This window comes from Xiphophorus maculatus, chromosome 16, assembly GCF_002775205.1.
Source record: "Xiphophorus maculatus strain JP 163 A chromosome 16, X_maculatus-5.0-male, whole genome shotgun sequence".
Classification (NCBI taxonomy): domain Eukaryota; kingdom Metazoa; phylum Chordata; class Actinopteri; order Cyprinodontiformes; family Poeciliidae; genus Xiphophorus; species Xiphophorus maculatus.
This window is the reverse complement of record NC_036458.1, coordinates 16,923,649-16,993,893: the sequence shown is the minus strand read 5'-3', so window position 1 is coordinate 16,993,893 and position 70,245 is coordinate 16,923,649. Positions and strand designations below refer to the sequence as shown.

The 70,245-nt window shown below is 39.1% G+C and overlaps 5 protein-coding genes, 1 long non-coding RNA gene and 2 other non-coding genes across 12 annotated transcripts in view; 4 read left to right on the top strand and 4 right to left on the bottom strand.

Moving 5' to 3' along the window:
* LOC102227445 (sphingosine kinase 1-like) overlaps positions 1-12,933 on the bottom strand; it is a 20,618-nt gene extending 7,685 nt beyond the window's left edge. The window contains exons 1-2 of the mRNA XM_014471762.2: positions 12,412-12,933; positions 3,119-3,268 (exon numbers count right to left, since the gene is read on the bottom strand). Coding sequence (XP_014327248.1) covers positions 3,119-3,268; positions 12,412-12,838 — 577 coding nt within the window. The 5' untranslated portion in view covers positions 12,839-12,933. The remainder of the gene's footprint in view (positions 1-3,118; positions 3,269-12,411) is intronic.
* A 2,515-nt stretch (positions 12,934-15,448) lies between these two features.
* On the top strand, positions 15,449-16,991 carry LOC111611726. Its single transcript, XR_002754185.1, has 5 exons — positions 15,449-15,585; positions 15,747-15,788; positions 15,962-16,021; positions 16,200-16,266; positions 16,453-16,991. It is a non-coding gene; the product is annotated as an uncharacterized LOC111611726 (long non-coding RNA).
* LOC111611743 lies at positions 16,059-16,133 on the top strand. Its single transcript, XR_002754198.1, has one exon. It is a non-coding gene; the product is annotated as a small nucleolar RNA SNORD49 (small nucleolar RNA).
* Positions 16,306-16,378, top strand: LOC111611742. Its single transcript, XR_002754197.1, has one exon. It is a non-coding gene; the product is annotated as a small nucleolar RNA R38 (small nucleolar RNA).
* fbf1 (Fas binding factor 1) lies at positions 16,466-28,096 on the bottom strand. Of its 2 annotated transcripts, XM_023349625.1 has the most exons (30): positions 27,650-28,096; positions 27,439-27,469; positions 26,900-26,950; positions 26,771-26,816; positions 26,628-26,691; positions 26,497-26,547; positions 26,275-26,407; positions 26,079-26,153; positions 24,739-24,870; positions 24,540-24,651; positions 24,185-24,312; positions 23,999-24,092; positions 22,850-23,269; positions 22,704-22,769; positions 22,587-22,633; positions 21,133-21,185; positions 21,012-21,059; positions 20,789-20,920; positions 20,614-20,714; positions 20,316-20,522; positions 20,047-20,154; positions 19,143-19,282; positions 18,941-19,059; positions 18,703-18,825; positions 18,435-18,611; positions 18,160-18,336; positions 17,953-18,090; positions 17,767-17,866; positions 17,547-17,680; positions 16,466-16,708 (listed from the first exon to the last, which is right to left on the bottom strand). In XM_023349625.1, exons 1-30 carry the CDS (start codon positions 27,650-27,652, stop codon positions 16,619-16,621), a joined length of 3,300 nt encoding a protein of 1,099 aa, XP_023205393.1. In that variant the 5' UTR covers positions 27,653-28,096; the 3' UTR covers positions 16,466-16,618. The 2 variants fall into 2 exon arrangements, with proteins under 2 accessions (XP_023205393.1, XP_023205394.1); XM_023349626.1 differs by lacking the exons at positions 16,466-16,708; positions 17,547-17,680; positions 17,767-17,866 and having other exon boundaries at positions 17,984-18,090; positions 18,165-18,336.
* A 9,346-nt stretch (positions 28,097-37,442) lies between these two features.
* Positions 37,443-44,821, bottom strand: LOC102219662 (cytoglobin-1-like). The gene is made up of 4 exons (XM_005807027.3): positions 44,674-44,821; positions 44,428-44,564; positions 39,289-39,520; positions 37,443-38,174 (listed from the first exon to the last, which is right to left on the bottom strand). The coding sequence occupies exons 2-4, from the start codon at positions 44,562-44,564 to the stop codon at positions 38,010-38,012; spliced, it is 534 nt and encodes a 177-aa protein (XP_005807084.1). The 5' UTR covers positions 44,674-44,821; the 3' UTR covers positions 37,443-38,009.
* Positions 44,822-47,170: 2,349 nt separating this feature from the next.
* LOC102219245 (phosphoribosyl pyrophosphate synthase-associated protein 1) lies at positions 47,171-60,977 on the top strand. Of its 4 annotated transcripts, none has more exons than XM_023348980.1 (11): positions 47,171-47,348; positions 51,481-51,533; positions 52,466-52,532; positions 52,624-52,796; positions 52,877-52,992; positions 53,100-53,155; positions 53,278-53,423; positions 54,938-54,979; positions 57,513-57,583; positions 58,414-58,560; positions 59,180-60,977. In XM_023348980.1, exons 4-11 carry the CDS (start codon positions 52,643-52,645, stop codon positions 59,336-59,338), a joined length of 891 nt encoding a protein of 296 aa, XP_023204748.1. In that variant the 5' UTR covers positions 47,171-47,348; positions 51,481-51,533; positions 52,466-52,532; positions 52,624-52,642; the 3' UTR covers positions 59,339-60,977. The 4 variants fall into 4 exon arrangements, with proteins under 4 accessions (XP_023204748.1, XP_023204749.1, XP_023204747.1 ...); XM_023348981.1 differs by lacking the exon at positions 47,171-47,348 and adding an exon at positions 48,866-48,940; XM_023348979.1 differs by lacking the exon at positions 47,171-47,348 and adding an exon at positions 50,677-51,230.
* A 3,329-nt stretch (positions 60,978-64,306) lies between these two features.
* On the bottom strand, positions 64,307-65,959 carry LOC102218981 (ras-related protein Rap-1b-like). Its single transcript, XM_005807024.2, has one exon. It carries the CDS (start codon positions 65,831-65,833, stop codon positions 65,207-65,209), a length of 627 nt encoding a protein of 208 aa, XP_005807081.1. The 5' UTR covers positions 65,834-65,959; the 3' UTR covers positions 64,307-65,206.
* Between the last annotated feature and the right edge of the window lie 4,286 nt (positions 65,960-70,245).

Below are 70,245 nucleotides of genomic sequence, written 5' to 3'. Positions count from 1 at the left end.
GGGGCTCTCTGTGGGCTCATCCCTGCCAGCATTAAAGTCTACAGTCCTGCCAGCCGAGACTCCCCAGTGTAGTCGCGTGTAGAAAATGGAAACAGCTTTAGAGAGGGAGACAGGGGTAGGTGGGGGAGGAGGGGAAGGACGGCAGACATGCAGCTAAGAGGCACCGATGTGCTGCCACTATGATGGAAAATATACCTCCTGAAGTATTGATCAACTCTCTGCTTTTACTTTGCTCAAACTTTACATGCCCTCGCCCCCTCCCCTCTTACCCCGTCACCTCACCCCTCTGTGCCGTTTGTTTGCTGTCTGCCGGACGGACTAGAGGTGGTTTTGCAGTGCTGTGTTGACAGGACCAGAGTAACTGCACTGCACAGCTGACTCAGCATTTTTAGCCAGCCAGACCGATGCTTTACTTTCCAGATACTTACTTATTGAAAAGGTCATCGGAAGACAACATATACAATCACTGCAAAATACAACTACAACTTCTTTTAATTCCAGTTATGTTTTTCATATGGTTTTTGTCATAATTATGAATATCGTCGGGTCAAAATCAGACCTCAACTTCGATGTATTTGTAGAGCACTTTCCATGCAGTTGAATGAGAAGCAAAGGTAAAATAAATTTAATTTTCATAGGTTTCTCATAGGTTTGCTGCTGCAAAAACCAATATTTTGGGAACTGCCTGATACTTTAGTCCAGGGTTCTTTCACATAATGAATGGCTCATATACAGAAAGACGCAGAGGTCGTCCAGCAAACCTTCGCCAGCAACTAAGATAATTAAAATAGTCATCTAAGTCAGTAATTTAATCAAAAAAGTGAAACATATAGAGTTTCATTACTGACAGAGGTACTGTACATATCATGCTTTCTACTGTTCATTTTGATAACTGGCATAATGAAGACTAAAAATTTTTTAAAATCTTCTGAGAAAATATGATTATCAACTAAGAACAAAAACAAAAATATTGTCTGCTAACTGAAAAGTATATCTATGTACATTACAGTATCGCAGGGCTCCTTTTGCATGAATTAAATCTGAAGGCAAAGGCTGTTTACTGTTACGCTGTTAATATTACAATCTTTAAGCTGTCTGTCTAATCTTCCATGAGATGCAAAACTCTCTGTGTGAAAACAAAGATAAAACCACCTAAAATCTGGGTCAAATTCCCGTCCTTTCTTTTTAAAAGCCGCAGTTTGCTTTATTATGTTAATGCCTTCTGCCTTTTTCCGAGGTTATCCCAGGTAAAGACTAAAACTGGTTCACTCAGTGCTTCATACAGTATGTAAAATGTACAGGCCGACACAACAGGAGTTTCCTTGACGATGGAGCTTGTCCATCCTCAGGCAAAAGCAGTTTGATACACTCATCATAAAGGCGTACGCCGAGTAAAGTGGACTACTGTTGGTTGTACCGGCACATGACGGTTCACCCCACTCTGAGGCCTCAGTGCCCCGTATAATATTCCCCTTCCTTTACGTCCATCTCTGTTCCTCTTCGTTGGCCTCAGTAATTAGGCTCTGTGTTTTCATCTCCATCCAGTTGCTGACCCTCCTTCAGGTTCCCAGGAGCCCGTTAAGTATGTGCGAGCATGCCAGCGTACTTTCTCAAAGAGACAAAACCACACAAGCAGAGTTTCTGCTCCGGCGCTCTGCTGCATTCGCTGTCATAATCCATCTCACTGTGAGCTGCAGCAGAGATTCAGCTGCATAATGCCGAGCTGATCCAAAAGGAGACAGCATATTCAGACCTGTCAAACTGCTGGTCGGTCTTAACCAAGGGGGTAAGTATGCGGGGCGCAGAGGAAGAAATACAATTCTTCTCAAAGTTACGTTTTTTTCCCCCACATTTTCTCACATTGCAACCACAATGGAATGGATCAACACAATATCTTTGAAGTGGAGACAGAATGACACATTAAAGCAGATATCTGGTTGATTAATGGATTCAAATCAATCCATTATGGTTAACCAGAAACAAGCACACGTTTACTTAAGGGAAAATAAAAACATTCTAGGAGAAAGTCTGCGTTCAAAGCAATGAAGATATCTGAATATGCAGGCTATACATCTAGTTGTCCTGATATGTTTTTTTATTAATATATGTTTTCTTTACCAGCTCAAGAAAAATACAAATAAAGTCAGTAAAATACATATATGGAAACAAATAATGTCTAAAGATCAACGGATCGAGGTCCAAACTCGACTTTGAGATCTGAAAACGATCTAAAACATGTTCATTTCCCTTCATGATGTAAAAGGTCTGTATAGATTTGGAGGTTGTTTCATGTTTGTGCTATTATTTTTATAAGCCACTTGTATAATACAATTTTGCTCACTGATTTTTAATTTTGACATTAAATACATACACACACAAAGCTCTGATTATCGAAAAACCCTGGCTGTTATATACAACTCATTAAGCTCTTTTGTTTTAAAAGTATGGTTCCACTTTCGTCCATTGTGATTTCGAATAAAAGGCCTCTCCAAACCGAGCTCCCGGTATGAATTTCAGCCCCAACCTGACCCTGTTGAGAACTATGTACTGTTTTTCTGCTACTTCATATTTCTGTGTTGGTCTATCACATAAAATCTCAATAGAAGCCAATGAATATTGTGGATGTAACACAACGCAATGCAAGAAAAACTGAAGAGCTCTCTGAACACTTTGACGTGACATTGGGTAAATGATGAAATGTGAGCCATTTGGTTCCAAACGTGGCATTAAAACCTGTACAGAGTAACAGCTTCCTTGTGGTGAAAATAGCCTAGAATAACAGTAACAGCCACAATACTGGTTAAGGTCACTGAGAAGCTTTAGCAAATCATGCTGAATGTGCAGCAGATGGCACGAGTAGAATGAGAATTTAATGCTCATGTTGTCTGTGAGCACATGCCTTGTTGAATTTGAGAATCACAAAAACAATGCATAATTCCTGCAGAGATTAAAACTTGCTTCGAAGCATCATGGGTTCGGCTCATGTTAGTGCGTGCGCAACTCGCAGCATGACCCAGTTCTCAGACTGATCACGCTACGAGGTAGCGGGACGTTTAATCCTCTGTTTTATACGAAGACGATAAACGGGACGCATGCGGGGAACATATTTATGACTGACCTGTGATGACGAGCGTGTAGGGAACGGAGGCCTCAGTGAGCATGGCCTGTATGTGGCCAGTGAACAGCTGGAGAGCCTGTCCCCGTCCGCTGTGGGGGTTCACCAGGATCATGGTTCTGCAAGGTCTCCTCAGCTCCGTGTACATCACACCTAACAGGCAGAAACGGGGTGATGTGAGTCAGAATAAAGAGGATGAGAAGAATATCTTAAAGAATAAAGAAGAAGAGCCATCTCCTCTGAAAATATACATAGAAATGCAGCGTGAGGGGAAAGAATTGTAAGAACTTCTCATCTGTCGGCTGGGCGAGCATCGAGACTGACAGTGCTCAATTTTAATGTGACGCTGCAAAGAGAGAAGGCTTACACATGCATTTTATTTAGGATCTTACCAATTATTTATGATCAATGCCGGGAACTTTTTATTCCCTGACTATAGCAAACGGCTGCTTGCAGCTGCATGTTTCGAAGAAACACAAATCAATGGGAGGAAAAACAAAATCTATCCTGTTCAGTCTGTGTGGTGACCTATTAAACAACCACACTCAGTTTTAATTGTTTAAACTTTACTGTACCAGAGAATATATTGTTATGGAGACATCTGGACATTTGGTTGATTGACGATTTTGCAGTAGCTGTTTTACGAGTTATGCAGACAAACAGACAACCAGAGGGGTAAGTTGTATTCTCTTTCCTATTTTAAACATTGGATTGGCTAAAATCAATGTTTTAATATTATTATGAAGGTCCACTAAATGTGGATCATTGCACACTTGAGGTAGTTCAGATAAAAACAGACTTAACCTTGTTGTCTGAGCCTTTCAGCTAAAAACTAATGGATCACTTGGACCCTCTTCAATTGTGGACAGTGCTGCAGAGTGATGATGAATTATACTACAAGGATAATTCCTTGTTACAACAGTTGGGGATCAATTATGTACACCGCATGTACACATTGACAGCATCAGTGCCAATGGTAGTAAATCAGCTGCAACTTAATGAATCTCAGCACCGCTGAGGTTCAAACCAAGCATCAGAGTTTGACAGAAATGGGGTTAAAAGGAATCTTAAAGTGATAGGTTTATGGTAAACTGCTGATATGCTGTGCACAGTCATCTTCTTGTCAGAGGAGAATGAAAAAAGATTGGTTTCAATGGCTTCCCAGTAGAGCACATTTGTTGAATGAGAAATTTGCATCATGGATGAATAGGCGAAGCATCTGTGTGACGCTGTCATGCCAATGTGGATCAAAATCTCAGAGGAATGTGTCAAAGACCATGTTGCAACTATGCTCCAAAGATGAAGGCAGTTCTGAAGGCTAAGGGGGAGTCCAATCAGTACTTGCAAGGGGTATCTAATAAAGTGACTGGTGAGTGTACTCTGTAGTCAGCCACAGGCATGAACGCTGAGTGACATCTCTGGGTTTCAGTGTTTATTGGAATGAAAAATATTCCATTCCAGTGTTTTAGTCTGCCCTTGTTTTGTCTTAAAAAACATACTGACTCCAGACTCAGTTATTTTTCAGACAGGTGAAATTGATTGCTCATCTTTAACAAACTGTATATATGACATCAAAGCAGCAAGAAGAGGGCAGAGTTCTGTTCTTAAATGAAGGAACTTATGCAGCTGTGGTTTTTTGCTAAGCCCTGAAGGAAAAGCCAACTTCCTTCCATTGCCTATGTATAATGCAATCCACCTTTTTGGTTTGTACAAATCCAGCCTTTTCTAAAGCTATGTTAGATGCCTCAATGAGATTCCTCGAAAAGTACATGTGGAGCCAAGCTTTCCTTCCAGGGGTTAAAGTTTTCAGAAAATGCCTTTTATCCGGATAGAAAAATCTCATTTGAGGACAGAAGGCAAAAAACATCAGTATTTATTTCTATCATAAAATTTTGATTGGAGATGACGCTGACTTTGGTTTGAATCTGATCCATTTCTGAAGGTATATAATGTGATAATATAAAGTTGTAGATCTGAGAGGAATGCTTTAAGTAATTATTTTTGACAGTCCAGCGTAATCTGGGTGAAATGTTTCTAACCGGACAGTCCACATCATTGTTCAACAAGGAATCTGGTACCTTTTTACCAGCTGCCAAATTCAATTAGAACCGGAATGACTGAACACAAACTATGATCGGAAATGCCTCCAAACAAGACAAGAGTAACCCCAATAGGAAGTGGTGAGAGTCCCCAAACCACACAGGCATGTACCAATCTACCTCTATTCATTCACACAGGGATGCCACTATTGTTTGCTAGTCGCATCCCTGCACAATGTGGCTTTCAATCGTAAAAAGATCCATGCACTTCCAGAATCGAGTGGAGAGCAGCTTTTGAAGGTCAACCAGCTTTTAGATTGAGGTCTTGCACTCAAGTGAACTGAACTGAAAAGCATCCAATTAAAAAAATCCGCACACTGTCATGAAAAGGTCAAAGTCAGATGAAATCCTTCGTGGATTGGTACGGATAACAAATAAGAGATCAGCCAGAGAAACGTTATTTTAACATAATCTGCACCTATCAAAGGTTCTGTACTTGATAAATCAATTTTAATGGGAACAACAATCGTTTGAAACACTGATCTCAACTTTTTGGTATTGACCAAAATGTACTGCCATAAAAAAGTATTGCTTTGAAGTTTTTAGTGCAAAAAACCCTCCAAAAAACCAACTGAATAGGATTTTTCCTCAAGCCTCCAAACACAATACATCTGGGTATTACAACAAAGCATTCTTATATGTATTCTGATCAATTGGATCTAAATGTAAGCAGCCATGAGTTATGAAAGCTGAATAGTTCTCTTGGGACTTTATCAGAGACATGGAAAAGAAGAAACTGTCCTTAAAAGTTTTACTAACTTTGAAGAAAGAAAATACTGAATAGAGTATGTTAAAAAGCTGCAATGTCTGCCCAAAGATATCCTCACCAAATGGTATCTTAGGTTCAAAGGGAAGTACTGAAAAAGAACATTTTCTGCAGTTCTACACAGTCAGAGGATCATTAGTAACTCCAACATTTGTACCTGAACAGTACGAAACAAACCTATGTGCGTCTGGAAAATAAATTCTGTACCTTCCTCAGGATTGGGAATCAGACTTTTTTAAGGCTACTAACATTTAGTAGCCTTAAAAATATGGTTTAGTATTTTTACTGAGGCAGTTTATTGTTTTTCCATTTTTTTAAAAAAGATTGTTCTATTACTTTAATAACATCACATTATTTCTACTTAAACAGAACAACAATCTAAACCTCTCATTACAAGTCACATAAAGAATTTGTCTTTATATGAATTTTCCACAAATTCATAGGAAATGATAGGGTCATGACTGAAGGTAACTCTGAAGCTATGATGTTTTTCACCATATCCACTGTTCAAACTTATTCTTAACAAAGTCATTTAAAGTCAGGCATAGTAAGCACACTTTATCAACTTAAGTAATATTCCACCCCTATTTAGAGCCAAGAAAAGGTCATTCACCTTTCACTTTTCAACCACATTTGTTCTTTAGACTAAAACCAAAGCTGCCTTTTTTGTATTTTCAATAAACTCTTCTTCTAGAGGTTTGTACACTTTCACCATTATAAGCATTTCAAGCCAAACGCTGACTTGGAGAATTTTATAAGTCTGTCATCTCTGAGAGATTAAGGTCAGCCACTGTGCAGATTTCATAAACCACCAAGCAGATTATTATTTTATAACTCCCTGATTTCTACAGGGCTAGATCAAGAACATATTTGAAGACATGACACATCACAGTGACCATAACCTTAACCCCAATGTCTCAGAAGTGCATCCAGAAGATAATAACCTAATAAAGATAATAAGAACAACATGTATTCATATATATATATAAGCTCTGTGGTATCAATAGATTTCAGATAATCAGCAAATGTTTCATGTCATAGGTGTAAAAACAAAAGGATGTGAAATCCATTCAAAAAAACTTCATAATAAAGCACTGAAATGACAAAGTTTAAGTTCTTTGGAGGGGGAGGGTGGCGAGGGCTTCTTGTATCTTTATATTGCCTTCAGTTCTTATGAAAACGTATATATAGAAAAACAACTTAAAAGAAATTTGACTTTGCATCATAGTCATATCTGACGCCTTGAAATTGGCCTCTGTCTCTTTAAGAATCCCCCACCCTTTCTGACACGTGCCCTTCAGCACATCACCACAACAATGTCTTGCTGTTTCTCTTTAATGAGAGAAACGGCCTCAGAGGTAGTTTGTTTCACTAGCTCAGCAGCCACACAGTTCCACCAGGTGTTTGCTAATTGCTGCTGCCGCTAGTCTGGAGGAGCTGCGTGTTCAAGGCTAGGGGAAGGGTGCTCGATTAGGGGCTCGACGGAAACCTGAAGCTCCAAGGCAGAGCTTTAGGTAAATAGACAGCGCATTGTGGGAGCAAGCGCTAAAGAGAATTTGTAGACCTTCAATTATTTAAGTCACCTTAAATTCTTCAATGGTGGTAAAACTGCCTTAGTGGCTGGTTTGTAAATTTATAAGAAGTTCTTAAAGGTCGCCTTGAGCCCAAATTTAGTAAAACAACACCCCTGGGGCTCCATATGAGGCACTAAATAAAATCTGGCTCAGAGTCAAGAGCAAGTTACAAAATAGTCGGAGAACAGCCGTTAATGGGCATGGTTGGGGATACAATTGACTGTGGGGTTACTCAATCTGACTAATTCATAGAAGAAAGAAATATGAGACCCACAGGTGTAGGTCATCAGGTGAGGATTCCTCAATAAACCAGCTAAATAGATTTTCAGATCTTGGCAAAACTCTATATTGCATTCTTTGTATTAGCCATAAAGTTCAGTTTTTGTCTCATCTGACCAGAGCAGACCACAGTTGTGCCCCGTACTCTGCTACCGGGACTCTGCTAATTGGATTACTTCTGAAAGGTTACACTGGATTTTATTTAGAGGTATTTCAGTAAAGTGGACTGAATACATGCATGATGTTGTGTTAGTCTGACTGTAAAATGCCAAAATATGAAAAAAGTAAAAAGGGTATAGAGACCTTTGAAGACCTAAGTTTCATATTTAATGTTATCATCATCCTACCTTGTTTGAAATACTGCTAACAATATCAAACTCTCAGTAAGTAAAGTTCTTTTCATAGATTTCTCTCTGTCAGAGTCAGTACGTGCTGTGTATGTGAAATCTGTCTCAGGGAAGAAGTCATAAACCTGCAAGCACATCCTGTCCATCAAGCTGGCACATAAAGTTTCTGCAGTGATGTGTGCATTTCACAGTTGCAAGAAAGTAAAGACACACACACATAGTGAGGTGACAGGCAGACTGGATGTGACAATGCGTCAGAGCAAACAAGTGGCTTTCTGACAACTTTTATTGTTGCCGCAACCGCTACAACCATTCCACATAAAGCCCTATGTTGCCGGCACAAGTGGGATTTATTAAAACACGGGAAGCATTCGAGACAACTGCTGGAACAAAAGCAGATATTCTGTGAAAGTGTTCCTGCTCGGGAGCGACGGCTATATTCAGACTGCAAACAAGCCGCTGTCTGAGTGTTTGCTGAAAAGGAGGGGAGGAGGCCCGCGGAGAATAAACACCGCTGCCCGCAGAGACAGCACCAGGAGAGGGGGGCTGGGCGGTGGCGGCGCGAGCGGGAGTTGACAGGCCATCACATCCATGTGTCACGGAGCAACAAGACGAACGCTCCGCTGGGACTGAGATGCTGGCTGGGGTGAAAGGTCGCCTGGTGACGCATTTTAGCTCCTTGCTGAATGAGCCACAGCATCTTCAGCAGAGTGCCCCCCCCCCCCCCCCCCCGCTTCTCCCCAGGAGGCTCGCTCAGTGACAGGCACACCTGACCCTGAGGCAGCTGGAAAAACACTCATTTTAAAGGTGGGGGCATACAGCTCTTTTATTTTCTCTCTGTGATGTGGGCTCTGCCACCAGCAAAATTATTTGTGCATCAGATTCTTTTCAGCTTTAAGACATTTAGACTTTGAAACGTTCCAGAGAATTTTCATGTGGAAGTAACAGTATGCCAAGCTCATAGGGAAACACCCCAAAAGGCTATTTCAGCTGTCACTGCAGCAAATGGTCGTTCAGAAAGTTATCGATTGGCTCAGGTGACTGAATACAAATTTATGCCACACTTTTCAGACTTTTACTTGTGAAAAACGCATGTATTTTTACGTCGCTCCACAATCATGCACTACTCTGAGTTGGTGTATCGCCAAAAAAAACCCCTATAAGGCATTTTTGGTTTCGACGTGACATACAGTGAAAGAAATTCCAGGGTGTGAATACTTTTGCGAGGCAAGGCACGGACGTCATTGCCTGCGACTCTTTTAATTCAACTGCCAAGCGGCTTCTGAATGGATTTCATATCGCAGGCTAAATTAGGAGAGTTACATCTCATAATTCCATCATATTTGTAATGACGTCACCCTTGATAACTCGTCTCCCTAAATACCAAGCCTGCGCAGTAATTTCACTTTTAATCCAACCTTTCCATCTGCAGTCCCCAGATGAGATGACATGCAATTAACTTGAGGGAAGTCCTCCGTGAGGGATTAGTGAGTCTCGCTGACTTTCATGCAACCTCTGTGACAAGTAAAAAGGACAATTCTGGTTCATTCATTAGGAAAATAGAACTCATTTAAAGCGAATAAAACATTCCGTTAAACAGCGGATCTGAAGAGCTAAAACAAGCTTATGAATTAATCATATGATCCCATCATCGCTGAGAGACTGTGCTCAGAAGGAGACTGGAATAAGAGGCAGTGTAGCACAGGGACAAGCCCTCCCAAGATGGAGCTCTTTGATGAGTCCAGAGGGAGGACAGTGACAGGGAGGGAGGCAGGTAACCTCACAGGTTACCATCTGCCTGCCTGCCTGGCACACAGGTCTGAATCTCAAATTCCTGCGGGCCACGGACTGTAGGGAGGGAGGCTGGCTGGCTGGATGTTCCTCCTCACACAGCTCCCAGCGTCTCTCTGTCTGTCTCTCTCCGTGTTTGCAGTGTACACCTGGAGGCTGCTGCCAGGATCACAACCTCATTCCTCATCCCACTGCTCATTCTTGCCCCCATCTTTGGCAAGTCAACATTCCCAATTGGTCACTGCCAAGTCAAATATCCGCCTCTTCTCTGACCTGAACGCCTGAGTTCATCCCTGCTTTATAGTGTAAACAAATATAAAAGTGTATTTCCTGACCTGGGGTGGAGTATTAGCAATCTGCCCCCCACCCTATGATAAACAGCATTGGAGACAGCTTTGTAAACAGAATTAATGTACCTTTTATATGCTTGTTTTCTTTTGTGTGACATTACAACTACAAATTCAATGTATTTCATTCTCACTCAATGTGCAAACACACAACATAGAAGTGGATTGTTCAACATGTGTCCATATGAAATAGCTGAGGCTCACTCAGTTTGGATAGAGTGTCTTCTGCTAACATTGGTTTTCAAGCCTTACCACAAGTTCTCAGTTCTCAGTTGGATTAAGATTTGGATTTTTATTGGGATATTGGGTTAGATCAATATGTTTTGACTAACCCAAATTGTCTAGTCCAGCCCTGTCAACAGAAGCTCCATTTTTTGATGATAGACTGAAAAATGCATTACAAAGTATTTCCATAGCTTTCCTACTGACCTGTCTGCTGTGCTCCTTGGTCTTCTTAGTGTTTTTCTTCCATAATAAAAGGGGATGCACACATTATTTGTCAAAATTTATCAAAACAACTCATCCTTTTCTTCACTACTTTGTGTAGGTCTATCAAATAAAATCCTACGCCGATTATGAAAAGCTCAAGCAGTGTTACTTTTCCAAGGCACTGTACATAGATGCGTCGTTTATCGTCATTTCTTATTACGCTATCGTCAATGTTTACCAAAGCGGAGTAACGAGAAACCAACCAGACTGCGGGCATTTTACTCTGAACAAGACAGGATGATACCCAATTAGAAGAGGCTGCTGTGGAGGCAAATGACAAACAGCCGTTGTTTTGATGTCACTTTTTTTTTTTCCACCCAACCTGAGTTAAGTCTCACTGGGAATTTACTCAGCTGAAATAATGAAGCTTGTTAACACTCTGCTGCGGACAGAGGATCAGCTGAAGATCTAACTGCTTAAGGTGATCTTTGACAGCAGACTCCAGATGCTGATCCAGATCTAGATTCAGATTTAGCCCCTTCTCTCCTCAGGCTTGGGAACTGGCAAGAAATGTTCAGTTAACGGTAGTTAACAGACGTTATTGGATGAGCTCATTTTCACCCTCCCGTGCAGGCAGAGCCGGTTAGAGAGCGGATGGAATGTGTACCTCTGCCTCTTTGTCAAACCTGTTTCTAGCGATAAGATTTGCAGTGCCTTGCTAGCGTTCGGTATTCATACCCCATGTGGTTCCTAACATGTTGCCACAAAACTTAATGGATTTTTAAGGGAATTCAAGTGAAACCCAAGCATGAAGTGGTGATAAATTGTGAATGGAAAGTGAATAATACAGGGATTAAAATAGAAAAAAAACAACCTAAATAAACGTGTTGAAGGAATGTTTTCCTTAAGAAATACTGTTTGCCAGGAGCCACATCAAACATGTAAGATGAGATTCTGGTCAGATGAGAAGAAAAACTGGCTAACAGGCCGTATAGCATGTGGTAAAAAATAAAATAAAAAAAAGCTAACACATCACCACAAAGAAAGTAACTCTGTGGTGAAACATGGTAGCAGAAGAATGTTTTTGATCAGAGTTGAAAGAAAGACGGTTGAAGATCAATAGGGGCCAGTCCTGGAAGAAATCTACAGCGGCGACAGAAAACTGAGATGGGGCTGGAGGTTCACCTTCCAGCAGGACGAGGTCCTCTATCATGCAGGCAGGGCTTCAGCGGCTTACATCAGAGCAAATCATCTCTTAGAGTGGCGTCCATCAAATCTGACTGAGCTTGAGCAACTTTACAGAGAAAATTGAACAAAATTGTACAACTATAGATGTGCTAATCTGGTGGAGACTAAAGGGCTGAATGCAAATGGACACTTCTCAGATTCTGTGTGCAAAAAATAAAATAAATAAACTGTCCATCATAAACATTAATCTCATCAAATTCTAAAATAATACTGATTTTAGCTGAATAACAAATGTATCCAGTAAGGAGGAAGATTTTGAGTCAGATCGAAAATTACACAAATGTGAGAAACTTTTATTTTATGTTCAAGTCTCCGAGTCTGGCTTCATGGGCATAAAATAATGTATCCTATTAATAAATATATTATCTAAAGTTAGATTTTAAGTTTGCAGGATCCAGAGTGTTGTGTTTCCTCACCGTCTCTCCGAGGAGCCTGCAGCACCGAGGCATCTCTGATGGCATGAGCCCATCTTTCAGCCTCCCGGAGGTTGACGAGCGGGTCCTGCGCCAGAGCGACCCGAAAGCACTGCTCCACCCTCTGCCGGGCCACTCCGGTGCTCATCCAGCGCCTCTTGAACGGGTAGAAATAAGCCGCGAAGTAAGCGCCGATGTCCGCGCTGTCCGGCCCTTTATACGCCCGACAGCCGATGCAGTCGCTCAAGTTAAACACCACCTTCGTCCGGTCGGGAGACGAGGAGATCCTCTGGATGGTCAGGGCGCTCTCCGTCAGGCTCACCGAGTAGCGCACCCCGTCGTTGAGAGTGTCGGTGAACTCTCCGTACAGCACGCCCGAGAACCCGTTGCACTGCCGGGATGGGTCCGGCGCTGAGGCGTCTTTCTCCATCCCGGATGGAGAGTGAGACGCGTCCCGGAGGCCGGTGCCGAGTACACTCTGAACCTGCCAGCCTGCCGTGGGACCGTTTAAACAGGGATGGGTGCAGCTTGCCTGGTTCACCGCCTCCCCCTACCGTCCGTGAGGGGAATTACAGCAATGGAGCAGGAGGAGAGACGTGCAGACTGTCCCACCTCTTCCTCAGGAATACTTCAGAATTACACCTGCTCTGCTTTGCTTGCTGCCATTAGTTTGACGAAACAATAAGGTTTTAAATGGTTGGTTTTTTACAAACCTATCCCCCCCGCCAAGCATCTTTAAATAGTGGAGTTAGGCAGTGATGGCAGTTACTTTGAAAAAGTAACTTACCGTATTTTCCGGACTACAGAGCGCAGCACACTATAAGCCGCACCCACAAAGTTGTTGTTTTTTAATGGAAACCTAAATATATAAGCCGCTGGTATCTCCACCGCTCACGGTTTTCCACAAGGAAAATAAATCTGCTGTTAAAGACGCAGCCCTCCGTCTCCAACGCGGAAGCGGCTATCGATCGATATCCTTCACCTTAAAAGCTGCATCATATGAACTTCTTTGTGTGGTTTCCATGACGAGAGGGTATGAGTTTGAAAACAGTTCTCGGTCGTGCCTGCTGCTAGCATGTGCTTGTTCTAAATGAAAATGAACACTTTCTTCTTTGATTTCCAAGTTTGACTTCCAATGATTCACTTCCTGCTAAAGAGCCCCCTGGTGGTTGAAGAAAAATCCACAGAAAAGCACCGGGCTATAAGCCGCATAATTCAAACGGGGGAGTAGCGGCTTATAGTACGAAAAATACACTAATTAGATAACTGAAGATTTGATTTGGAAGGTAACTAACTTGCATTGAAAAGTAACTCATTAAATTTGCAAGTGATTTTAGAAAAAAACAAGCCCAGAACTGCTTATAATAGTCGGACTTGGCCACCGAAACTCAAAATAGTTCATGTTTTTTCCAGCAACAAAATGCACATCTCTCTCCTCCCTCCAATTGTTTACGTTTCTGTCACCGCGATCAGCTGCTCCATGATGCTAATACTCATAAAAGCAAGCTGGCGCTGTTCTCCTGGATGTTTCAACCATTCTGCGCTGTGGTGCAACTCAAAGGCTAAAGCACACTTCAGACCTGGTGGTGATGGTAAAACGCCAATAAGTTATGTACTGATCTTACGAAAAAAAAAACTGAAGAAGGGGGTGGGGGCGATAATGTTCGTAGTTTGGAACAGAGGTCGCGCTAGAGTTTTTTCGTTGTCCGTCAAAGAAAAAAAAAATCATTTTATTTCCATTCTATAGTCATCAAACGAGACATTTAGCTTTTTCTCTGCAGCGAGAACGTTTTTGAAATCAGGTAACATTTCGCCAAATGACGATCGTTACCTGATTCTGCACTCGCTCCCCTCGGCGGGAGAAAAACCCCGCAGAAGCGGATCAGCTGCGCTAGACGCTCCAAAGCCTCTGGTCCGTTGAAGGGTCCAGATCAGAGGTGATACTCTGACAGAAATTGTTCTTATATTGATCGATAGTCAGCTCCGCGATGTTCTCTGTGCGTAAAGCTGAAACTGTCACCAAGTGGTCAGCTGCGCTTTACCAGTCTGGATACGAAACCAGCGAACTGCTCTCAGTACTTATCAAGACGAGGGTGAGGAGGGAACCCGACATTTAAGTTTTTACTGGTTTCGTTTTTAGACCACCGTTAGCGTAAGCAGTGTAATTATATGTTGTATATTTGGCTTTTGTCATCTGAGGTGAGATTAATAACGCAAAGGTGGAGCATTTATTGTCCAGCGCACTGCGCTTGTTTCTGTCTAACGGACATCTGTTCTGCACTTTAATTTATTTCCTCCCTCAACAGTCAGCTGCTACTCCATTTAAACTACAATAAGTAGATCAACACCACTTGATCACACGTTCTCTTTAGGTTTTCTCTGTGCGCTGCAAACTCATTAAATGCATACTCGTTAGAAGCATGTTCACAGCAAAACATGGTGGTGGCAGCATCAGGCTATTGGGGGGATTTTCTTCAAAGACAGATCATATTCTCAGTTTAATGAGAATATGGACAGAGCTGGATAGAGGATAAACATACAGCCAGAGAGACACATGTGTGCAAGAATGGCCCAGTCAAAGTCCAGACCTTGCAGTTGAGAATATTTGGCAAAACGTCAATAATGCTGTTCACATTAATCACACTGAAGCAGGCTTAAGAACACAGAAAGCGTTAAATTGAGATGGAAAATCTTGCAAACTCTAAAGAAAACCCTTGCAGAGAACGATAAAATTAAAAATTAACTTAAGTCCTCATAAAGAAACACATTTAGAGATGAACAATTTATTTATTAGTACTTTCTGTTTGTATCAAACAAACAGAAAAGTGGTGCATTATTGTGCAGTAGAACGGAAATAATAAATAGTTTGCAGTAAAAATGTAGGGCACTCAAATGAGATTAAATGCAATTTTATATAGGTTACACATATATATAAAGCGAAAAAGTAGCAACTTTAAATAGATTTTTTTCCCTATAAGAAACGTAATAAACCACGTGATTCGTGACGTTTACAACATATAAAGAACCCAACACCGCGAGACTTCAGCCACTCCAGATCTCTCCGATGAGAAGTAGTGTAGTCAGTGAACACGATAGACTTTGTAACAATGACTATAACCAAACAGTTGAACTTGCCTGGTAATGTGACGTCCTCCAGAGACGACCCGCCTTAAATAGGTAATTTTTAAACAACTAACCGAACTTATTTGTGTAAAAGCCGGCTGATGGATGAAGCATGTGTCGCTGCTAGCTCGTCGCTAGCCCGGCTACCACGTGTTAAAAGTCCGGCGATGTGGTCCTGTGCTGTGTCTTTTAAAAACAGTCTTGCTTATTTGCAGGTTTCTATCTGGAGATGTTGCTGAAGACGTAACTTTGAGAAGGTAAAACATCCAGACAACTTGTGAACTTTTCTTCTGCTACAGTTCATGTGACGAGTTTGTTATCCCTGTCTGAAACAGTGGTGTGGAAATCAATGCTGTCTGATCTACTGCAGGGCGATGTGTAAAGACAAGTGTTCATGATGGAAGATCAATAATGTCGTGTCTTGTTGCAGGGCTGTGGAGATGTTCCATATGTAGGAAGAGGAGGTGTACCAAAACAACAACAAAAAAAGGTTTGTCCTGCACAATTTGTATTTATTCTGCCACCTCTTCAGTGATGAAAACTGACGCATAGGAAGTGCCGTCTGATGCGACAACTGACGATTATTCAGAGCGTTTCTGAGAAATGAAATGCTGAAGCTGTATGTATATTCTAATAACACAATAATCAACAGGCTGTATCTTTCCTAGGTTCAGGCGCATCAGTTGCAAGAGCTGAATTTTTAAGGCCACTCTGGGCTCTTGAGGACACTCGTGTGTAAGTTTTTTTTTTGTAAGATTTGCTTATAATTTTAAATCAAGCCAGTGATGATACAAGTTATCCCTGTCTGAAAAATAATTTTGTTGAGTCCTGGTAACCTGAGGCTTGGCTCATAATGCCATGCACCATATTTCTATGAATCAATAAGCTGTAATATTTTACATATTTGTCTTTACCTTACAGATGGAGCTGGTAAACAAGCTGACACAACAGCAGGTTGAAGGAATCGGGAGATGTGAAGCTTCATAAAAATTGAGAGCAAAATATTTGAATGAGCCAAACCACACGTATTGAAATACTTTATTTAAAAAATGTACAGATATAATACAAATCCAAAGTTGCAAACGGATCAGCAGGTTTTACTGTCTGTGTTGAACTTGTAGGATTTCTTCTTTAGATTTTCTAGAAAAATTTGCTCCTCGAGGAGGAATTCACGATCCTGTGGGAGAAAAAAGAGAAAATGTGAAGCTCTTGGTTTCTCAAAATGTATAAGGAACGCTTACTAGTAAGAAAATGACTTGAGGTGTTTTTGTTTGTTTTTTTTAACCAATTTTCAGAAAATAAAATCTTTAATGGAACAAATCTCTGGCTTAAGTTGTTTAATTAATTTGTTACCAAGATTACTGAAAACTGAAATCTCTGAGCCAGACAATATCTGGCTCTTACAAAATTTTAGAGGCCACACAATAGTTTTTATGCAATGTCTGCATAAAATATCTGCAACCAGAAAGCTTTAAAAAGTTTTTTTTTTTTTTTTAAGTTTTAAAGTGCTTAGTATTAAACAGGCTGCCTATGTTTTTCACATTTATGGAAAGGATTCACTCAGCTTCATTATACAAAATATTTGTAAAAGTTTAAAATCTAGAAATATAAATGCATTTTGGTTAGTACTTTAGCTTTCATGACATTTATGAAGTCACTTTTGGTAGTTTGAGATTAAGATTATGGCAGTGAGTTGTCATAAAATACAGAGTTCCAGGATAACGGGATTTTTATGCAGAAATTTGTTTCTTTACTGGGTGGTTTTAGTAAACAATTTCAGGAGCATTTTTAGTACAAATAACCGGACATTGGTTCAAAATGTATGGGAATCTATTTTCAGGCTGCTTCCTAATAAGTTTTCTAATGCTTTTAACCATCTTTCAGTCTGTGGATTTGTTGACTGTATTCACAATATGACCGTTAGAAATGGCGGCATTCTAAGATTTGTATTTATTCTTTAAAAGCTGGCAAGAAAAAAAAGAAGTCTGAATTGTGACTAGAGAATAAGCAGTAACCTTTTCCGCTGTGTACTTCCACAGGGCCAGACTGGCCTCAAGCGTCATGGACTGGTAGTTGTCCAGAGGATTTGAAGGATTATTCCTGACGGATGTTGTCGGTTCAGGGAAAGAAGGAAACACTGGAACAGAGTCTACAGAAGAAACTAAAAAGTTAAAATGAGGTTTTTTTGCCTTATACATAAAAAATATACATCTTAAATCAGACATTCGCTCAAACCTGTTAAAATAGGTGGAATAATATGAGGTAAAGGTGAGATGGTGGAATATTCCCTAAGCCTTTCTGTATTTTCCTGCAGATGTTTTCCTTGCATGCGCTCCTGTATTAAATAAAATTTTTATTTAATACCCAATAAAAGAGTTTTTTTAAGACGTATCGAGGTCTTTGCTTTGTGCAATGACACACCTTTAGGATCCGCTGCTCCTGCTGCCTCAAATTCTCAGTTTGAGACTGGATATTTCTTAGTCGAGCCACATGCTCCGACTCCACGCGTTTCGCCTCTAGCAATGCTCGCTCGCCCTCCTCATACTTGTCTGCTGCAAGCTGTGAAAACAAAAGAGTCAGAACTGAAACCTTTTGAAGGCTGAGGCGGTCAGCGTGGGAGGAAATCACCTTGCTGAAGGCCTCAACCTCTTCGGCTCTTGTTTTGAGTCTCAGAGCCATACTACTGGCTTTCTCCTTCTCTCTGTCCAGTTCTTCCTTTAGTCTGGCAAGAGTCTCTTTCTCTTGTGTCACGGCCATCTCCTTCTGCTTTAATTCAGCCATGCGAAACTTCAAGTCAGCCTGTTCCTGCGAAACAGAAAATACATTAATGGAAATCTGGATTTCCTTTCCTCTAAAAGTACAGCAGCCTAATCAAGCATAAAAAAAGGGATTGCGTGACTCACTTGTGCCAGACTGATGATGGATCCTTCTCTCCTCTCCAAGAGGCTGTTGACCTCCCGTTCGGCTTTGTCATGCCTCTGTTTCTCCTGCGTGTGGAAGTGAGCCCACTCGGCTGCCAGTTTTCTCCTCTCCTCTGCACAATGCTGCATCACAGACTTCTGCTCCTCCAGCAATGAGCTCTAAAAGGTAGAAAGACACATAGCAGACGTGGTGAAGTTGCACGGCAACCGCTAATGCCTCAGTTACCACTGAGACGCTTGTCAGCCTCACCTTCGCTCTCTCCAGCTCCTCCCGCTCCACGTTGATCTGCATAGTGAAGACGCGTCGCTCTTCCTCCAGGCCCCTCTGGGTGGACTCGGCCTTTGCCTGCTCCGCCGTTACTTTCCAGCGTTCCTGAAGCAAATAAAAGCTAGCTTCACAATGATTTTGAGGATCTACAAGAGCGTTTCTAGAGCAATCGTAACAACACGTCGACCACAACGACGATTCCCTGACACAGTCTGCTCACCTTCTCCAGCTGCCTTTGCTGCTCGCTGATCTGAGAGTCCATCCTTGAAATGATTTCCTTCAGGTACGTTCTCTCCTCTGCCATGGCTTTCTGCTGCTGGGCCAGACGCTCCTGCATTACTGGAAGATTTGGAGAAGCCAGGTGCTTACACTTTTAGTTTTTAATACAGAGTCTTCTGACCGTTCAGTGTGGATGTACGTACTTCGAAGCTGCTCGTCCCGGTGTCGTGCCCCTTGTTCTAGGCCGTGGGCGGTGTGCTCGTGCGTGCTCTCCACTCGAGAAGAGAGCTCTCCGAGTCGGGAAGAGAACTGCTCCATCTGCTCAATCACCCCTGAGAGAGATCTGTACAAATGTAATGTGGAAAGCAGACGTGGATTAGCTTGGAAGTTGCTCTGAGAAATATACATCGGGATAGCAAGAAAATAATACTACAAGTAACTTTGGTCATGTTGAGTAAAGAAATGCTTTAGTTCTCAGACTGTGTAACAGAACGTTCAAGTATCATAGTGTCTTTCCTGGACCTATCGCCTTTTTGAACCAATCTCAGATAAGCAGAAGATTAAGGGATCACATTTTTTATTTTTCACTTATTTAACATCTCAAACACTTCTCAGCCCTCGTGAAACCCGGCATTTTAAAGTGATAGAAAGAAATGATAGATTGGTTCTTTACCCTCATGAGAACATTTAAGGGTGGGATTGAGTTTGCCTAAAGCGGTCTTGATGAGGTGCCAGAAGCTTAATGGACATCACCAGCGGGCAGTGGAGTGGATTGTGGACAAATGTAAGCAACCAGGAAGAGCTTTAACAATCAGAAGCCAAATCCTTTTTGCAGCAGGAGAATGACTGACTATCAGACTTTGGTGGGCAGAAATCTGCTGCCTCATGTAGAAAAGTTTAGAAATGTTGCCATTTCCTATGTCCTGTCTTGATAATGACGGGACAGAGGGCAGAGCAGTGGGGATTAGAGTTGAAAATGTGCTGTGTTGACACTGCCATGTCTGGGCTCACCATTAAAATAGAAAGTAGAGCCCCAATTATCCAGCTTTGCATGCAGGATGAGAAGAAAATGCAGAAAATGGAAGGTAATAAATGACAAAGTCTCACCTGGTCTGAGATGTTGCGCTTGTAACAGCATCGATCTCTTCGTCCTTTAATCTCTTCAACCTCTGCAGCTGCTCCTCGTGGTCTTTTTTCATCTCTAAGATAGATTTTCTAGAAAGAACAATAGGATAAATGTACCAAATACAACAATCATGAAAGTTCTGACCTACTAAAATACATGGTGATTTATATGTATAGGAATGCACACAGTATTAAAAATAGATGCTGTTTCTGTTTTGGGCTCTTTTCTTGCTTAAATGATTCCAGCTTACCTTTGAAGATCTCGGAGCCTCTCCACCTCTCGGTCTCTGTCCTGTTGGGCTTGCGCCAGCTTTCGGTGGTACTGAGCCTGCAGCTCTGAGCGCTCCTGCTCGGCTGACCTTGTTAACGTAGCCAGGCGCTCCATTAGCTCCTCGCACTCCAACCGAGCTCGGGTCTCTCTTTGGGCTGCTGACTCCTCCAGCAGCTTCACACGAGTTCTTAAAATAAATGCATACAACACTTGTAAAGCACAAGCTACTTTAAATGCAGAGAGTTTTTTTTTTTTCCCTTTAACTCGACATGTATTACTTGTGTGTGTTCTCCAGGAGCTGCATATTCTGCTTATGCCTGTGTTGGATGTTCTCTAAAATCATCTGGCTTTGGTCCTGCTCCAGCTGCAACATCTTCACCTGAAATGTCAGATTTGTGATCAGGGCAGTGAGCCCAACCAACGAAGGAAAAGCGAAGCTTGGCTAGCAGTTACCTCTCCCTCCAACTGGATGATGCGAGCTTGTAAAGCTTGACATTCTCCATGCTGTTGCTCCTTCTCTCTAAGTCTCTGCAGAGCTCCTGAGTCAGCAGCATTGCCCAGACCCAGCAACTGAGTCTGCATCATCTTTAGAAGAAGAGAAGCTGAATCAAGAACAATACAGGAGAAGAATCCGATGTAAAACTCTATCAGCAGAGGACAGTGAATATGTCCTTACCTGCTGCTGTAGTAGCAACTGCTGAAGATCGTCTGCTGTATATGACACCTATTCAAGAGGAGGACAACGTAATATTATCATTTGCAATCATAAGAGCTTTATGTGAAAATGGTAACAGTACCTGTTGTTGAACAGTAGATGATGTTCCCTTTGTTGGGTTTCGCTGAGGACTTGCTAGAAAGAATACAGTCATAAAGGTCTTCACAATGAATATTCAAAGACAGTGTCAAAATGAAGTAGAAAGGCTACCACTCCCTGCAATATTTTGTCATTTTTGTCACATTATAGTCATATTTTAATGTATTTATTGGGATTGTATGTGACAGACCTACATAAAGTAACGCAACACCATGTTTTAACATATGCATGGTGTTTTCAGGGGTCGTGTAGTATCAGTTTTTCAACACGAATATTGTTTTCCAAGTAAGGCAAAAAAATATCAGTGTTGATCTTGTTTGTCCAGAACATATTCTTCTACATGTGATAAATTGCAGACAGAAACTTTTTTTTATGAATGCTGTCCTGTCAATAGATACTCCCATCTGAGTCACTGATCTCTGCAGCTACTCCAGAGTCACAATGTTTCAATCAGTTGCTTCTGATTAATGTTTTCCTTGCTTAGCCTGTCAGGTCGGTTTAAATTTGTTCCTTACTCTTTCCGTTTCCAGACGGTGGGTTGAACATAGAGCTGAGATATTCATAGCTGGGGATGTTGTCCTATAATTTAACTCAAAATAATACTTTTCACTTTATCCCTGACCTGTGTCCCTTGTGTTTCTTGGTCCTAATGGTGCTGTTTATCCACCAATCTTCACAAAATACATTAACCTTTAATTGGACTAAATCACACAAATTTCCCTGAGTTTATTTAGGAGAAACAGAATAAAGGGAGCCGAATACCACTGCGTGCAACACTTTTCAGCTTTTTATTTATAAAATATGTCAGATTTTTGTAACATAACAAGTTTACATGTGGGTTACTAAAACAACAACACACATGCTCCTTTTTACCACTTCAGCAATAGTACGTATTTGTGTTGATCTGCTGCATAAAATTCCTGTAGAATACATTGAAATTTGTAGCTGTAGTGTGACAAAATGTGCAGGCGCTGTAATTAACTCAGTGAATCCCCTGCGGTTACCTACACCACACTGTGCCAGGAAGTACAGCAGAAGAAGGGCCCGGTAATCCTGGCTTTTGCAGAGATTCCCCTGAAGTGGGCTCCCTCGGCCTGTCGGATCTTTCGCGTGAAGCTAATTGGCTGAACTGAGACTGAGGATGACTATTTCCAGCACTGGAACCTACCACAAGGCTAGCAACCTGAGGGGGGCGATCAGGGGAGTGAAACGATCTGAGAGTGTGATGAAGAGGAGGGGATGTTGGGGATGAGGGGACGGGATACTGAACAGTGGGTGAATCTGTGTTTAAGGTTAAAACTGACTGGTATGAGGAAGAATTAATGCCATCTATATGGGGGAGGGAGGCACCACGAGAAGCAGAACCGAGAATGTTTTGGTCTGATGAGTATTTGATTTTATTTATATGAGTGGATGAAAGACAGAGGAGGTAAATACCTTGACTTGGCTTCTCCTCTCTGACTGGAGTGGAATGAGCAGCAGGACTGAAACAAAAAAACATTTTATTAAAGATGAGGAAAGATTTGATCCGATGTTAGAAAACAACAATCTTACCTGATGTCTCTGATGGATGTGAATGTTTCCTCTCTGTCTCTGAAAGGTGCCGCCTTATCTTGGTTACTGGAAAAAGGATTGTCATAATGTTCAATACTAAGAAACTCAATCTATCATGTCAGCCAGTGTGTTTCTCAGCGCGATACCTGACAACTGACTCCATTTTCAGAGAGTCTCCCTGATTAGGCGCTTTTGTCTCGGATAGAGCCTTCTTCCTGCTCAGTGCCCCGTCCAACCAGTCATACTCTTCCTCCTCATCCTTCCTCTTGCCTTTAGAAACATCAGATTTGCTCTGTTTGGTGTTTAGAGCATCTTCTGTCATTCTTGCGACAGATGCGGCTTGATTTCCAGTCAACAAAGTCTTTCTCTCCAGTACAGGAGAGGAGGGAACGTTTGGAGACGAAGCTGAACTTTTCACTGCTTTAGAACCTTCTTCTAAATCGTCAAGCTCGTCGTTTGCTGTGAGGCCAAGCCATTCCGCCGAGTTTCTGTGTCGGCTGGTTGGCGGGGTACTGAGTTGGGGTTTTCTCTCTGGGGAAAAGACTCTGACATCTTCGGTAGAAAATCTAACCATACAGAAAGAAAGTTGAAACGCAAATTATTATAGGAGCACATCTTTAAAGCTTTCCAAAGGATTAGCCTTTGGAAAGCTTTACCCATTTTGAGAATTTGACCCATTTTGACCAAAGTATAAGTACAAAAGTTTGTCAGAAAATTATAGATGATATCTTTACTGAACAAGATAGAGGGAGTAAGAAATGGTAGCTTTGTTATAATTGACATTTTTAGGAATTTGAATCAAATTCCAGTCTTTTCTGGTTTTGTGGAAGCGGTTACTGAGTTGGGAAGATCCCATTTGAGATTTTTACCCCATAATTGCACTGTTGTAGAACATGCTGGATTTGGCAACTAACTGGCATAATTTGCAGTGGCACCCCCAAGTGGAAACCAGGAAGGCCCCTCTTGAAACCTGTTGCTAAACCCGTGGGTCCCCTTGAGCATCATGTTCATTTCATAGAAATTCATACAGAGTCAACTAAATTTTTTACTGGCCTGCTCTGGCCACCCTTATGAAAATTTTCTAGGGACACTACTGATAATTTACAAATGTCCATATGCATAGAAAAATTAATGTTTCATTGAGGTTTTACCTCTCAAGCTTTTAAGAAAAAAACATCATGATGTCTTTAAAGGGCCACACCTTTAAAGTAGTACGCATTGCTGCCTCTAGGCCCCCTTTGATTGTGCCACTTTATGACTTCTGACTGAAAAAAACCCAGGAATCCTGGACACACCTGACAGACTGTCTGCGGGACTGGCGGCTCTCGGGTGTGGTCGCTATAGTCGGCTGATAGGACCCAAATGTGAGGTCATCTTCCACAAATGGATCTGACAAACAGAATCCGGGTTATAACATTAATATGTCAGGGCAGTAATTGCTTGGAGACATTCGAACAACAAAAGCTGCAATGTTTTCCCACCTTTCAGACTAAGGTTCTTCTCCTGTTGTAGCTTCTCGTCCTTCCTCTCGCCTGTGGGCGGTCGGGCTGAAGTGGAGGCATCCAGAATATCTTGAATTCTGGTACGAGGTCTCTGAGGCGCTTCTCTCCTGGAAATAAGAAGAAACAAGACATGGGAAATATTCTTGGGAATCATATGCAGTCAGCCAATTAAAACAAAATAGAAAAAGACTGTATATGTGTTGGGAAAATATTGTCTTAGTTCTGAGCTGCACACTAAAGCCCAAGGCTCACAGTAATTATTTATCAACTGGGCACTATAAAAAAAGAAGAACAAAAGGAGCGAGAAAGGCAAAAACGAAAACTGAGCCCTTACTTCTCTATGGAAGACCAAAGTGGAGACTCTTTCTTCCTGGGATCGTCTTTGTGTCTCTCAAACCCGAGGGCGTCAAGGAGATCATCCTTGTCTTCTTTTTTCAACGTCTTTGCTGATAAACAGGCAGAAACATCCCCGTCTTCACTAAGTGTATGCTAGATACCGGAGAAACAAAATCCTCGACAAGCATGCAGCTCACTCATTTGGCTCCTCAGGATGGGAGATGCTGATGCAGGCGGCACAGATTTGTCAGGCTTGCTCTGCTGGGGTTTAGGTTCAGGCCTGGTTTCATCCGGAAGCAGGTCATCAAGTGAATCAGCCAGGGGGTCGTCTAGATTTGCAGACGTAAGAAGACTCTTTAATAATTAATGATGTTTGTTCACTTCAAAGTGAAAAGCGGTAAACGAGATACAGAAGCCTAGAGCCTCTGTTATGCTTATTCTGAACTCAGGCATCTTGTAAATCATTAGGTGAGAATGTGTTGAAGGAATACTATTATTAATGCCATCTTTTCAAAATGGGTTTGAAAAGATTTAACCAAAAGTAAGAAAATTGCGGAGATAAACATCAACTCTGAAATAAAAATATTAAAATGTGTTCAATTCTTTAAAAATTTTATATTCTTGAACAAATCACATAATTCACACTGCCTTGAAAGGCACAAATTGATTCTCTTTGTTTTTTACTGATTTATCTGAAGCAACCAAGGAGTTTAAACTGCACACTATATAATTCTGTAAATATTTGGAGAAAAGCTTGAGAAGCAGGACAGTGGATATTTTTTCGATGGAGTACACACAAGTCCTTTGGATTGTTGATTTTGCCAAGACTTTTCAAAATCCACTGATGTCTTTAAAGTTAATCTTTAAATTGAATTGAGCCTTCAAATCTTTTTTCCATTTCAAACACTTCCAGTTCCTTTGAGGCATTCTGTCAAAGGACAGACCCCTGTTAACAAGTGTTAGACCGCCTAAAAGCTAATCCAGAATTCAATATTACCCACTACTGGTAGTTTAACCATGGAAAAATATCTAGAAAAAATATGGTGTTCAATATCATATATCAAAATTTGTTGGTTCTTAGACACAGCGGTCATCTTCTTTCTCTCTGTCCATTTTCTGTCTAAGCAATGCAAATAAATTCCACTAGTTTCACATTTAAAAAAGTAAGTAAACATCCTCTAGGTTGAAATTGATACAAAAATATGACCCATCTGGCTGTACAAATTATTCAAATATTTGTTTTTTTTTTAGGTGAAGAACTGAGTAAAATACAAGACTTAGTTGGAGAAAGGTTCCAGCTTGCTGCCCAGCATTAAGTTGAATTTGTTTGGTTGCCAATTTATGTACAAATCTGAAACCAATTAAACCTTAATTTAAATACATTAAAGTTAATGTTCGGAAAACTTGATCAGATGTTCATCATTACCTCCATTACTGATCAGAGGCAACAATTAAAGACAAGGAAAGTAAAGCTGACGGTCAACAATACCCAAGTTGTTTGAAGCTCAATCTTAACCTGACATTGACGGTCACTCACCAAAGAAGTCATTGTACTTATGTGCTGAGGATGAAGGGGCAGTGTTTGGCTTCTTCCCTCCTCCTGTGGTCTTATCTGAAAGAAAAAAGGAAGACAAATCCTTTTTTGATTGCTCTGACAACCTTTAAAGCCAGTAGTGAGGGAAACATAATAATGAGAACAATGTTTTATGCAAGAACATGCTGCTTTGAATTACCTGCTCCCTCAAGATTTGCATTACTTTCTAACACAGAGGAGTCTTTCACTGGGTCTTCATTACCGACTGACTTTGTTTGTAGGGGAAGCTTTTTCTTTGATGGAAACAAGTCGGCCTCTAAATCATCCATGCCCTGAGGAAAGAGAGTAAACTTTATTCAAGGCACAAACAGTACAAGAGGCAAATTTAGTCTCTGCTTCTGCTCATTTGATAAGAATCTACCTTCAGGTTCTTCAGCAATTCGCTGGGATCAGCCTCAGAGACATCTGAGGCCTTAAGCAAAGGTAACAATTATTTATGACATACAAAAAGGCAAATATTGGCCCTCTGTTTTAACATGTTGTCTCTTTTACCTCCAAGTCGTCCCTCCTGACTTCCTCCGCCATTCTACTGAACATGTTGTTAGTGGGAGATGAGCTGGGAAAGCAAGAAAAGGAAGCCCATAAAGCTCATTTATTACAGTGAAGTAGACAGTTCCTGTTTTCCTTCAGCTTACACGTTTGGCCGTCCAGCACGAGCCCCCTTCGATCTCGATGGTTGCTCTAAGGGGTAATATGATCAAATAAATTAGTGTGGTAAACTTCAATACTTTCTATATGAGTTACTACTCCTAAACGTCACTTACTTGAATCGTCATCGAATAAGCTGTCAAGTATGTCATCATCTTCAAAAAGGTCTTCAGGAAACCACAGCAAATGCACAATTAGATGGATTTTGATACATTTATGAACACCTCTGATAAAGATGTGCTGCAAGACTGGAAATAAAAATCTCCTGCTAAAAAATATATTGTATAGGAATTGGTACAAAGAAGTCTAGAAGTGTGAGATTTAAAGATTTTATCAAAATCTTAATTTACAATTATTTTATTATTTTTGAGGCTGTCAAGGTCAAAATTTTATTGCAGTCAATAAATTAGAATCGCAAATACAGTAGTCCCAACTAGTTTGTCAGATTAAAAGTACTTTTTGAAAACAACAACCTTTTAGCAGGCATGCTTAAAAAACATACATATGAAGACATACTTTTCATATCTGTTTTTAAAAATACATTTTTTAAGGGTTTGATGCAATATTCCAATTTTAAATATGTATTCATTAACTTTTCAAAAAATCATCTTAACAAACAAATAAACGCTTTCAAACATCCAGCTGGTGAACTTACTTTGGGAGGCTTTACTCGTCGGCTTTGTAGGCTGCGGAATGCCACAAAAATAACGAAAGTATATTTTTATTTACACTAACAAGGATGCTATTATTTCACACAATTCCTAAAGAATGGAAAAGTATTGAACAATTTAGATTTATGCAGAAAAAACATTGTGTAACAGCTCCAGGACATCCTTTGACCCTAGAAAAAGGACGGGTTAACTCACCATAATGAATCTGGGCTGGAAGCGAAAAGATTTCGTTAGCTTTAGCTAACGAGCTAAAGCTAGCTAAATCTGTTTAGGCGTCTCCTGTCTCCATTGGTAACCACTCCGTTGCTTTACGCCGCGTCTTCTTTTATATTAGCGACAGAAAGAACTATAAATAGCGGGTTCCATTGTAACAGATAGAGATACACACGCTTTTTTTTTTTATCCAAAAGGCTGTCTTTAGCGTTTATTTACAAAGTTCCTAAATGAGCCGACCTCACGGTAATATATCCCACCCTCAGGAATACAGTGTGTCAAGCCCCGTTATACTCTTTGGCTAATAAAGCACAAACCTAATGGTTAGCAATATACATACATAAATAATGATGAGTACGAAACAGTGTTTCCTAAACCTGGATAGTTTTCATGCAGACTGTTATACACGGTTGTACCGGTAAAGCATGAGCTTCCTGTTTACTGATCCAGTTGCAATCTGGGTAACGTAGTTCTATTAAATATTTTATGGTAATACGTTGAATTTACAACATGTAGCTTGGAATATATTCGAAAAACAAATTTCTTACACATAACAGTTGACATTTTCATCCGAGAGAGAAAAAAAACAACATTGGTGAGATGAACTAGACAGGTTCGCCACTAGATGGCGTCAAAAGTGTGTAATGGTGAAACCAGTAGGCGGAAGCTAAATCAGATAAATATCCTCATTAGACTATTTCATTAGGTGAGGTCAAAGCTTGATGTGTCCTCAAGTCATTGGTAGTGAGCCTAATCATTTGTCTCCTATTAAGCCAGAGATGAAATACACAAAACATTTGCTTTTACTTTCATAAATGTATTCAGTAATATAGGTCAAATGAAATTTGTAAGCCATCTGTCTGATGCAGTGCTTTCAAAAGATGTGTCATGTTACAACTACACTGTTCATTAATGGACTTTATGAGACAGACCAAGTAGGACAAGCAAACACTCTTTTAGAACGACCTTTCCTACCTCAGTCTCAGTCAGATTGGATGGAGAGCACCCCTGAACATCAATGTTCAAGTGTTACCACATATTCTCCGTTAGATTTAGGCATGGACTTTGATTGAGTCACTCTACATATACATGAATATGCTTTGACCTACTCCACAAGAACAGCTCTTGAGGACTGGACTTGGTCACCCTTGATCTTAACCATTCAGTTGTAGATATAGAATCTCCATTCTCCATTTAAGGAAAGCATTGTTTGCAGTGCAGTCACTTAATAGCACAAAAAATTCCAGTATGCCTAGTAATATTTCTCTTAGAAAATGTAAACATAATGTACATGACTCATTTCAGACATATAGAATATAGTTTGCAACCATACAGTATTTCAAATGGATTATCCAGCTGCTGTTTGGTTGAAAATTTACAAGCTTGGATAATTTTATATTTACTCAGGTAATGAAGAGATTACATTTCGCATAATAAATATGAATTTTCTTTTATTTATTCAAGTTATTCTTTATGCTCCCCAGTAGTCCTGTTTCCTCAGACTTTCTAAATCTTTCCTTTGGACTTTTATTGCTTTATCCAGCGTCCAAGAAAAACTTGGAGAGACTTTCAAAAAGACCAGAGAACTATTCATCATAATAAGCTCTTTAAAAGACGACAGCAAAGCCCGTCTCTGTGCTTCATTGAGTTCCAGCAGGACACACAAAACACAACAAAGAGGCATTTTACTGCTTTATTTAGTCATGTGGATTACAGTGTGACAACAACATAAAGCTGTAAGGTTCACAGGATGACTCAGCAAAGTACATAATCTCAGCCATTTGAAATCGGGAAAGCTAAGATTTTCTAAGATAGATGCGGTTTCCCCACATCTGTATTTAATGTGCTGAAACAGTCATAGTCAAAGGACTTATTGTGATGGTTGAGGCACATTTTTTCAATTAATCTAGCATGTATTTACAGTATTTATCCTAGTTTGTTTTGTGGGAGGTAGGAAGATAGATTTAAATAAGCTGAATAAATAAAAACATTTTGTTCCCATACTGCTAAGAGGTCTAAGCACCTTCTATCCAAAACACTTTGTTTTAAGTAAAAATATAAGTATGTCTAAATGTCACTCATAAAAAAAACATTTCTTTTATTAAGTTTAACGTCTTTGACATAAAGTCAGATTTGACACCTTCATTCTTGGTCTGCAGAGATAAATTCTGTTTATTTGCTCTAGATTACATAAATATTAACAGTATTTTCATTTTTTTTATTTGACTGATGTTTTCTGGAGTCGTTTTTTAAATATCTCTGAATACCACCCTGATCTTTCCGTTTAAGTGCAGTACAGGTCAAAGTTGAGTTTGAAAACAATAGTAATCTATTGAGAGGGTGGGACTAAGATAGTATTTTATCCTACAAGTCTCTTGTAACACTGATGTCTTTTCACTTAAGTCCCCATTCAAGGCATAAGTCCATCCAATTTATAGTCTGAAACAAATAATTGACCAAATATATCATTAATTACAGTTTCCAAAAACTGTTAATGCTGAACTGCTTTGTTATTTATATGCTGGAATGAGCCACAAATGTAACAGAAGCCCAAATAAAAAAAAAAAGATACGTTTTTTCAGTTTTTTATAATGAATACAATATATTTTATAATAGATAAAATGTATTATAATTGGAAAATCTGATTCACTTACATTAGCTCTGTAAAGAGGAATATCCAAAATTCCAGCAAACCCCTTGGAGGAAGGATTCCTAAAACCTTTGACCTAGTTTAGAAGGCAAAATATTATTACTTTTGCTTCTTTTCGATATTTGGAAAGAAACAAAAATGGTAGTTCTAATTGATCTAAAATAAGAAAAAAAAGGTTTAGGCTGATAAAGATCATGTGTTTATTAAATGACTGGATTTAACGAAGGAACATAATAACACAAGACAGCTTTGTTAGTTCAACTATTTTTTTTTCTAAAAGGTGCTTTATTAGATTGCAGAAAATTAACTGGAAACCACATTATTGAAAAGTTAGTTTAAGAATGTTTCATAGTTAAGGCTTTCATTTATTTACATTTCAGCAAGTTCAATTATTTAAAAAAAATAATTTCAAGGTTGATATTTTGAGGACATGCGAAGGTGCCAATTTTCTCCATATGGCACTGGATAACATCATTGTATTTCTTCATGCTTTTTATCTGCAACTTTACTGGTTGTTGTGTCAAATCTAGGAACTCTGGGTAGTAAGTGTAAACTGACTGAAAATCAGTAAAATGAACTTTAGTCGACTGAAGGAATGCAAGGGACACATTTACTTTTGGTGGAAGAAATCAAATATTTAAAAGGCTTAAGTCTGGAAGAATTTATGAGTCAATGGAGTCAATGGTATTAAAGTCTAATTTGAGCATCAAGTCTTTTGTAATTTCATTGTTGAGCTTAAAATTATCAAAATTGTGATCTAAGTCTGAATTGAGTCCAAGTTATTTTATGCAAAGTCCACATTTCTGTTAACCTCACCATAGAAGAATAGATGACGTTTTTTTTTTTTTTTTTTTTTTTACTTTAATGGCAGAATAAAACCCTGGACTTTAAAATAATTAACTTAATTGTGGAGAATTTTTTTTTTTAAAGTGCACTTTGTAGTTCCTGACCTTTTTTATGCATGAATCAAGAAACATACTCCCCTTAAACAAGAAAAACACAAGCCTGAAGGTCATGAATAATGTCTAATGGCTCAAATTCAGCATTTGTAAGGTATCATCCATCTTCCAGTGGAATTTGAACCTCTGCTGACACTTCCTGCTTCAGGAATGAAAACCCCTGCTGAACATCGAGGGCGAGGCCACATCAGGACAGCTCTCACTGTTTGTGTCGGCCATGTTCCTTTGATCAGAGTCTTCCTCTGTAGAGAGTAGGCAGACATCTGAATCCACTAGAAAAAACCCCAACAACAAACAAAAAACAAGATGAACAATTTATTTTGTTGATTTTGCAGTGCCTTTTAAGAACATTCATATTACATCGACTGCTTTATATTCCGCTGTGTTGCAGCTACATATTTTAGTGTATTTTATGTGTTTTATATGATACGATGCATGATACATGGTTTTTGACATTTATTTTGCAAAGAACAATCTAAAAAGTGTGGTGTGCGTTTGTTTTAATCTGCTTTCCTGATAACTTTGTAGAAACCACCTTTAACTGCATTAACATCTGCTTGATGCAATGGTCTAATAGCTTTTTCAAATAGAAAGCTGTCATAATTCTTCCCTTACTATGATCCTGTAGGGTTAGTGTGTTTGAGGTGTTGTACCATGGTAGTTTTCTGACAAACCCAGTGTTTTGCATGTTAGGCAAAAATATCAGTTTTGATCCTAACTAACCAGAGAAACTTCTTCCAAATGTTAGCTTACCCCATATATGACTTGTAGCAAGGCTTCTTATATTTTTTCTTTACAGCTCATCTTACATAACTACATTATTGACACCGATACTGAGTTGCACATAGGTGGACAATCAACAAGGGGGGCCAGTCAGGGCCGTACCTAAAACATCTTCTAGAAGAGATTGTGTTGTTTGCCTTCTAAATCTTTTAGTGTTAACGCATCAGTAAACACTCCTTAGCTCAGTGTGGGGCAGGCATCACCACTCCTTTCCTGTCAGATTTCCAAAACAAGCTTTTCTGGCTTCTTTCGGCTCATTTATCACATCCGTTAAACAAAAACATCTTCTGTATTTTAAATATTTGCACTGGAACGCCACGAATGCAGGGATATTTAGTTTCCTCCAAACTGGAGGAGGACTTCTCAGAAGGCGATGTTTCCCTCCTGTGTCACAATAAATTCAATTACTCTGCAGTTATCTCGACAGGCTGAGCAACAAGTATGAATTTTTCATAATTCTCCGATGGGATGCGTGCCTCGGAGCATGTGTCTCATTTCAGTCAGGGTGAAATATGCAAAGAGAGTGTGAAGAAAAATTCACATATTCAGAGAAAATAATTGATTGTGAGAAAAAAGTGCAATGAGACTTGATAAAGTACCCTATTTGTAAAAATGTTTCCCCCAATGACAAAAGAGCTTTGAAGAAAATCGCTGGCATTTAGGCTTTATTAGCGTTCCTCCTTTCCCAGTCTTTTGTGAGTTTAAATACCAAAAGATTCACTCCTTCATTAAGCTTTTTTGGGAGATTAATGTAACTATAGAGTTAAAATTTATTTTAAAGAAGAATTGTGATTGTCTAAAAATATTCATTTAGAAAAAATGAATCACCGTGACTCAACAAAACACCTCTTTGGGTCAATAAAAGAGAAAAAATGTCACATTGTCACTTTGTTTTATTTGTTTTACAATTGTTCTTTGGCTTATTGCTTAAGATTAGAGATGTGATACCACTATGTTTAAAAGTGTGGTGGCAGTGAGGTAATGCATTTATAATAACCCTGCAAAGAGACGACGGATTGTTGTTCGGCCTCTAAATCATTCAACATTAGTAGAACTTAAAAGCCAAATGTGGGGCAGGCTTCTAGGGTTTTTTTTATGCCTCTGTGCCTCTGCGTCATACTCCAGTGCTCCACTTTTGAACCCCTCAGACATTCTCAGTTTTCATCTGGTGTCTTGAATGCGTTATACTTTGAGTTTTCATCAAAATCAATTTTTTGCCCACCTTTTTTTTTTTTTGGCTTGCTTGATTGTGCTTCTCCAGAAAGCTCAACAACAAGCAGCAGTACCAGTGAAAAAATGCTTCAGATGGTAAACACTACAAAGCAACTAAAACTAGAAAAGTGCCTTGTTGCAAAATGTTGCGGTCTAACTGAATTGCTTTGATTTGCTTTAGTGTTCTTACCCTTAGTTGTTGTCATTGTGGGGTTTCCGTTGTGCCATTGCTCTTCATGTACGGCATTTCCATATCAGCATTGTCATTCTGCCTGTGAACGGACATGAACATGATATAATGCAAACATAGTACCCCCTCATTGTAAAGTTCAGTTCATCTCAGCTCCTCTGGGTCAACAATTTTTAGAGCTGTTCTTCAGTTCAGTTGCAGCTGCATGTTTTTTGATCTATGTCTCTTTGCACATCTGGAGACTCAGAACTTCTGTCCCAGTTTCTACTCTTTTGCAGTCTCTTCCAGGATTGTCCTGGATTTGGCTTCATCCACTACTCATCAACTCTGAGCAGCTTCCCTGCCTTGTCTGAAGAAAAGCCACCCAGCAGAGTGGTGCGGTTTTGCTCTACGTAAATTCAAATTACACGTCGCCCAAAAAGTTCATGTTGAGTCTAATCTGACTGACGCAGATTCTTAAACATGTTTGCTGTGACCCCAGCATGACTTTTATTGAGAAAACCCCTTTGTCACAACAAAGCAGGCTTTCTTCTTGCCTGTTTTCCATTAAGGCCAGATGTGTAATGAGCACAACAAAATCTGTCCCCTGAGTTGTAGGGCTGTGTGGCTCTTCAAGAGTCAACATGAGCTTCTTTTGTTGATTCTCTGATTGATGCTCTCTTTCTCTTTCTTGTAAGTTAAGGTGGTGGCTATGTCTTGGTAGGTTTGCAATTGTGCCATACTCTCTATCTATCTATCTTCGGATAATAAGTTGAACTTTGCACAGTGAGACGTTCAAACTTTTGAATGAAATTCCAATCAAATACACTGGAAAGTCAGAAATCCGTATATTTTTTAAAAACTTTTCACTGATGTAAAGTTTTACAAATTCCCAGAATCTAGTCAGAGCAAAAAAAAAAAAGAAAACATGTGGAAAGATTCGGTTCATTGATAGGTTTTTATGTTAATTACAAATATAAATACTTAGGACTGTGAGAATCTACGTCTGTTCTTGGAATGTGTGTGTCAAATTAGAAACACCCTGGAGCCAGAGTGACCACTGGCTGACTAACTAGAGGAAGTAAGAGTCATTAACCTTAGGGTCACAGGACCCACGCCTGAGGAATCAGCTGACTGAGCATACTGAGAGGGACACTTCAATGTCTAGAACAGACATTGATTGACTGTGTGTTTTGCCGCTGGGTATTTTGTTTTTCCCCTCTCCTGATAAGCAGATGTAACCAGGGCCTCTAAAATTTCAGATGAAAAGAGGAGTAGCGGACAGAGGAGGAGAGGAAAGGCAGAGTGAGTTTGGAGACTGGCGCAAACATTATTTTCTCTCCTTGCTTTCTCATTGATTGAGATTTAATCAGTTGTCACTCTTCTTTGTGTCTTTGTGTCAAAGTATTATAGGGTTTGAACCTGACAGACATCTACAGCTTTTCAGTTTTTTTTCCTTGTCTTAGTCTAAAGTGGTTAAAAAAAACTGCTTTATGTTGCTCTCACTTTTGTTTAAAGTAGCTGGATGCAGGATGAAGGCCTCATTAAAAAACAAGATCCTTTTTTATCAGCTCCTAATTGTGCGAGCCAGATGTTTGCCGTGCTCCACGGTGCCATAGCCACGTGTCATTGTTTGCTATTGCTTGGAGAGTGGGTAAGTAGGCTCTGGGGGGAGATGGAAAGATTGCACTTTGAGTCAATTAGTAGCCATGAACTCGAGAGCTCTGCTATTTTCTCCTCTATTCATCTTCCCATTAGAAAAGCCGGAATACGTGGTTGTTATGAAGGCAGCCACTTAATCCACACGCTATTGATCAAGGCTAACCCTTAAATAATCACAGGACTTATATCAAATCAATGATGCAGATAAGTCCTTTCTTTCTGTTTCACACTTTCTCCCACACATGCAACACATATGCATTTTTTTTTTGTATGTTTCTTGTACGGGTGAGTCTTCAGAACTCGCTGGAAGCATGTTACGTAATTAGTCCTATTAACTATACAGTGCTTCTTTTCTTGTGTCTAAGTCTAAAGAAAAAAATAATAAACAGTTGAAAAAATCAAAATCAAAAACTAAGACTCTAACCCCAAGGACTAAATATAATGACATTATTATTTAAAAGGTTGATAGTACCAGTACTCACGGTTTGATTTTATTGGAGAACCTCTGCCGCAGGATGACAGCAATAGTGGTCAGGACCATCATGGTTGTGCACATGGTTCTACCCCAAAAAGTGTCTTGGGCCTTGGGGCCTGCTGCTGGTCTGGAACACCAAAACGTCTTACCCCATTGAAAGTTGTGAATGGTACGGGACAGAGATTGGGACTTGTAACAGTCAGACTATTCCTGCCTTGGCTCTCACTCATGATTGGGGGAGATTAGCACAGAGGATTAGCCAGGATCAAGGAGCAGGCTGGTTCTTGCTGGAAGGGCTAGAGGGCAAACAGAGCATGCTGTGTTGCTATTCTGAAAACAACCCACACCGTGTGGTTAGCACCAGAAAGCCAAATCAAGCTCGATGTTGCATTTTCATTCAAGGAAGGATGCCTTTTTTTTTTAAAAAGGCTTCAAAAAGTGTCACAATGTAAATTGTGACATTGAAAAAAGTTGATACATAAATGGTATTTTGTCTAGACATGCATTGGTAAAAATGAATAAATCTTGGAGCTTGTCATAAGGTCGTAATATTGATTTTAAACAAGACAGACATTAATTACATACTAAGAGGGAGGGAAGTTTAGGGAACTTTTTTTTGGGTCAAATTTCAATGTTTCACATCCTCAAAAAAATATGTTAGACAAAAATGATATGAGTAAATTTAAAAATGCTTTTTAATGACGCTTTATTTGTATGGGTAAAAAAGCTATTGAAATGGAAAAACCTTTTTACTCAAATGGTTAAAACAGTTGTTCTGAGTCCCCGCCCTTATTGCTTGCTGCAGTAAGGAGGTCAGATCCCTATGCTGTCTGGGCGTGGCTCTGACCAATTCAAGCTTCACAAAGTCTTTCATCAGTTTTCTGAACACACCCACATATCACACAATCCGCAACGCATTCTGACAACTCACAAACCCTGTGATTAAAGATCAATTGTGTTCAGTCTAACAACACAAACTGAACAGTTCCTTTATCAACTTCTTATTTGAATGACTTGAGCAACCGTCGTCCTCCCAAAGTTATCTAATGCACGTTAAAAAGGTCAGAGTGCGGTACTGTTGAACATTACTCTGGCAACTTATTTTTGGCCAGTGAAACATGCAACATTTTCACCACAGGCAACGTTGCCCATTGTAAAAAAGTAATTTGTTTGTCCACGAATTTCCTGTTATCAGCCACATCTCAGCCTTACTACTGCCAGGCTTGAAGAATATCTCATAGAACCTGCCATGAAGAAGGCTGAAAAATCTCAAAAAGTGTTCACACTCACTTACCCAGAGTGAGATCCATTATACACTAAAGGCAAAAATATTGTCAGCCAACTAAAGTTTCTACAAAAGTAGCAATGGTTTGTCCTGGAGAACACAGAAGAAACAATAAAAAACATAGAACCAAGTCTGGGTCTTTTTTTTGATTCAATAAGAAAATGTCATCCAGGGGAGAGTAGTAGGACAAAAACCATTGCTGACCACTAAACAACACAAATATTCTTCTCATATTTGCCACAAAAAACTTTTACATTTTATACACTGATAGGACACAAGTGAAAGTATTTAGAAAATGTTCCAGTAGGTGGTCTGGACTTGTTATCCTGCTTCGGCATATGGATGGTGCAGTGATTGATGGATCCATGTGTTTAACTCTCTCTGTCACCTTTGACTCAAAAAGGCTTCGGTTAGGCAAAAATGAAAACTGCAGCCTAGTCAAAGGCTAGACTTGTGGCAGCACCTCAAAAATGTCATACAGGTTTGAAACCCTTTAGCCTGTATGAAGGGTTGTTGTGTGAGCCAGAAAAAGCTAATTTAAATAAATAAATAAATAAATAAATAACACTATGAGTTTTAATCAGAAGGTTTTCTATTGTCTGTTTACTTCAAAGTATCCTCAGTAACACATACAAATGTGAGTTTCAATGATGGGGGGGGGGGGGGGGGGTACAATCATCAGCATTATTGTTGAAAATGTAGAAATCCTCCATTATTCATAGACCATAACAAAACCGACATGAGTAAGTGAAGTGTGAAAACAGGGAACATCTGTAAAGCATTTGAACATTTCGAAAGACTCCTGTTTACATTTCAGTTTCTACATGGACACATTTAATAGAAGGCACACCCAAGTCAAATGTGACCTCTTATCTACCACTCCGTCTCTTTTCTGCATCTTATATGGGTTAGTCTTTGAAAGAGAACAATCACGGGGAAGGGTTGCTCTCTTTCTCTCACAAACACAATGCTAGCTATAAAAAGGGCACAGTACGTGTTCCTAGATTTGTTTATGTATTTTACATTGTCCATGATTATCATAGATAACAACAAACTGCATTGTCATATTACAGTCATCTGATTGCTATTGCATAAAGCTGCAAAGCGATAATAAGATCCCCGTTAGAGGTGTGCTAATGTACAGGTTTCAGCCACTGGAGGTTGATTGTTGAGTCCAGCCCACTTCTTCATAAACGGCTTTGAGGCCAGAGCAGACAGTAGCTAGGAACTTGGTCCATGCTGCACCCACCTCTGGCGTCACAACCTCTGGATACTCTTCTCCCAGGACTTCCACAATCACACCGCTCAGGATCTAAATAGGACGCAAACAAGTGATTTACCTCAAAGTGGCGTTTAGAGTTTGACATTTTAGGATGCTTTTGAAATATCATTAATAACGCAGCTGTTGTTATTAATTATGCTTCCAGAATATTGAAGTCAAAGAAAGCCAGTCATGCCATTCACCAATTTCTTATTTTACATGGGAAACCCACTCTGTGATCATTTTTCAGGCATGCAGAGATATTTTAGCTCTGCGCTGAGTTATTAGCTTGTAATGCTAATAACCCATTGGAACAACCCAGTTACTTCACTGGGTTTATTTGGGAAGTCAAGTTTTTTGCAAAGAACATTTCTGCAACAAGGCAGTTTGAAGTGCTTTACATGATTAACACATAACACAACTAACAAGTACAACAAACAAGAAAGACATCACAGTGGCAGAATAAAGGAAAGTAATTTAAAAAAGTAATGAAAAATTGGAATCCAGACCAGAATTAATATATTTTCCAGCTATCTTATGTGCAACAAATATATGGTAAAATCAATGTTTTGAAGTGGGCATCACTAAGCCTTGATCTCAATCCAATGAAAAATTTGCTGGAAGTTCAGAAAAAGTTTGCGTACACAAGGTGGCTAACAAATTTTATGCAGTTTCACCAATTCTGTCTGGAGCAATGGGTAAAAAAAATTCAGTAAACTATCGTGAGAAGCAAGTGGAAGGAAAACCCAAAAAGTTTGATCCAAGGCACACAAGTCAAAAGGGGCATTATTTTAATAACAAAAGAAATATATGAAAACGTCTGTCTTTGAAGAAAATGATTGAAATGCTTTCTTCCCAAAAGATTGTCTTGCTACTGATTCTGAGATTTAGCATATAGAAATAAATCTGGTAATACTATTTAACATAAAGCTGAAAATGTTTAGTCTAATTTAAAATCAAACAGTGAAAATAAAGGGTACACCATTGAATACATTGCATGTAAATACTTGCTGTAAACTTTATTTTCTCTCTACCCAGAATTTCAGCCTTAGCTGAATAAAATACATCTCAATAACAAATCCATACATGGATTCTTTCTTTATATTTTAGTCCGTTTGTTTTACATGCCCACTGTTTGTCTTGATTTGATTCAAACAGTCTTTACCTTGAAGTACACTGGATCCACCTTGTGTTTGAGTGCGTGGGCTTTGCCAACCAGCTTCAGCACTGAGGCCACCTTTTCTGAGTCGTCAATATTCTCCACCAACGTGTTAAGGGCATTCATGACTCTTTGGGCATGTTTTCTGAGCTGGGGACTATGCTCCAGCTCCTCTGTGTCCTCAATGTGCTTGAACTGGCTGAAGTATAACTTGGATGAAGGGAAGTTCACAAACAGTCTGTGAAGAAAAAGAACATTAGAGGAAAATTTTAGACATTGTCCAAAGCCTTAACTAGCTAAAGGAAGACTTTAGCTAGTTAAGGTCTTCCTTTAACCAGCTAAAGTTAGTGTTAGATTATAAATGTTTTTTTTATTTCATATATACTCATCATTATCCTTGTGAGCTGTTGGACTGTTTGTTTCTAGAAAGTGTGATTTTTAGTCATGTCTGCAGGAGGAGATAAGCATGCCAAAGTGGAAGGAAAGACCAGCTACTTCCGGAGAGCTGGCCTGACAGGGAAACACCCAAAGGCTAAGGGTCAAAGTTTGTGACCCAGAGATACTGAAACTGTAAGATTTCACATGCAGAAAGATAGAACACTGCATTGTATAGAAGAGATAGATAAATGTGTATTAGCAGCTGGGTTTGTTGTTTGTCCCTACCCTAATTAGCAGCTGCTAATCTATGTGAACAGGGTTCTCAAATTACAATAAAAGGAGGAGAAGAAAGAGGGGGCATCAGAACAAGTTTGGAGACCGAAACGATCACTCCCCATTCTTTCTCTCCTCGAGTAACAAATTCTAATTCATTTGCCTCTTTTTCCTTTGTCTGTGTCTGTGTGAAGGTGTGTAGGGTATTTGAACCTGACAGTTAGTTAAAGGAAGGTATAGATGCTGTCACATTACTTATTTTTTGCCATGTACTTTGGCATGTAAGAAATATCATGCAGGTCCAAACATAAAGAAGCAGAGTACATTATGTGAAAACATGGAAGTCCTGTCAAGTCTTTGCATGCATTGCTCATGATGTGCCCCTTTTGTTTGTACAGTACATGTGCATTGGGGTGGGAGTCACCACACTCATTACATTATTTTTGTCTTGTCCAAAACAATAAGGACAAGACAATCTAAGACAGATCCCAAAATGCAGGTGCTAGGTGTGCAGAAAGGTGTTGTTATGCCACTGAAGTGGAAAGTGAAAAAAAACAAAAAACTTTTTTGTTGTAAGGTTCAGATTTTTACAAGCCAAAGCTACATATTTTCACTCAGAACTCTTCCATCCATCCTCTGTAGCCACTTTATCCTGTTCAGACAACTTGAGAAAAAATTATGGCAATTGGTGAGAGGCGAGGTACAAATTTGACAGAGCGCTTTTTCACCACAGGACCAACTCAGAGTAACAATTTTTACAACCATTAAATCTATATGCACTATAGAGCCTTATTCTGGGGTTTGAGAGGAAACTGTAGAACCAAAGCAAATATCTGCCACTGCTCAGACAAAGCATGGAAAGCATGATTTGGACCGACAACTTTCTAGCTGCTAAATAATAGTACAAACCACGGTCCCAACAGCTAGATACTCTTAGTTTCTGGTAGAAATAGGGTAAAAGGGTAGACTTATAAACTTCATCTTGCTTTTTTGGAAGAATTCCCCTGTCAGGGTCGTCTGATTTACCGTACATTTATAACAGTCAAAGTTACCTGCAGCAATGATTACATCGTATATTTTTCTTCACTTTGTTTTGAGGGACAGGCGGCCCCTTTGTCTCAACAGAAGTTCCAGGTCTAGATTCTATTCATTCGCACAACGTGATTCAACTTGGACCTTTCAAAGAAAAATAGTCACTTTGATGTCTTCTTTAATTACATCCCCTCTTGACCCTCGGAGGTATCACAGTGAATTTTGCAAAGAGGAACCTAAAAGCTCACGCCCTCACACAGTTCTGGGAAGAGGGCCAAAGCATCTGGTTGCTGGCTATCAAATCAAGATGTCCCGTCTCCCCCTAGCTCTGCAACTGCTTACACAAAAAGGAAGCAAATATTTCTTTTCTGCTAGCTCTGACACATATGCTTACATATCGGGGTTTTACATGTGAAAAGGGAGGAAGTTAGAGTGCGCTCAGTGAGTTCAGATGGGTGAAAAGCTTTGAAAATGCCGGCGCTTCATAGTCCCTGTTTTGCTGCAAACTAATGAGGAGCGACAGTGTTTAATCTCTCTGTCTTGTAATTGCATGACCTGTGGATGCATATAAATAGCCTAATTAGAATTTTCTGTGGTCATTGAACTCTTAATCCTTCCTTATCGTTTCTCAAGAATAATTGAGGAGCTGAATTGAAGACAGCTTCTAATTTCAGAGAGGGAGCTCTGTGATTTGCGCTCGTCGATCTTATCTGCTAGCCAAAAAGACTGTAATTTTGTAGGATTAATATTAGCGCCGAGGTCCTTTGGCAGAGCGACAGGATGTATTTCTTACTGCCTAGAGGAATATTGCACAAGGCCTGGTTTTCCAATCAATATTCATTCTTCAAATTCCTGAAGGCTTTAGAGCAGGGGTGCCCAGAGTCAGTCCTTGAGGTCCGACATCCTGCATTCTTTAGTTCTCTCCCTGGTTTAACGCACCTGGATCCAATGATGGCTCATTAGAAAGCCCAGGAAGAACACCGACATGCTGAAAAGGTTATTACTACCACCAAAGAAAGAACTAAAACATGCAGGATGCCGGCTCTTGAGGACCGACTTTGGGCACCCCTGCTGGAGAGGATCTTTGTACATGGAATGTAAGGATGGAAAATGTGGGACTGAAAATAAGTCATACCTAAACATGTTTAACCTTCATTCAGATGCTTTTGTGAATTTTTTGAAGATGAAGTGCCTCAAAAAAGTATCAATAACCGTTGAACTTTTTTTTTTTTGAGATAGCCATAAAACTCAGTGGATTTTGCTGGGGCTTTATGTAGCAGATCAACACAAATTAGTAGATTTGTGAAGTGGATGGAAAATGGCACACGGTTTTCAAAATGTCAGACTGAAAAAAAAGAAAATAAAATGAAACCTTTGATGTGCATTTGTATTCAGTCTCCTTTATTCGACTACCCCTAAATTATCTCTCTGAGCAACCAGTGTTTTGCCTGTGTAAGGTTGCTTGAGTAGTAATAGAGTCAGTATGTGAAGTATTTAATCTCTGGATCTATACCACATGACCGTGAAGGCCTGTAAGCTAGTGCTGCATGTTATTAGGAAAATATAAGATAAGCAATAAGGCCAGGGATTTTATAATGATGGCATAACTTGTGATTAATAAACACATCACTGAACGGTGTTAATGCATTTCTGCTTTGGATTCATAGCAAATACTGGACGCATATAAGAAAGAGTCCATCCATTTACTGGATATAAATAATTATTTTCTTCTCAAAAACAAGGTTATATTAAAAACGTCCTTCTGGGTGACTTCTGGTGTTTTGAAGATTTAACAATTTAGTTCCTTAGTGACTTTACCACCTTGCCGTGTCTTTACATTTTGAAACATAAATGCTGCATGAAAGAACAAGAGTCACTAAATAAGTAAGCAATTTTGTCAGACAACATAAAAAAATTTATTTTCTGGCCAACATGCGGTGGAACACTAACACCCTATACTCATCATTATCAATTTGAAACGTGGTAGTGGCAATATCATGCTGTGGGGTGCTTCTCTTCAGCAGGAACGGAAAAGCTGATTAGAGTTGATGTGACAACGGATGGCACTAAAATACACGATGGTCCTGGAAGAAAACCTGCAAAAGACTTGAGACCGGGAGAGAGGTTCTCTTGTTCTGAGGTCTAATCAGGATTAGATATGATATGTAGCCAGAGAAATCATCATGTAATCATGTAGACGGTCCAGGCAAAGTCCATGCCTAAATTCACTTGAGAATCTACAGCAAGACTTGTAAATGTATGAGCTCAAATGATTTCCATTCAGTGTAACTGAAATTGAGCTGTTTTGTAATGAAGAATGGGCACTTTTTATGGGCAAAGGTAGGCGAAACATTCAGCTAAAGACTAAAAGCTGCAATCGAGGGTGAAAGCTGGCAGAATAGAAATGCCTGCCACACTTTTAAGATTTTTATCTATAAAAACTTGCAAAAACCGTGTGTATTTTTTTCCTTCCACGTCACAGTTGTCTTTTGTTTTGGTCTGCCCCATAGGATCGCAAAACAATACATAGACGTTTGAGACCTTAATGTAAGAAAATGTGAAAATAAACAATTGAAGTGGGTGTGAATACTTTTCTGAGGCTGTCTACGTCCCCTTCTTCAGCAATCTGAGAGGATGACAAAAACATATGTTCCTTGACTAGTGGTGCATGACGCCACTCACATGATGTCCCTCTGCAATCAAAAAGGATTATTAAGGCACGCCGTGTCATGCGGCGAATCCCGTCACACATGAACAAATGTCAAAAGCCTCTACACATCCGTGCAGATGGCTGACTTTTGCAACAGTTTCTCATTCCTGGATTTCAGTGCTAATGCTAAAAAAAGACAGCGACCGCGAGAGTCTCTGCAGCGGCTCTGCGAGATTCCCATAAATAGATGAATTCAATTGCTGAAATGACTGATTGAGTGTATTAAAATAAAAGAAGCTAAAATAAACTCGAAGCCCTTTGATTTCTGGGAAGACTTAAAGGTCTTGCTGAGTGATGGAGTCCTGTGGCGGCAGGTATTCAAAACATGGCCTCTGCTTCAAGGGACGGACAGCCAAAGATGTTTCCATGATGGATTTTAACGATTTGCTTTGATTACATGAGAAAACAAAGAAGATAGTGAGAGATAAGGCTGTCACATGGAAAACATTAGTATTGAAGCGTGTTCTCTGCTGTATTCTAGGAACGGAAAACCCGTCAGTTTGGAATCTGTTCGTATTTCCGGGAAAAATAGGTCGTACATATGCAGGCTCCAGCAGACACATCAACACATGTGAGCTCCAGAGAGGGGAAAAGATCAAATTCATGGTTCTGAAACTGATCTAAGTTGCAAAAGAGGGCAAAAAGAAAATGATAAAAAATAAAAATAAAAAAACAGCAGCATCCCATTTGCCACACTCTGTCACAGAGCCACATTCACATTAATCAAAACCTAAAACAGCAGATGGAAATACCTGACCAGCATGGCAACCCCGGCCTCCTCACAGTTCTGGTAGACTTTCGCCCACGAGTCCTGGATCATCACCCTCTCCTTGTCAGTCAGTGGGCTCGGGCGCTCCAGGTGGTCCACCTCTCCCTGCTTCCTCTCCATCTGGAAACACAGTGTGTAAGCAGGCTGAGCACATGCAGCAGGCAGGCAGGCAGGCAGGCTGGCTCTGGTGGCACTACCCCTCCCCCAGAATAAACACAATATTTTCTACCTTTTTTTTTCTTCTTCTTTTTTTGGCGTCTCTTTCTCAGGGAGACAGACAAAAAGAGAGAGAGAGAGAAATAAATAAAAGATAAAAAATCTCTCTCCACCCTTTCTAAGTGAGAATCTTTGCTCCCTACCTCTGAGCGAGAGAGTGTGAGTGAGAAGCCGGATGAGAAAAACACAAGAAACGCACACGGCGAACGAGGAGGAGCCTCTGTTGGTCTCTCTTTTTACACTCTCCTTTCCCACTTTGCACCCACCCTGCTACATTCTATTCCTCACTCTGTCCACTTTACTTTTTGTAGGTGTTATGTGATGAAAACATAATGGGATCAGACACAAATCCATGATAGGTGAGCCAGATATGTCATGCATGCAGAGAGGGGGCATTGGAAGCAATATAACATCATGGCGTTATTATAAGATAGAGAGGCACACACTGAACTTTTCCTTGAGAGAAGCCGTTAGCCGTTGCTGACTGTCCAAGGGATTAACCTGCAATCATGTTCAATTTCTTACATAGCACTGCTAATGTAATTATAGTACTGCTGATCTCTGTTACAGACTAGAACTAGATTATGTTGGGGTATTTTTTCATTTCTTTACATTTTAAATTCTATGTGCACACCCTCGATACACCCACACGTACGCTTTCCAGCTCTGTGGTGGCAGTTGTTATCAGTGGGAAGAGATGTCTCACTTGTGTTGACACAGCTAAGATTAAAAACAAAAAAATTATAGATCTGTGTTCTCCTGCTCCGCGGTGGGTGAGATATGCAGGACATTTTAACCTGGATCAAAAAACAAAAATACTACCAGAGTGTAGTACACACATACAGTGTTTTGAAAACATTTTTTAACAGATAAAAATCTGAAATGTTAACAATTTGTTTGATAAAATCTTGATGTTACGTATCCATCCATCCATTTTCTTACACCCCTGTCCCTAGTGGGGTCGGGAGGTGCTGGTGCCTATCTCCAGCTCCAGGGCGAGCGGCGGGGTACACCCCGGCCAGGTCGCCAGTCTGTCGCAGGGCAACACAAAGACAGACAGGACAAACAACCATTCACACACACACTCACACCTAGGGAGAATTTAGAAAGACCAATTAACCTGACAGTCATGTTTTTGGACTGTGAGAGAAAGCCGGAGAACCTGGAGAGAACCCACGCATACACAGGGAGAACATGCAAACTCCGTGTAGAAAGACCCCGGGCCGGGAATCGAACCCAGGACCTTCTTGCTGCAAGGCAACAGTCCTATCCACTGCCCCCCTGTGCAGGCCCAATGTTACATATTTAGAGAGTGAAATATTTTAGTCATTATTCTTTTAAATTCAAATAAATTCAATTAAAAATAATACTCTTATTATCCTAAAGGTATTGAGTGGAGACAATATTTCATAGTAACATGTTATGGGTGACACCATCAGTTGTCAACAAGCACTAATCCACCTCGACTGCTTTTGTTGCTTCATTCTACCTGTTTTTCCAGGATGATCAGAAAGTTGAACAGAGAGACGTTGAACTCCGGAATATGATCCTTACCCATTATGATTGATGGAAGACACAGTTTGAACTATTTCCACTTTTCCATTGAAGAATAGCTCAAACTTATTCAGATTGGATAGAGAGCATCTGTCATCACTGATTCTCAAATCTTAATATATATGATCCTTTAGATTTCAAATGAGTCTGTTTCCTACACCCACATGAACATACTTTGATCTAAACCACTCTGGCTGACTGCTTAGGTTAATTTTCCTGCCGGAACATGTGGTCTCATGGGTCTGTCCAGCGTTACACTCCTGAAGAAAATGTACATGTACATACAAGAACTTAAATTTAATTTCAGCGGACCACAGCACCTTCTACCACATGTTTGCTGTGTCCCCTCCATGGCTTGTAACTGGAAATTAGCAGGCAGCAACAATATGGCTTCCTTTCAACAACAAGTTTCTTCTTGCCCCTCTTTCCTCTACAGAGGGCAGATACATAGAGTATGACTAATAGATGTCCTGTCAGCACACTTCAGAAAGCAATTGTCTGCACTACATTTGATTTAGGAGCACCAAAGTAAAAAGGGGCGAATACAAATACATAGCACACTTTTATTTATTTTTTTACTTGTATGTGTACATTTTGAAAATCATGCATCATTTTCATTCATTTGTGCTACTCCTCCCCACACAAGATCCCAAATAAATTACATTGACGTTTGTGGTTGCACATGTCAATATGTGGAAAAATGTTAAACAATTTGAAGATCTGCATTGCAAAGCACGGATGGGTTGCTATAAAGCTGGAACGATACAAAGTACAAATGTGTGTTAAACATTGACCCAGTCTTTGATAGTGAACAAGATAAGAAAACACGAGACTCTAGTTTGATGATCAATGCAACTGTACATCTGAAATGTCTAAGCAAAAGGAGCACTTCAAGTCAGCTCTAGCCCAGCTGATTTATGGGTAGGTATTATGTAATAGAGGCCCACAAGGAACATTATTCAAAGTCTAACAGCATGTACAATATAGGCAGAAAATACTATACTATGCATACTGCCTCTGGAGGTACTCAAGGACAACACATCATTTTGGCGTGATCAGAGTCTTGCAAGAGTGAACATTTGTGAATAGCTTTGGACTGGACTTTTGTTGTGTTCCATCTACAGTCTGGGATCTGTGAGTAATATCAAACCGACTTCATAATTTTCCATTTCAAAGTTTAAAAATTATTTGCCGCTACCTGCCCAGTATATGTGTCCCAGCTTTGAACGTATTTTTGTGTCTTGAATCATACAAAGAGAGGATAGTAATTTTATGACAGGTTACAGGATGATAATAAAGAAAGACAATAAATGTAAATCTTCCAGGGAGAAGGGGTGGACAGGTCAGGAGGCTATAAAATCAGAGTTGTTTTTCTAGAGAGTATATGACTGCAATTTAAAAGGCAATTTTTTTAAGCAAATAACTTCTACGTCTGGTGGGAGCTGAAGAGATGTTAAGATTTGCAGCAAAATGTCATCTATGTCATCTTCTATAGGTCATTAGTGGAAAGGTCAGCCAGCTGTTGCAACATAAGAATCAGCAAATCAAAGGCATCCCAGGACGTCTTCCAGACCTCTCAGCTTCTCAGGATTATGTCCAAATCTCCTGAGGGGGCTTTTAGTTACTTTGGCCCCATTCGCTGTAACACCTGTTGACCTGAGGTCAGTTATAGTTGTGTTTACATTCACAAACTAACTCAAGGGTTTTTTTTGTTTACACGCCAATAATAAATCTGCGTGTTTGTGTCTATTTGTTATTATGAACTTGGATTAGATGTCCTGTACAGTTAGAGCATGTGTTTTTGTCAAAGCTTCTACGACTCTGCCTTGATGGGGTTACAACTTATAACTCAAACTTCTGCATTTCGCTACTACTTAATTATTTATGTGTGTGGATGTATCAAAGTGTCCTTAGTCAAGTTCTTCATACACACATTTGCTTATACTTCTCAAGCACAAAAATATCAACTTAATTTTGGTCAACAGCTGACAACTTCATGCAACAATTACTTTTTTTAAGAAAGAAAATGGTTGGAAAATTTTGAATTTGCTGTGGACTTTGTTAAGCTATATGGGGCTAAAATTATTTGCACAAGATCAAGCAGAACATACACCCCAACAAATGTCCCTTGGCAGAATAGACCCTGTATGTTGACAAGCTTCTGGGGTAATGCTGGACAAATTTCTGGCCAGTCATCCAGATAGAATTGTTTTAAATTGGTTGCTTTCTTGTCTGTCTTTAAGCATATGTTGAACCTTTATAGAGACATTTTCTAAAATTCAATTCTGATATGATTTTGGGTGAATGTTCCTGTTGGAGAAACCATTTTTGTCCAGGTTTTAACCACCTCGTGTTTGAACCTAGGTGTACTTATCATGAAAACATGGGATTTGAGTTTTAAACATTTTTAACTTCTAATAATTGCTCCGCTTTGTTTTTTCCTATTTATAAATTTGTCCTTACTGTACAGTATCTTATATATTTTGCCTTTGTGTGAATACGCATGGTTCTGCTTACCTTAACTTGCTATTATGATTCCTGAATTCCCTCACAGTGGTGCAATAAAGGATATTCTTTTCTTCTATTGAATAGGAAATTTATTTAGGCTGTTTAGAAAATCAGTTTAGCTCATGTTTTTGAACTGTAGGAGGAACCTGGAATACCTGGAGAGAACCCACACCTGTACAGGGAAACTCCAACAACGGGAAACATGCAGAGGATCTGAGGTTGGGATTTGAACTCAGGGCATTCAAGAGCTCAGTTATGCCTCAGTTATGCCACAACTGAGGCATAACTGTGCCTCAGTTGTGTACAACAGTGAAAAAACACAAAGGAAGCAAGCTTCCAACACAAAAATCTGCTGTCATTTAGAGGAGTATCATATTTTGCAAGATAATCTGTGACCTAAATCACGTTTTCAGACTTCTTGAGAAATAATAGTTGCAGAAGGTAGGGAAGTGTTTGTCAGTAAAAACAGTCCTTTCCCACCAAATTACTGGTCAAAGAACGTTAAAGCTGCTACGACTCTGCCTTGATGGTCGGTTTACTCTGTTTTACTGAGCTGTTGTTAGAGGCTCTGCCTCTCTGTTATCTTCTGTTTTGCTTTAATGATGCTGCAAAGACATAATTTTGTCTTCATTATCTTTTCTCCGAACATGAACATCAGAGAATGGAAGCCTGGTTTTACCCTCTTCCAGCCCATTAGGCAACTCTCTTCCCGACTTAATAAATTTCAGTGGGATCTGAAAAAAAAAGCTTTTAACAATATACTCACCACTTTTATGTTCATAAATGTGACAGAAACGTTGCTTCTGGAAAATTTCTGATTCAGTAATGAGTCACTGTTTATGAGGTTTAAAATGAGTATAAAGGTCTTTTGAACACACTTTAAAAAAAAAAAAATCTAATCCATTGTTTTTAAACTCTGGGATCTTGGTGGCTTTTTATTAATAATCATTTCTTATGGCAATAGTTGTGATTGTTATTATTGCTTTTCTATTATCATCGTGTCAGATTAGATATTTGGTTTAAAAGTGATTTTGATTTGGTTTTTCATGAAATTTCAGGCTTACAAACCCACAGTTACTTACATACAGTGGAAAACCAGAATCTCCTCAAACGCATTTCAAGCTTGAAGCGGTGTTTCACAACGTGATCAATAAAAACAGTAGCTATACTTTGCTGCCACCCTCTGGAACATCGTGGAAACAGGCTCAAAGAATGAAGTATTTCTGCACCGTTTGGCAAAATAATAACATATGTTTAGATATAAGGGAATAATTAATCTGGTTAATTTGACAATTAGACAACACATTACAATACAGTGATTCAGTACAGGTTGTCTTCTTGCATGCTGTTAACCTGGAGACTTATTATTAGATGCAAATCCCACATTTTAATACAAACACAGAACTGATTTATTGTCCTACTAGAAAGACTTCTTTCGTCACAACTTATAAGAAGACATCCCTGTCCACTTACACTTTGTGATTTTACAACCTAATGACACTGAAAGTATCTAAAATATATGTTGATACTTTCAGTGTCATTCTGTTGTAGAAATTCAGTGTAATTATCCAATTTAAAAAGCTTTAAAAGTTGTATTTTATAAGTAAAATGTTAACTGACTCGTCATTTTTAGCTAAAGTTAGTTAGAGGCCTTGTGAAAGGTCAAAAGACTCATAGTTTAATGACTCTGAATAAAACTATATTAAAATGTGTTGTTAAAACTAACACTTTTTTTAGCCTAAATTGTTTTTCCCCTCACTCAGTACTCGAATTCATTATTTTTGTTTTAGAATTCTCTCATGAAGGATTGCATTAATCCAATGAAATATTCACAGATTTTAATGTGATTTACATCTCTTTATGTAAAAAACATACCTTTACATAAAGATAAACAAACATGATGTGGATGGTATTTGTTTATCTTATTTACTATGTCGTACAGAAATAATGTGAAATTGTAAATATTAAATGTAAAAAAGTTAAATGCTTGTAGTTTTAGTTCTAGTTCTTCACACAGCACTGGTTTTGTATCGAAATGCTATCCAGTCGTTTACATACACACTGCAACGCGTAGCCAGCAATATTGACCCAGTGACCACTCCGTAGTTCTCAAATGTGGATCGCTGTCAGGTTACCATGCAACCTGATAGACCATAGGCTGGATCATTTGTCTTTTCGCGAGTAATACATGCAATTAGACACGCTAACTTAATTGTATTTATTTCCCTTCTATATTTAGTCACGTTTGTGTCCCACACCGAGCTTTTTTTCTCTCGAATAAATTAGCTCTCTTACTGCAGACGCTAGTGTGCGGCAGTTAGCTAGCCGTCGTTAAAAAAGCTAAACGTTCCTGTTTTGTCGGGTTAAAATAAAGTGGCGTTACTGACTGTTACTTTCTGTGACATACAAACACTGAGCTTCCAGAATGAATGTCGCTAAAAGTGGCTACCGTGTGTTTTCTGCAAACTCCTCCGTGGCTTGCACAGAGTTGGCTAAGAAGATAACAGAGTGAGTACTCCGAAGCACTAGTTAATGTTTAGCTATACTCACTTGTATTCAGATACTGAGGTGTGTTCGGGTGTAACCACTAACTGACACAAATGAAGGGCTATTAAAAGAGGCAGAGCAGGTTCAAGTGATTTGTCATTCACAGTGTGTTGTAGTCATGAATAAATTAACAATGCTAGAAATTCAGCATGATCCTGAGATTACACAATTGTTTGAAAAGTGCATGCAAAGGTATGCTTCTGTTTTGCAGGAGGTTGGGTGTTGAGCTGGGAAAATCTGTCGTCTTTCAGGAATCTAATAGAGGTAAGAAAAAAAAAAATCGAAAATCCCCCACTCAGGTGAGTGATGTCTGATTTATTTATATCTGTGCACATTTTATTTATTCCCTGCCCTCTTTAAGTTGGCTCTAAATTGAAATTGAGTCAAATTCACAAATTGAATCAAGCAGCTCATTTGCAAAACTTAAACAGGTATGAGATGTTATTTGTCAGTTTTAGCAGCTATAAGGTGGTCATCGCTTACTTTGACCACCTCTAGTCTTTTCCCCTCAAATACTAAGAAAGCGTATGCAAAGGTTTGAATGTTTTTTTTTTTTGTAATGCTGCGTTAATGGCCTGAAAGTTGAGAAGGCTTTCATTACCATCTCATCATTTTACACAGAAAAATAACACAGTTCTCTAAGGATTATAAACAATGTATTTTCTTTTTCATGCTTCCCAAACAAGGAGTTATCTTTTGACTTATAAATATCAGCAAACATTTACCTTACTTTTATTTATATATATTTCCCATTTTGAAGAGTGGTTAAGATAAATGTCTTTCTTTTGAGTAATCATCTAATCTAATCTTCTAGACAATTTGATTTTTCAGCCCATTTTTTTAAGATAAAAATATTTAGCATGTCATTATCACGCAACACTAAACTTTCAATTTATTTGAAGACTTTTTATATATCCTGAGCAGAACACCAAATAAATTAGTATTTTACTTGTTCACATGCTTTGATTATGTATATTAAAACTAAATAAAATGCAGGCTTTTGAAGTTGATTTAAAGTTTAAGAAATTATAGTTAGAAATGTCAGTATTTCAGTTCATATGATAAATTGAACCTTTATTTACAATAAGCAAATGTTCCTACATAAAATACTAATTGTTTATATAGCATTTGTTTATTGTTAGCTTGTAGCTAAAATTGCTGTTTGTGTAAAATGGCATTTTCCTCCCTTCATATAGAGACAAGAGTGGATGTGAAAGAGTCTGTACGTGGGCAGACCATCTTCATTATCCAAACCATACCAAGGTGAGTACAGAAAATTGTTCATTTTTATCACAGCTGGATTTTTTTCTAACCCAAATCTTTAACTATCTCTTCTTTATTTTTCTATAACCAGAGATGTTAACACAGCCATCATGGAGCTCCTTGTTATGGCTTATGCTCTTAAGACTTCCTGTGCGAAGAACATCATTGGAGTTATTCCTTACTTCCCCTATAGCAAGCAGTGCAAAATGAGGAAGAGGGGCTCCATAGTTTGTAAACTGTTAGCTTCAATGCTGGCTAAAGCAGGTAAAGAGATCAAAGCAAAACTGAACAGCATAATTTAAAAAAAGACTCTCTAATTAACATTTTATTTTTGTGTCAATAAGGATTGACACATATCATCACCATGGATTTGCATCAGAAAGAGATCCAAGGCTTTTTCAGCTTTCCGGTGGATAATCTGCGAGCCTCCCCGTTTTTGATTCAGTACATACAAGAAGAGGTGGTTGTTGTGTTTGTGTCTTCATCTTATGACATTAATTGAAACAATAATTGAAGCAAACAAAGTTTGGAAGAATTGATAACACCTTCTTTCCTTTATTCGGACAGATTCCTGATTACAGAAATGCTATAATTGTGGCAAAGTCCCCTGCTGCAGCTAAAAGGTATCAGATATTAGGCAACATTGCATTGATTTTACATTGAAATCACAGTAGAGGCCTAGTTTATCCTTTTATCTATTTTTTACCTATTTGAAGTATTCACAGGTTGTCTCCTGTCTTTGCAGGGCTCAATCCTTTGCAGAACGTCTCCGACTGGGTCTGGCTGTGATCCACGGCGAGGCCCAATGTGCCGAGTCGGACATGGCCGATGGAAGACACTCCCCGCCATGTGTGCGCAACACCACAGGGCACACAGGACTGGAGCTACCTAGTGAGATCCTGGTCTTTCTTTGTTTAGATCCTTACTTTATCCAAAATTTCACAAATAATATGTGTCCCATGTTGTTGTTTTGTTGTTACATGACTTTTTATTCATCAGTTTTCCAAAGTTTTAACATTTAAACACATGCTGTGACTTGTTAGATAAGAAGAATGTATTTTCTTGACCACAAACTATTACAGACATTACGAACCAAAATCGAATGCAGCATCATTAATGCAGCCTTGTTTACCTTTCTGTGACACGTTGAAATGTCTGCATTGAAAGGGTCTTTAACAGTCTAATACAACTTCTAGATGTGCTAACCTCTTTTGAGCTGATGATTGTGCTGTTTCTCACTCATACCATTACTCATACTCAAAGTAATTGAGTTTATGTCATTGCATGACCTTACAGATACACTACTTCTACTCACAAAGCATCCATAGCAATCTACCGATAGTAAGGCCCCCACCTCACACTGGAATAAGATTATATTATGAAATGAAGAATCTGCCAAGTCTCAGAGTAATCTTCTGTGGCATATTCAAAATACAGTGTGCAGTATTACATGTGAAAATCAGTGTTTTGCGAAAGTGGACACACCTCCAAACTGTGTATACAACTTGGCTGATGAAGGTCTGAAGGAGGGTACGAGGTCCCTAGGTTTATAGTTTGAATGCAAATGTATTTGTTACATTTCAGTGAGAAGGCTGGGCATTATATTTAGTGATGAGAATGAGGAGTAGAAGTGCGTGCACAGGTTTATGGAGGTTTAAAATACAGTTATAAAATGGTTGCAATGTGTGTCATTAAAAAAATAACCAAACCTTAGATCCAATCAGTTCACAATGACAAACACTTATTTTTGGCTTTTACTCCTGAACGATACACACGCCAGGCAAAAAAATGACATGCTCATTGGTGAGCTAAAAGCTGTACGTGTCAAAATGGATGGAAAAACTCCTGGGGTTCTTTTAAGGCAAGACTGAAACTGCTGGTGGAGAAGCAGAAATCTTCTATAGGTATGATTTTAGTATAGATTGGGACAATCTGTCCAGATATGAAGGCTGTGGTGAAGTCCTGGATTTCCCATAATCCAGCTGGGTCATAGCAGTCTTTAAGGTCCCAGAGAAGTCTAATGTGGAGTGGGTCGAAACAACAAAATATTTAAAGAAACATTTCCTTCAATTGTTTCCTGCCATATATTTGATCATTATGCATTAGCATCATCAAAAGAAAACCAAAATCAAATAAGTGTGTCATTGGCAAATGACTCCGATTGAATAGTCTCAGTACTTCTTTGTGTTCCCATGCTTAACTTTGAGATTATAAAATCCACTTCTACATTTTTTTAACAAACAAAAAGACGTTCTAGACGTTTCAGTCAGTCTGCTTTATTAATATTATTTTTTAAATTGCTTTCAACCCAGATTTATTTATTTTTTTAAGTCTTGCCATACAGTGTGTATCATGTGTTATACTTGTGCATTTGTGTTAATGTGGTGTTTATTTGTCGACAATAGCAGGCAAACAACAAGCTCCGTTCCCTGGCATAGAGCTTCCAAGTACGACTTAAAGTTGATTTATATTTCCATGAAATGATTCCTCTTCAAATTCCACTTCAATTTGTGCATGCGTAGAAAAAAATGGGTTTGTCTTTGCATCTTGAGAAACATACAGTCTGGATTCACGAGGGGGAGTTGGTGGAATATTGACTCTCCAACTAATAGAGCTGACATTGTTGATTTTTACTTTTTTTTTTGTTTTTTGTCCTATTGGCCGTTTGATCTCCACTTTTCTCCCAGCAGCATTTTGTGTGGCGTGTTTGTCTTGAACTGAACAGACGTCATGTTTACTGCACCTTCATATGATTCCAGACAGCTGCTTCTACAAGATGGCTTAAACTTTCTTTGTTTTGTGGTGCTCTAATTTTAGTTTCCTTAAATCAAACCGGAACTGCGTCAACTTTAAAAAAAAAAGTTTGTTTATTTTGTTTTGTGTTCCGTTGGACTCATCTTGCCAATCAACACATGCTGCCATTTTTAAACCACTTTTAACCTGATTAACCTTGTGTCATGATTGCATGTAAGGAAACAATGAAGCATGCTTTAAGGATCTGTTATTAGAAAGTCAGTAGGAATGTAATGATTGACAGATTCCAGCATTTAGTCTAGAACTGTCAACAAATGATGCATATTGGCAGATTTTATTAATCCTTTCTTAAAACAGTAAAAGTCTAACCAGACTTTTTTCAGGTTGTTACACGATGCAGCACAGTTGGATTTTGGTAAACTGTATTTTAATCACAATGTGGATTCTGCTGTTCTTGGTGTACATAGTGATTCCAGGTTTTCTCACACTTAGGGGCTGATTGAAATTCACTGTTCTGCAAGGCATGCTTTTCCTTTCTTTGCTTTCTAAAACTGTTCCTTCACAATCAGCTTGGCTTGCTGATTGTTTACCAGTTGATTGTTTCCTAAAAACCCCTCTGATTGCCTGCATTTACATGCACACCGGTATTTTGAAATGGTTTTATGCATTTTGTTAGTTTTTGTAAAGATTTTTGGTAAATCTCATAGTAAATGAATAGTTGTTTTAAGACTCTTCCTCAAACATCAACCATGAATAATTTTAATGCCTAATTTTGCAGCTAGAATTAGATGTATATGAGTTATATATGGACAGCTCTGTTCAGGATGTTTACATGGACTCATCACTAATATGAACATAATAATGCTTTCCACATCATACAATTTAAGTAAGTTTTAAACATAATGATTGATTGCACAAGTTTGAAGGTATTTAGAAGTTTCTGTAATGAACATAGGGTCAACATTTTACGAAGACACATACACCCACTGAATGTATTTATGTATTACGAGAGACGTTTACATATATAAATGTCTCTTTTTAGCAAGTTGCATTATAAGTATATATATATATATATATTTTGAAGCATAATTCTGGTAAAGTAAATTGCATACTTCATTTTAATTACTTGCGTTCCCAACACTGACTTTTTTTTTTCAAACATAATCCTCTAATCTTTAGTGCACGGAGAGGAGCTTAAGGAAGAAAGAAAATGACCTTCTCAAAACTCCAAATTGAATTTTAACTTTGCTTAAAGGTGCCATATTTTTCAGGAAAATCATCCCATGTTAATGATCTCTATTATTTCTGATGAGAAGAATTATTTAAATATGCAGCCAGAAACGTGCTGATGGTTGAGGAGCAAAATGCAGTAAAGCATGAGTGTATGTAAACTTCTGACTGGACCTGTAGATAGCATTGTGGGTGTACTATGTATTCAGCAGATGAACTTCGATGAAGCCAGGATGTTCATACGTTGTCATAAGCTAAACAATTGCATGAGTGTATGTTTAGATTCTGTATTAAAAATGGTGAGCCAACTCATTGTGGCCCATAAAGCCAAACTAAGTGGAGTATAAAGATTGATTGTTTAAAATGTATTAAAACAATAATGTGACTAATGGGGGATGTGCATGGAAATGTAGGCTCTTCGCTGGCAGCGCTCAGATTTGACTGACCGGTTCAGAACATTGGCAAGTGTATATGAAGAATCTGTCATCAGTGCTTGCCACTGTTGGTGTGTGTTAAACTGTCTGTTTGAGGACTGCTACTATAGACTGGGCCTGAAAGTGTGTGCGTGCGATAGGGTGTGCGTGTGTGAGTGAGTGTCTATAGAGGCATTTTTTTTTTTTTTGGATTGGATTGGGTATCCTGGGCTGAAACTCCTTTTGTCATTTGACCCTTGCATGGCATGCTTTGCACTAGGCTAGCCTTCCAGCTTGATCTCCTAAAAGGTAGGAGGGGTAGAATGGAGGGGAGGGGGTACATGAACCAATGACTTTGATTAATTAATTGTCATTTTAGTTTAGCTTTACATTTTTAGAAATCAAATTTAGTAAAAACTAAAAAAAAACTAAAAATTGGAGAGCTAGATTGCTCAAAAACCCTTTTCTCAACCCATTTTACCCAATCTACTTAGATTGAATTTTTGATCCCCACCCCCCCCCCCCAAAAAAAATTACTCTTAACTAAGTAATATGAGGTAACCCGATTTTCTTTCCATTTTAGTAATGATGGCCAAAGAGAAACCTCCGATTACGGTAGTTGGAGATGTCGGTGGAAGAATCGCCATAATAGTGGTAAGATTCTTCAGATGCAATATTAAGGTCTTTTGTACTTAGAATTTCTGAATATATGAATAGATGTTAAATGGGATGCACAGATATTAACATTTTGGGTGATAACCAATATGTAATGATATCATATATAATGCACTATATATTTCACTGTATTTTTGACATTGTATAAAGGCAACCACACCCATTATCTTGTGCTGCTCCCACCTGTCCCGCATCCTCCCAGGATGGAAATAAACACCAACTGTTAACACCAGCCCAGTTTTGCTTATCAGACCAATCCCAATATGTAAAAAAATGACAAAAATCAACTAATATCGATGTTAATGTCAATACAGCGTACATCTTTAGATGCTAAAATATGTGAATTCCCAATTACTGCAACCTCAAGGTGTTTTTTTTGTGCTTATTTTTGAGGTGTTTTTATGTCACCCATTTGAGCCAGTACACAATATGCTATGGTGCAGAGAAAATACTGATTGTAAAGATTTGAAAGGTCACTGTTTTCACAACCAGTTTGTAAATGTCATGCATGTGTAGATGAATCTGTGTTTTTAACTGTTTCCAAGAAAGACTGTATTGGCTGTGGCGGCTTCCTTTCCATGTGTGTTAGATCACAATATTAGATCATTTGTGTTGTGATCCGGACTGTGGTGTGTGCCTTTCTGAAGCCTCTTTTCTGCCACCCTTGTTGATTTTGCTGCTACAGTGACTCCTCTTTCCTCTCCCTCCTTTTTCTTGGTGTCATTGGTTGCATTCTGTTGATTCTAACTGGGTGAGAAGGTTAAAATATTTTAACTACATTTGGAATTGTCTGTTGTTTTTCTGCTCAGGATGACATTATAGATGATGTAGGAGACTTTGTTGCTGCTGCAGAGATCCTGAAGGAGAGAGGGGCGTATAGGATCTACATCATGGCCACCCATGGTTTGCTTTCTGCAGATGCTCCTCGTCTCATAGAGGAATCACCTATCAATGTGGTGAGAATGTAGAACGTTACGCTTTTCAGATGTGTGCGCCTTGATTGTTTTTTCTTCTATTAAAATGTGTTGTACATGAGCTTAACTAAAGAAGATGGATGAGAACAAACTTCAGCTTTGGTTCTTTAGGAGAACAGTGTAGAACAGTTACTTCCTTTTAATGGGAACGCGATCTGAACTGTGTCACTCTGCGCACTTCTGTTACAACAAAGAGTTATTGTTTTCAGCAGCGTCACTTTTATAAGCTGTCAGTTTCTGTTCCTAAAAGCTGCCAGGTGTTCAGAAAACAGTAGTTCCAGTGATATTGGAACATTTCTTGTTAACCAGACATTTCCCTGGTAGTCTGTATTTACAATGACTCTCGCAAGTTAACTATTCACAGAAGTTTTTTAAAATTTTTTTTTACATTTTGTCATTTCACAACTGCAAACATCAGGTTAATTGATTGGCATTTAATGTGATAAACTAACACATTATTTTCAAAATATTTCACTAATAAGGCTACAGCACAATCACGTTTGTGAGACAGCAATTGAAATATTTCCATCAATTTATTTCAAATTGAGAACGTAGCCTGCTGTAAAAGCCGAGTGAACATAATCTGTTCTTGTGTATTCAGGTGGTTGTGACAAACACAGTGCCCCACGAGGTGCAAAAGCTACAGTGTCCAAAAATCAAGACGGTGGACGTCAGCATGATATTAGCCGAGGCCATCCGCCGCATCCACAACGGGGAATCTATGGCCTACTTATTTCGCAATATTACAGTGGATGACTAAGGCATGTCAGTGACAGACGCCTCTGCACCTTTACTAACAAAACGCTGTTCCTTGTGTTGTTTTTGAATGACATGCATACATGTATCCTGATTCAGTTAAAGAACTTCTCAAAAATCGACCAAATAATTTGTCTTCTTTCTAAAATGTGTTTGTTTTTTTTGTTCTGTTTCTAAAAAAGAAAAGCCTTCAAATCCAAGGCAAGCACGCCTCTAAAAGAGCATATTTTGATGTTTTGAAATGAAAGGCGAGGATTGTATGAAGTGGCGTCGTTGCTAGCAGCTGTTCAGAAACATTGTGTACGGTAAGATTTCAATGGAGAAGTGATTACAAGATGTGGCCATCCTAGAAGTAGTGAAACTGAAGACAGGATGGGAATCTGTGTTTGACAGATGAGCGAGGTGCGACACCCGTTTCAGCCCCATCAGCCTCCTCCGTAATGTAAATGAAGTCCGTGCCAAAATCTAAGAAGCCATACAGTGAGACATAAACGCATTCGAGTGACAGATAATGCGGCTCGTTTCTGTGTGGTGCTTCACCATACTATGTTGCATCATGCCTTCCATAGATCAGTGTTTGCACAAAGGTAAATCTGTTTATGGGAGAACAAAGAGGGTAGCGTTTACTTCGATAAAAAACAAAACAAAATACACATAATTTCATGTAAATCCCCCAAAAATATCTATATATTTATAATCTTAACTTTGGTGAATATTTTTTTTTCAGTTTTTCTTGCTCCTAACTGAAATACCAGTTGTGTTTTTGTCACACACTACAAAAGCTCATATTTTCACATTGAACTTAATCTGCAGAGAATAGATGGACATCTGCCTGCTGCTTTTAAATTTAACAGAGCATGTTGCGTTTAGCAAGAAAACCAAACAGACACGCCATTATTTTTTTTTTTATTTAGTGACTGCTTTTTCAGATTTTTCCAAATTATGTTACCTCATTATCTCACAGCACAGAAACCCCCAGGTCAGATCCTTTTGGCTGTTCATACAGAATTGAATATTTAAAAATGGTCCCCTATTTCACTTGGCATTAGTTAAACCTAGTACTATACAAGTAAATTTTTTTTTCTGTGAAAACGTGCCCTGTGATCCATTCTTTTTTGGATTATTTATGTACTGAATTCTATGTTTTAGGATGGAGCCACATTCATTTCAGAAATACAGTGAATTTAGGCACAAACAAAAAAGAAGTGGATTTTAGATGCTGGAGAGCTGTTTCACTTTGCTTACTTTTTGCTCAGGGAATATACTTTAGACGCCAATGCACATTTATTTGTTCCTGAATTTTTCAGGCTGTGTACATTACCTGCTGCACGTGTTTGAATAAAATAATAGCATTTGATGAAAATGTCTTCCACGCAGCAGCAACGTGACTTGGCAATGTGCTTTGGGTAAGAAAAAAAAAAGGCTAGATTGTTATTTTTTTCCTTAAAATAATAATAGAAAGACATTTGAAAATGTTAAGCTGGTTTTTGTGTTGGCATGAATCTACAGTATGAAGTGACACTCCCATTTAAGCTCTAACTGCATCTGTCTCGCCTGCATTTATGGTCCCAGGTTTCCTCTCCTTAGCCTTCTGTCTGACTTTGTAAATGTAGATGAAAATAAAATAGCTGCCTCTTTCTCTGGCTCCTTTCATGTACTTATTTTCAGTTTAAATGCACTCATAATGCATTTTTCTATATTTATGGGAACTATTTTCCCAATTTCAATACTACTAAGAAATGAATTACAGTGAGAAACATTTGCAGTGGATTTTCTCTCAACACATTGTCAGATGTGTTAGACATCCATAATCGCTGAATACGTGGTTAGATTGTCCCTTACTAAGCTGCATTTCAACACAAAATATCTGGTTTCACTTTCGCAAATCTTTCTAATGTTAAGGTTGGGGACCTTCCAGAAATGTAAAATTGGGCTGATTTATTAACATATTTCGGAACCGGTTTTGATGATTATCCTACTGTCGACTATTTTGACCCAAAGAAGTCATTAAAGATTAACTTAGAAACCCAACACCACTCAGCTCTACTATTAAGCAAAAAATAACCTCTTCCACCAGTCTACATGGAGGTGGTGGCATCATGCTGAGGGTTTTTTTCACTGCCGACGATACTTGTCATTGCATGTAACTGCATATCGGTAGATAACTGATTGAAACTTTGACACACGTGGGTGTTTAGGCAACACAATGATCCTAAACAATTTAATAAAGCAGGCCAAGACTTAAAACTTATCAAAAATGTAATCAACCAAATTATTGCTTCCGATTATACTGTTAATGATGTAATTTTATTCAGTTACACATTTAGAATAGGTAGCTAAGAATCAATCTATTTATTAATTTGACTTGATTAAAACGACAAAAGCAATTCTTTACTGAATGCTAAATCAAATCTCTGTCCCTCCAATGATGCAATTGATAAAGAAAGGACAATATAGAAATAAGAAGACATTGAATGATGAACATTAAGTGCCAAACTCACCTCAAATTCCTGAAGGCAGAACTTTTGAAATGACACTGAAAACATTTGATGCAGACAAGGTCAGAGATCCTGTACTTGCTCCAAACTTCTCAGGTAACTAGGCAGCTCTGAGGAGCTTGGACCAAGTCCAGGAGCGGACCTTTTAAGAATTTAAACGGCACAGCAGTAGCACGTTCATCTAAAAGAAGCTCCGTGGCCTTCATAAAAATTTTAAGCGCACCTGGGCTCTACAAGGAAAGGGTCTGCCGGTGTGTCTCCAATAAAGTAGCAACAAGGAGAGGCAGCTGTGAGGTTAAAGAGCACAAAGAGGAAGCAAACGTTTGATTGTTACGGGTCGCTTCCTCGTTTCATACGGGCGAAACAATTCACCTTGGCTGTTAGCTTTTAGAAAGAGGAAGCACACTGGAGTTTTTGACAGAGTGGAAACTTTAACGCTGTCTGTGAAGGGCTTTATGAGAACATAAAAGTGTCAGCTGAAAATACAATAGAACTTTATCATGAGGTTGAATCTCCTGAATAGGTCAGGTCTTAAGAGACATAGAACATTTAAAAAAATACTTATGTTGAATAAGTGTGGAGCTGATGCATTCAGAGATGGGCAGAGTACCCAAAAATTTAACTCAAGTAAGCGTAGCTCTACTTCTTATGACATATTTTTACTCAATTAAAAGTAAAAAGTAGTCATCCAAGAAATTACTCAAGAATAAAACAGTATTTAGGAAAAAGTCTGCTCAAGTACACAGTAACCGATCAAAACCTCAATCATTTAATATTTAAAATGACATCATTTGATGGACTGAAATAAAGTTGCGTGGCTGTTTTTTTATTTTAAATATTAAAATGAAAATATTTTATATGAATAACATAAGTACAAAACAACAAAATCAGGCAAAAGAAAAAAAAAAATCCAAATCAGTTTCTTTCAATATAAAACTTGTGAAACTTTTAACAAAAACTGCAGGTGCATTTTAGGTTAAAGCTGATTTTATCTTGATTTGGTGAAGTTATTCACAGTCTGCCGAGTATCCAGAAATTTTACTCAAGCAAGATTAGTGATACTTCATAGTAAAAGTAAAAAAGTAGACCACAGCAAAAATACTCCTAAATACACTCTTATTGCCCAAAACGTTTGCCAAGTAAATGCAACTAATTAACACCCAACTCTGGATATATTATGTATCATTTGGCCCATCGCACTTAACATAAGATAAACAAAACCTCACATGTTAGTATCTCCAAAAGCTGAGCCAAAGTACAAACAGTGCACTGTCTTTGGTTCCATCACAATAGGTGTAGTTAATACAATCTTGTGCGGCACACTGAACATTCACAAGCAGCACCATGCTCTTCCTGAAAGGGGCGTAAGGTGCTTTAGAGTCTGCGCTAATGTCCGGATTTGGCCTCATTCTAGTGTTTTTGCAGGTCCTGCCTCCATCTTTTCATCAGCCGTAACCAGCTCCCCCGTCATTGGTGAAAAATAAGCTTCCCCTTTTAGCAAGATCCAGGCACACGATGGGAAAGCTGTGCTCAAGTTGACATGCAGTGTCATTTTCCCCAACAAACTGGATTAGGTGAACTTTTTTTTAGCTTTGCTTTGTCGGAGTTTATCAGGGTTTCATCATTCCACTCTTCAGGATTTGTGGTGTGTCGCAGTGTGTGAGCTGTGGATCTCTGCAGCACCTCCAGAGTTATAAACATCTGTCAGGCTGGTTCTCTGATAAATGTTCTGCTTGCTCAGCCTGTCCGTAAACGCAGGTGGGCATGTCTGGGTAGATTTGGGTCACAGTAAAATGGTAGTAATCCGCTTCTTTCACTTCACAATTGCTACTTTGTGTTGTTTTATCCAATAAAATTGCAATCAAATACATGGAAGTTAGTTTTTGTAAATTGACAAAATATGAAAAAGCTCAAATTAGTATGAATTATTTTGCAACGAACTGCAGTTTTTGTCCTGTTGTTGTACACAACCATGGTAGATCCATGGTAAAATATTTGCCAGGAGTTTTTGAAAAAAATAAAAATAAAGAAAGTGTAAAAATGCAGGACAACAGAATTAGTGTTGCTTGTAATTTGTCGATTAGGTGATTCATAATTTTAAAGCTCTGTGCTCTATTACTGGAGCAAACTTTGTAAGCTGCAGTCCACCACTAGAGGGCGGTACAATGCCAAGGAGAAGTCATGAAGCTGCGAGTGAGATCTGTCCATTGGACTAACTTTTTCCACTTCTCTAAATGAATTCACTTGCTATCATTGCTACTGTTGACAACACGTACTGGGTGATGCACGCGAAACCAGGACAGTCAAGTGTTTGCTGCACGTTTATTTGAACTCACTCATCTGGTTAGACCAGTACTGCTCTCGAGAAAGAACAGAGTCAACTGACATCAATGTCTGCACAGACTTTAAAATCCAACATATTCACAAGTAGATTTATGTCAGTTGTTTGTTAATTCCTTTCCATTTTTTTTTTGCTTGCAAGAATGTTCAAATATGTTTATTAAAGTAATTTTAACACTCGAGGTCCTAAAATATGAGAAGTTTAATAATCCTTATCGTATTTTTTTCTGCAAGACTGGTTGGAGACCAGAAATACAAGCTTGCAAGAATTAAAGCATGTCTCTTTTGGTAGCAGAAACCTTTTCTTATATAATCACAACACTGCTTGCTAAGATGAACACTTTATTTTTCTTTTCACAAGTTTGCATTGTACACAATAAGGAATGTACAATACAAGCACAACATAGAACCTCAGACAACGTAACAGCTATTTTTTGGTTTTCCTGGTTAAGACAAAACACTGAAAGTATGCAAAAAATATAATTGAGCAGAACTCTTTTTTCCCCCCCAGCAAAATAGAAATGCACTTTATTTTAGTTCTGTAAGGATTTGCAAACAAAAAGGTTCAGTAAACCAGTATTTCCAACACTAAGACTTCTTAAAAATATAAAGTGCACGGTATATTTTCTTCATATGTTGACATAAGCTGCACAGAAGAAAAAACACATTTAGAGATAAAAACACTATTGCTTTTGACTGATTGCTCAACAGATACAGATTTTCTTTCCCCACCAGATGATCACAGTTACTGGCTGAAACATCCATAGTTTTGAGTACAAACTAAACACAATATCTAAAGAATTTTTTTTTCTTTTTTCGCAGTAGGTACGGTCAAGTTCAACAACATCCATGCTGTCTTTACGTTTATCTTTGTTTTCATCTGTTCATGTTTGTTTTAGGAGGAGTATATTGGAGCTGGGAGCAGAAGGGAACATTTGATTATCTTGTCAAACATTGTCTCTTGGTTTGTTTTTCTATCATCCGCATCAATCCTCTGGTCTCGTTTGCACAGTTTTCTCTGCCTCCGTCCATCTCTACGAAAGGAGGCAGCTGTTGGTTTTGTTCATGGGGGCACGCTTGTTGTTTTCTTTGGGGAACGTCAGTCGTCTCTTGCAGAGCACCGGACTCAGCTGCGTGGGCAGGTTGGCCCGCTGCAGCAGCTCCATGAAGGCCTCCATCACGTTGACGTTATCCTTGGCCGAGGACTCCAGGAAGATGTGGTTCCAGTCCACTTCCACCGTGGACAGTACGTCCTCGCTGGACACCCTCCGCTCTTTGAGTCGGTCTATCTTGTTGCCGATCACCACAATTGGTGTGTGCTTGCTCTCCTTGACTTCCAGGATCTCCTCTCGCAGTCTCTTGACCGCCTCCAGGGAGTCTGGATCGTCCACAGCGTAAACCAGAGCAAAGGCATCGCTGTTCTGGATGGAGAGTTTGCGCATGGCAGGGAAGGAGTAGCTCCCACTGGTGTCCATAATGCTGATGATGACTTTAATTCCTCCCATTTCGTACTCCTTCCTGTGGAGCTCCTCCACTGTGCGTCGGTGCTTCGGCTCAAAGGTGTCTTTGAGGAACCGCTGGATGAGGGCTGTCTTCCCCACTCCCCCTGCTCCTAGAAACACCAGACGCACTTCAGTCTTGTCTTTTGTCTCAAAAGACATGACAATGTTTTTCTCTTTTCTCTTGCAAAAGCTAAAAATTCCTTCCACTTTTCTGCTGCAGCCAATGCGTGCCGGTAAAGACTTTTACATGTGCTGACAGAACTGAGACGTGTCGATAGTATGAATGCACGCTCTTCTGACTGCATGCTGTATTTATTAACACTCATCACCTGCCCACTGGGCTCCCAGCCAATCAGGATAAGGACAGAGTTTGAGTTTACAGCAGCCAATCAGAAAACAATTCAAGAAAAAAGAGAAGATTAAAAAAATCATGACCAGGGTGTTATTGGTGAATGCAGGACACATCTCTGAATATTTCTATCAACAAACACAATTATTTTTACTGCAAAAGAGACTTTCAAGTGCAATAAAGAGCAATTTCTTTTTTTCTTTAGAAAAAAAAAATTATAAGTTTTTTATGTATAGTTTTTAAAACTGTCTCAGATGCACACACCTGGCCTTTCAAAAGTGTATTATTGCATGTGGCATTCTGGGGAAGAATGAAGGACCTGCTAGCAAAAACATCTCACCAGACTGCAATCAGGATTTCTGTTTTTCTTTTCTTCTGTAGCTCGTGTTTCAGGACTCTCAGCAATTGATCAAATATGCTTTGGGTCTCAAACATGCCTTTGTAGCTCTTGCACCAATCCATATTGTGGCTCTACACATCTGACCTTGACATGCAGGTCCTCTCTAAAAGTCACCACAGAAATCAATGGTCAGGCATTCAACCAGAACTTAAGAGTTTTACTTATGGAGGTTAGAAATCGTTTTGGCAAAGTGCTTCACCCAACCACAAGAAGATCATCTTTGTCAACGAACATTGCTGGACCACAAAGTCCAGCCCTCAGCAGTAATGGCTGTACCTGTGTTGTATGGCTTGCCTGAGTCCAGAGGAGGGGGCTGATGGACTGTATTCATAGAATAAAGCCTCCATCTCTGGGTGCATTTATATTTCCCATCAGCATGATGGGGGAACATTCTCCAATATTTAAGACTCCTGAATCAACAACAGGGATCTCAGTCTTAATCCACAGAGGAAGGCTCAACCTTTTTTCTACTCTCTCTTCACGTTGCCTCTGTAATCTGCCCACTTGACACAGTTTTATAGGCCCACCCTGGCTCAGGTTCTTCTTCTTTCCCTCCGTCTGGACTGCAGAGGACTTGGCTGCAGTGGTCAGAAAACATATGTAGACATGTAGGATTTAACCAGTAGTGGTCTGTGGAAAATTCATTACCTACACAGAGACTTTAACAACATCACAGCTACCAGATTACAACAACACACAGAAAAATCTTGAGTACATTTTCCATGTAGCCCAGAGTTCAATTTTGAGGTCATCTTACACATGTTTCCTGTGTCCCACAAGACTTACTTTCAACGGTGGTTTTGATTTTCCCACTTGAGCTATGGATCCCTGCAGCTCCTCCAGAGTTACCATGGGCCTTTTTTCTGCAGTATGTAACTTTTATAAAGAATATATTTTTCACATATTTGTTAAAACTGTCACCGTGTTGCGACAGAATGTTATGAGACAGGTAATCTGTGAAAAAAATCGATCCACCGCCTCCCTTAACTACTATTGCTGTCTGAAGAAATGCACCGCTTCCGACCAAAAACAACCAACCAGAGCCAGGAGGTTGGCTCTGGTAGAGAAAAAACTTACCCTTACAGGAAAACTGTTTATCCGTCGACAAAGGTGGCTATGCTAACTAGCCTGAACATTTACGGCATTCACTGCTAGCACAGCAGAGAGCAAGTGGCGCAGGAGGAGGAGCAGAGCCACACAAGATTGTGATTAAGAGCACTAAGACCTGCCTCCTGACTCTGATTGGTTGTTTCTAGTTAGCACCGGGAGACGACAGAGGAGCTCAATATTTATCAGTCTCATATTATACAGCCATAATGACAAATATGTAAAAGAATACTTTATTATCCTACAAAAGTTATATACTGCAGCTCTAATGAGTATTCTGTTAGATTTTAAATTTAAAGTGGAAGCTCCATCTGTTCACGTCGCGTTCTTAAAAATCCTCTTGGCAGCTAAGTGAGAAGTTGTTCCTTTGGACTGTATTCATAGAGTATGCATCAAGTTTCTGCTCCTTGATGCAGAAGGCAGCTGCTGATCCCTCCGTCATATTAATCTGTGATGGTTGGCTGTGATAAAAAGGGAGGACAATTTGCACAATGAACATGCTGTCTTTTTACCTGATTGAGCCGGCTTCAATCTCTGAATCTGGCAATCCGTTGAAAAGAAAGAAAGAAAGAAAGAAAGAAAAAAACACTCTCTGCTAAACTGTATAAATTTAAGTTAAAGAAAAGCATTAGTTTGATTAATTAATGTATTCAAAAGTTGTAAAGTTTACAAAAAACTGCTATGGATTTCTGAGAAAGCTGTGTGTATTTAATGCGCGGACTGGTTCTGCCCAGCCCATAAAGTCAAGTCAAGCAAGTCACGCTTCGTGGAATTCGATAGTTCGCAGAGGACAGAATGTCATTTTTAATAATGAGGTGCCTCTGATAGCTTTCAACTCCAAATAGGAGCTCACTTGCCAAAGCAAATATTTCTAAGGTAAAGCTAACATTCGGGTGAAAGTCACGTTGTTTTACCTTTGCAGCATAAAAAAACATAGATGTACTATATGGTGACTTAGTTCATTGTGCTTCACACCTCTTGATCGATTTTGATCCTTTCTTGTTCTTTAGATGTCCAAAATGTTTCTGTCAAATCTTAATTTTAGAGAGTTAAATAAATAGAACCATTATAATCCCTGAAACAGCCGCACAAACGTCTGTTTTTGCAAATTCTATCTATCTTGCCAAGAAACAGCTTGACACATAAATAATGACCCCGGCAAGAATATGATCTAACTGCATGTTTTCATAATGGTCACTGCCTGCAGAGACTGAAGCAGACTCCTTTTAATGAAGAAACATCTTCCATACCGACTCTGCAATATACTTCTGGTTAGATTTTGGTCACAAGTCATAAAACCTTACTAACTTTTCCTCCTATAGTCAGTTTTTGAACACACACACACGCAGACACCATTTATTTGTGTGTGTGTATTTGAACACGACAAAACTCAACTGACACCCGCCTCCTGAACTCCCACCAATTCTCTTAATCCACCCTCTTTATTCAGCGGCTTTGCGGTTTTGAACAGAGCAGCTGAAATGTGTGTCGTGCTTTTTGAAGTCCTCTCCTCTAAGTTTGGCTGCAGCTCCTCTGACACCGTTGTTTGGTTCTGGAACACGATGTTCTGTGTGGCGACAGGTGAGGTGGAGGAGAGGGAAGAGACAGCATGTCCAGTGACAATTGATCTCATTACAACTCAATGCAGAACAGGTCTCTTTCTCTGCATTTTAGGAAGAATTACTGTAGGTGGAGGTTAAATTTTTTTTTTTAAAAGAAAATATTATTTAAATTACAGTTCAAGCATAGGTCATTTCCTTAAGTATAAAATATTTTGGCATGCATCCAGGAGCTTTCTTTTACACTAATGCAATCGTTTCTTTCAGTGGAACAGGTTCAGAAGGTGAGCTCTGTTTTATTTACATACTAGCTGCACACTTACATCAGGAACATGGATGAAAATTAGCCAGATAAATTAAGTCGTACTTGTTAAATAGTGTGATGGATGCTCCTACCACCACCACCATATAGTTTTGGTAATTATTTATTTTCTTGATTTACATCATTAATTACAGTTACAGCTTAAGTTAGTCATTTTACTTAGACATATATTTTCTAGTGGGCGCACACTTTAGTTAATATCTGTCTGAATGGTTTACTCACACTTGTTCATTTGTTTGAGGTGCTGCAAACCCAGCCCAGCTGAAGGAGGAAGCCTGGAGCAAATTGTTTCTTTTTCTAAAAGAAGGAGGGGGGACTTTGTTTAAAATTGACTTTAGTTATTTAATTTTGTCACTTTCACATTCACATATTATTTATGCTGGGTTAAAGTTAGTTTTGCTTTAGCTAATTTTGTATGTGTTTGTTCCTTTGTTATGTTGTGGCTCCCTCATGTGGTAGATTTAGGTTACTGCACCCCTATGTGAGCCTTTTGTTCTTTGTTTGCGAGTCAGTTTTGTTTGTGTTCAGTGTCCGGTTGACATCAGTTGAGTTGGGCCCAAATCTCTTATTTGACTTATTTTCCATTTAAACTTTATGCTTTGTTAATAATTTTTTGGAATTATTAAATCGAAACTTTTAAATATTTTTGAACACCTTTTGTCCCCTGCAAGTAAATATACTAAAAACATAAATGGGTATACAAAAGAAATTGCTTAGTACGTCAATCATTAGTTGATGATAACAGTCACATCAATGATCCACGGACAGACTAAATTAACTTTTTTTCCTGTTGTTTAGCTGAGTGCTTGCTAATGCACAAACTGGTCAAATATC

Excerpts from the sequence above, each read along its gene's own strand:
- fbf1 (XM_023349625.1), bottom strand. Across the intron at positions 22,770-22,849 it reads AAAATGGAGTCAGTTGTCAG|TAACCAAGATAAGGCGGCAC; the intron begins GTATCGCGCTGA and ends TCCTTTTTCCAG. Across the intron at positions 17,867-17,952 it reads AGGAGCAGCGGATCCTAAAG|GAGCGCATGCAAGGAAAACA; the intron begins GTGTGTCATTGC and ends TATTTAATACAG.
- LOC102219662 (XM_005807027.3), bottom strand. The coding sequence starts at position 44,564 with ATGGAGAGGAAGCAGGGAGAGGTGGACCACCTGGAGCGCCCGAGCCCA. Across the intron at positions 39,521-44,427 it reads GGGGTTGCCATGCTGGTCAG|ACTGTTTGTGAACTTCCCTT; the intron begins GTATTTCCATCT and ends TTTTCTTCACAG. Across the intron at positions 38,175-39,288 it reads TGGATCCAGTGTACTTCAAG|ATCCTGAGCGGTGTGATTGT; the intron begins GTAAAGACTGTT and ends CGTCCTATTTAG.
- LOC102219245 (XM_023348979.1), top strand. The coding sequence starts at position 51,148 with ATGAATGTCGCTAAAAGTGGCTACCGTGTGTTTTCTGCAAACTCCTCC. Across the intron at positions 52,993-53,099 it reads TTCAGTACATACAAGAAGAG|ATTCCTGATTACAGAAATGC; the intron begins GTGGTTGTTGTG and ends TTATTCGGACAG. Across the intron at positions 54,980-57,512 it reads CCCTGGCATAGAGCTTCCAA|TAATGATGGCCAAAGAGAAA; the intron begins GTACGACTTAAA and ends TTTCCATTTTAG.
- LOC102218981 (XM_005807024.2), bottom strand. The coding sequence starts at position 65,833 with ATGTCTTTTGAGACAAAAGACAAGACTGAAGTGCGTCTGGTGTTTCTA.